Here is a 71,513-nt window from a genome sequence, read left to right on the forward strand (position 1 = left end):
GGCATCTGTCGAAATAACCATACAGTGTAGGGACCGCTGCACTAATGCAAATTACTTTTGGACTTGTGATAATTCTGGTAGCACGGCCAATGGCAGTATCAACTGCGTGCTTCTAAGAGGTATATCGGAGGCTAAGAGCTTGGCATTGAGGTCTGCATCCAACATGGTATAGTTTTACTTTCAAGCTTCATCTTTTACCCTTGTTTGTATTAGAATTAGATGTCATCCAGTTTCTGTATTATGTACCAAATATATACTGTTGAAATCTGATATACGTCACGTAAACCTTAGTTTTTTTGCATGCATGACCACCAGCTAAGTTTAACCTTGAATCAAATATGTTCACAGTGTGGTTATTTGATCTTTTTTTTTTATTTGCACTTTGTGCAGTTTATTTTTAAAAGGGATTTGAGATGGGGCCCTATGTTTACAAATTTAAAGACCTTGTTGCTGAATGGCTACTGGTATGTGCCTGATGACTTCCATGCACTGGCTCGCATTCTTGAGCGCTCACCTGTTCTAAAGAAGCTCACTTTTGAATTTTGCAACAAGGTACACACTTCATAAATGCTCAAGCTACTTTGTACAGTTATTACATTAAAGATTGATTGTGCTGTTTGTTTTGGGTTCATTGCAGTGGTGTCATAAAGTGGAAATGAAATTATGTGTCAGTTCAATGAAGAGATCAGCTGCAATTTCAGAACACCTTGAGATAGTCGAAATCAAGTGTGAAGTGGTTGATGATAGAGTTCTCAAAGTTATGAAGTTCCTGTGTGCATTTAATATATGTAAGCTAACTTGCAGTGCTCCTCTTGCATTTATATTTCTAAAATTTACCGTAATGTCCATTTGCATGAAAGAAAGTATAGCCTAAGTTTGTTAGGAAATCATGAATGGTAGGAACTAAGATACCAATTTATAGATAAATTTTAACTTTCCGCCATGAATTCTCGGTTCAAAAAGATGTAGTTCTGCATGATCAATCAAATGTTTTTTTTTTCATTTCTTTGTGTCAAGTTCTTAATTCTTATTTTGAGATATAAATTGCTAATACTGTCATATCCAATTTATTTTTTATTTTATTGGTTTAATTGCTTGCTTCCGTGCCTATTTTATCTGCTAGGTTTTTGTATTAATAGTCCATCTATTCTCACAATGGGCTGAAATGACTGTTCTTGCTACTAGGGTTTGTGGTGGAAATAATCAGATGGACACTGCTAGAAAATGGTCTAATAATCATGAAAGCTAAATCTAACATCATTTTAATAGAACATTTGCCCAACATTGTCATAACTGCACTGTTCTGAAGTTTGATCACATGAAAATATGCAAGCTGAAGTGAAGTCTATTGTTCTTTGGTGTCGTCAACCCTCAACAGTGCCCACGGGCAGATAATTTCTAATTTCTTAGACTATGCCCCTTGGACTTATTCTTGTTTTGACATTGATCAGGTTTCAGTTTAGATAAAATGGAGACTTTGGAGTAGAAATTGGAGCCCGCAAGGATGCTATATTGTACTGTCTAATGTGGTTCGCTATGGGTGGAGATAGAATCAATAGTCACCTGCTTAGACCTTCTACCTGATGTGATGTGGCGGCTTATATTATCACTCCTGCTTTTGTTCATCTAATGCTATGTTGCAGTTTCCATGTCTTATAAGCTGGAAAAAGGTAGATTGTTCAATTCCTGGTAGGCCTTGATAATCAATGTCTAATTTGATTCGACTTCATGTACCTGGATATCTCTTGCTATTAGTATTAACCTTGTTGATCCCTTGCCCGATTGAGTTGTTACCCTTGAAGAAAGTGTGCTGCCATGAACTTGCTTAATTTTAGAAGTATTTTGTATGCTTGACATATCTTCAGGCTTATTAATGAACTGCTGAGTACTATCTTGCTATACATTGCTGAATTGTGTTGACTTGTATCCATGTCTTATTGTCTTGCTCTCAAATTTTTCTGTTCTGTAATATGTGTGAACATCACTGTTATACCAATAAAATGAAACAATGTGGCAAAGTTGAGCTGATGTAATCACGTTGATTATTTTTTTTTCTGTTGATGCTACCTGTACACATTGTACAAAATCCAGAATAATTTATGAAATTCGATTGGTGAACTGTTCGAGCTTGAATTGCAGTATTATGCGACCACAACTCTATCTTTCGCGGAGGGAGCTCCACAGTCCACACCTCTATTAACCGAAGGCTTCTATTCCTAGCACGCGAGGAGCCGCGCTGCCATCGTAGAAGGGCCGGCCGTGATTCGCCCCTCGCCTCCCTAGCTCCGGCAGCGCCTCCGCCGCTGCCTTCCACCATCGCCATGCTGACTGAGCTTGCTGCCGCCGGAACCACCCTCTCTTTGCCCAAGCCGCCGGCACTGCCCATCGGGGTCTTGCCCTGCTCGGCCGGTGGTGCTCCCGTACCATCTTGTCCTCCGCTGGCTGAACCGCCACCGTTGTCAGGCCGCCACCAATCCCTCCTCTAGGTCTGGTGGTCATGGAGCCGCCCCGCCCTAGCAACCCTAGGATCCTAAGGCCGCTCCGCCCACCTACCACCCCTTCCCCTCCCCCCTCCCTCCCTTGCCTCTAGGTATGGCAATTCCACCTGCAGATGTGGGTATTCGCGAATTTTAGATCCGACGGGTGAGGGTCCGATATTCCAACCGTGGGTGCACCCGCACCCGCAAGGTTTGAGATTTCACCCGCTGGTGGACCCATACCTATCCGAAAACAAAGAAACCCTAGTCCAGTCTGCTTAGGTAAGGCCCAGCCCAACTATCCTAACTATAAAATGAGCACATGAACTTATGGATTTGTTGTTAGTTTGTCTTTATTACTTTGAACTTATGAATTTGTTGTTAGTTATCCCTATTACTTTGAACTTACGGATTTGTTGTTAGTTTTTCCTATTACTTATGAAAATGTGCTGTTTCACATTTTAAATTGATGAATTTGTGTATTTTTATTATATCTGTTGCCACACCCGCGGGTCTGCCTATGGGCGGGTTTTTCACAACCACGCGGGTTTGCCTGCGGGTGGGTTTTCGCCAAACTCACACCCGCATCCGCGGGTGCCATCCCTACTTGTCTCGAGGTAGAAGGTGAGCAGGAGCAGGTGCGGGCACCGCGCACTTTTGCGATGGGTCGAGGGAAAATCGTGCGTGCGATAAATAGACTTTGCCCTATCAACCAGCTGAACCTCGCGCACAAAACACGTAACTAGTAGGTCTATAGTATTGGTCTGAGCCCATTAGATAAGGCCAAATTTCTTCTTTGTTTACACTACTAGTGTACGCTCATTTGTTTCTTCATCGATGGCCCATAGTCAAAAGATGAGATTTTTGCGTATGACAATAAGCAGTTCAGAGCCGATATAGATTAAGTAGGTATTCAAATGCAGGGAAGGAGTTATACCTGTAGTAAGAGTAAAATATATGGACGGTCTTCTAACTTGTCTCGAGGTATCATCTAGATCCCTAAATTTGTCCGAAAGTGTCATTCGCGTCCCTAAACTCTCATGTATATCTGGTCCCTAAACTTGTCTCAATGTGTCATTTCGGTCCTTAAACTCTTAAGGTGATAACAATTAATTGTATTCAAAATGGACTATTTATTAAGCTATTTTTTCAGTCGATTCATTTAGAAATCTTACCACTAAAACCAGTTTAATTCCAAATTTAGCTGCTTATTAATCATACATCATGGGTTGATCTAGATTATCTGATGTCAATGGTGGATATTATAGTTTTCTCGTTTAACTTGGAGATATCAATGCTAATCCTCAATATTTTCTACTAATCATTTATATTTTGCATGGGCTTTGTATAAATTTATTAAGATAATTTATTCTCATTCTCAATAAAAATCAAAATAGCAATTTTATTAAATTTGAAGTAGCAAAAGAATTTTTCATGAACTTAAAGTAGCAAAATATGTATATTAAATAAAAAATAGTATATGGAGAGTTTAGAGATATGCATGTCACTGCGGGACAAGTTTATAGATCTAAAAAATACATTTAAAGATAGGAATATAGATGACACAGCATAACAAGTTTAGGGACCATTACTGTAGTTTACTCCCGTAGCAATATGCAGAAATAGGCAACTACACAGTTAAAGAAGTATGATCCACTAATCTACTATAATACTGAATGATGTACTACAAAAGCTAATAGTAGTAAAGCTGAAGCAAACACATGCTAAGTCCTAGCAGAAACAAGGGCTACGAGACTTCATCTTCCCGGAAGTCTGGTCAGCTTTCGATGGTCTGAATCTCGATCAGCGATGCAGGGCAGAGAGAGACATCAGCAGCCACAAGCGCGTGTGCATGGGGCCGAGAACTGGAGCGGCAGCGCCGCAGCACGCTTGCATGCTCCTTTCTGAAGCCTGTCACACGGGCAATGCAAGGATGCATGCAGTTGGGCGTCCCCGCGCGAACAGAGGGCCGGGTGTGACACGAGATGATGCCCTGCCGCGACGCGAGATGATGCCCTGCCTCTCGCCGCGGAGGACTCTGATCTTCCGATATTGCCTAGCATCATATATCGAGCTGTGTTTCTCACTTACCCGATGTGTAGTACATGGTATGGGCCCATTGATTTTGGGGCCCCGAGGTGGCTGCCCCTCTCGCCCCCCTCCCCCAACCCCAGGGCTGGGATTGCGCACAGCCCTGCGAGACACCGGATAATTTTGATCTTGCTCTCATCTAATTTCTGTATATATAGACGGAACCCACTAAGTGTCATTTATTCTTATTTCTCTGCGACTACATTAAGCAACATCACTTCTATTTTCATTACTGTCAGATTATAAGTGTCCTCTAAAATCCATCCGTCCATGTATCATCCTCTCATCCTCTACTAGCATTAACCATAATGATCATAATCATCCACTAGCATCACCCACAATGATCATAACTCAAATACCACTACTGATGGCTTTTCAACTCATCGTCTGACTTCTCTGCTCCCTTCCCGCAACTATAAAAGATGCACATCCTCTCATAAATTTATTAAAAAATTCTCTCAAATCCCGCAGCAACGTGTGGAGAATCACCTAGTTTCTATATATGAAAGGAGAAGAGTTAGGCACGTGGCTAGCATGGCCACGTCGTCTCCAAAGCCAGGGGCGAAGCCACATTGTCATTAGGGGGGTGCATTAGCACCCCCTAAAAATGAAAAAAAAGTGATCACGCTTAAATTTTCACTCTATTTCCACCCCCCATAATTCAACTTTATGCACTCACGAGGCAAGCGCACCCCCTCTAATTTACTCTAGCTTCGCCACTGTCCAAAGCTGTCGTCCGTTCGATTTCACCCCAAAGGCTGATACGCTCTCCGCTCACTGCTGTGTCCCTTCCGCGTTTCGCTGCCATCCTCTGTCCGTGTTGTCTCCTTTTCACAATGCGTTTTCATCCGTGTCAGTTGTCCACTGCAGAGCGCTCATGAAGCTCTCGCCCTTCTCCTCCCCCCTCTTTCTTGCTTTCATACTTTGACTTCCGCCATGGCTGCTCATCTTCCAAATCCTTGAAGCACGCGCAATTGTCGCCTCGTCTTCCTCGGCTCCGTCGACCTCCGCAGGTGGTTCCCCATCTTCTTCTTCTTTGTGTCGTCCGTGTGAGTCTAGCTCGTTCCCCATCCACCCCATCTCCCCTCTCCTAGTGCACCCAGTCCCGCAACCTCCACCCTACAACTGCCCTCCGAGTGGTTGGCTGCGGTGAGGCCGAGCTCTACCGCGGCTCCCGGCGGCATGGCGGCCGGAGGTCGGCCTCCACCGGTGGGTGTTGGGTATTTTAATGACAACAAATAAATCCGCAAGCGCACGGATACTATTGTATCTTTCACCCGTGAGTATTCAAGGGTATTATAATCCACAAGGAACGTGTGTGCACTAACTTCTAACTGGATCTGATGTAGGCGCGGCCCGATCTTCCAAGAGGTAGGGTAGATTCGATTGGTGGAGTACGTGACGTTGGCGATCCGGCTTCTAATCAGACACGAATTCGAAGCCTACAACCGTTACACCACCACTCCATTGGTTATCAACCAAGTACAACTTGATTGACCTCACCAAGAAGGCTTTCCTACAAGCGAATCGAAGAACACAAGCAAGAAAGGATAAACACGCAATATGAAATTGCAGATGTGTATGAAGCGAAAATCAAATAGGGGTTCAAGAACTCGATTCCAAAGGACTAATCGACACAGTGGAGGAGATCAAGAACGGGGGCCCTGGATCATTATAAAAGGACTTGTCGCCACAGTTATAACAAATCAATCTCAGTTTCACAAGGAAAACTTGATCTAAACAAAACCCTCACCCTAATATGGCGTCGACTACTTAATATATGAGGTTTATGTCGTGGATGACCCCTCTGGAAATGCCCCTATGGGCTCCAAGATGATACACGGGCGAACGGCCCAAAAGATTGTGTCGTGGCAGACTGACAAATTCTGGATGTTTACTTGTTTTGACTATTTCTGTCGACTTCAAATGAATTTCGGCCTCAAACTGGTGCCATTGGAAGCTCCTTGAAATTATCTTTCCATCCATATAAAGAGCATCCAAAACGGACTCTGTGTGCGGCCTGGGCGTCGATTTTGGTGCGGGCTGCTCCTAGACTCCGAGATGGACTCAACTTGAGTTTCTTTGGGCCTCCACCTTGGAGACTCGAACCGAATCAACCTCGGGCCTCCTTCATGACTTGGACACCCTTGCTGGACTCCTCTCTCTTGATGCCATGCACCAATCATGGTCGTATGCATGGGTGTCATGCCCTCATCATCCTCCCCTTCTTGAAGAAAAGCCGTCCTCGACGTCGAGTGTGCTTGAAAGTGATTCTACACAAAACAAAGGAGAGTGGGGTTGCGAAAACAAAAGGAACCAAAATTATTATGAAGAGGGGTGTGAACATGTTTCAAACTGTGGAATGAGTCATCTCGCATTGAAATATCAGCAAGCATGTAGGCTCCTTGATTGGAAGACACAATGTTTGTCAACACCATCCTGCAAAAGATTAGTACCAACAAAAGACAAAGCAGGAATAGATGATTGTATATCCATTAGAATATATTCAATGCAAACAAATTCAGCACTAGCAGGCGTAGGTGGCGACCAGCAATGCTCCCCTTCTTGGGAGTAAACTTGTTTCATGAAAACATAACTAGAGGAAAGTGGAATAATATTTATACTATGGCTGCCCTCAAGTTGATCACAATCTTGCATAACAAAATGAGAATTCAGATTGCTACAAATGTAGACTCGATGTATCATATAATGTCCATTGTTGTTATATTTTCCAATAGCATGATATGTGTGTCTAGAAAACCATGGCAAATTAGCATATTAAACAAGTCTATTTTCCAAACAATTCAGATTACAGAAAACCTCAAATTCAATATAACCCAAAGTATTTAAAGAAGACAATAGTTTGAGCTCATCGTTTGCGCTAGCAATATGAATAACATGATTAATTTCAGCACAAGTGGGTGGTTTTAAAACATGTATAGCAGAAATATTATCACACAAATCATCTTTATCACAAGGAAAATCGAGCAAGTCATCTTATGACAAAGGAAGATCAAGAGAAGGTTAGACTAACAATTGCTCTATAAAAGCATGATTGGTGGAAAAATTCAGCACATCTAGAGAAGTCGCACCATCTGTGAGTGTAGCTTTCCTCTCATTACTTTTGCTCTCATTTTCAGCAAGAGTACTGCATGAATTGTGAGGTGATGGTTCTGAATTTGCAAATGAGGTTGTGAGCTCCTCATTTTGTTTCGCATCATCCTTGTCCTCTTGCGTTTGTTCAGAATCCTGCAAAAGGTTAGTCATAGCAAGAGATACAACAATAGACTGATCCTCTAACTGAAACACCTCATCATAAGAGTTAACTATATGAGAGGGACTAGCAAAAGTTGAGAGGGACTAGCAAAAGTTTATCTCATAATAATTTTCATATCATCCCAAGTTTGAAGTTTATCTAATGGACTTAAGCACTCCCACCAAGTTAAAACAGAAAGTCGCAAAACACTGGCTGTATTTTTTACCTTCCTCCTTGGACACATAAAGCGATTAGCAAATATGTTGTCAATTGCAATTTCCCACTCAATGTACTCATCAGCACAGATGCCATCATAAGTTGGTGGATATGAAGAACCTGTCATTGTTATAAGATAGCAAAAAACAACACAAAAGTATTATCCCTATCAACTAGCAACTACTAGGTCGGAAAGGTGGGAAAGAGGATTGCAATATCTCAAGCGGCTTATCACCGTCTTACAAGTGTTCTTACCAAAGCCAACAGGATGGTACAATCTGTTGTCAAGCTTGAATGTAACAGTTGCAAGATGAACATGTGCTGACAGAAGTATTTGTGGAGCTTTGGGTAGGCACAATATGGTAGCAAGGAATATCAAATTTTCAATTCAGAATTGCAAAACTGAAAAGTAGTCCCAAGATATTCTTCTTTTTTTCTTTTCTTTTTTTTGGTGCGGCTTTTGTTCTTGTTTTTTTTTCAGCACCTTCAGCTTTTTGTTCTTTTATTTTTTTTATAATCTGAACTGCTGCAAAAAAAAACAAGTGCTATAACAACCACCAATTCTGTTCAGAACACTACGACATCAGTATAACACATGTATTTTTAAATTCGTAGCTCCAGTTGATCTGACAGATTAAACTAGACAAAAATCTTGATCTAACCCAACTGGAATCAAGTCAATCGGAGGTCTACAACTCCGGATATAAAAATAATAAATCGCTGTTCAGGTTGTGATATGACACTAGCACAAGACACGTTTTAAACAAGCAACACAATGACACAACGTGGGACTAAAATTTAGAAAAGCAAACTGAACCGAAAAATTGTGGGGCACAAACGGGTTATAGGAAAGTGGAAATAAAATTTTTTAGGACTTTTTGTGAGCTATGGGTGATGAACAAAAACGAATCTAAAGGGGGGGACACGATAATACCTCACGGACAACCAGGAATCTTGATACCACTTGATGTAGGCGTGGCCGATCTTCCGAGAGGTAGGGTAGATTCGATTGGTGGAGTACGTGACATTGGCGATCCGGTTTCTAATCAGACACGAATTCGAAGCCTACAACCGTTATACCACCTCTCCATTGGTTATCAACCAAGTACCTCTCGATTTTGGTGCGGGCTGCTCCTGGACTCCGAGATGGACTCAACTTGAGTTTCTTTAGGCCTCTGTTGACGCTCCTTAGCGCCCCCGATTTATATACCGCAAGCGCACGGTTTCGTGTAGCTTTTCTCTTAGAGTATTCCCCCAAGGTTTATCAATCCACGAAACCAAAGAAACAAGAAACAATCTACTAGCATAGAGATTCCTTTGTGTGAGATGGTGAAAACGAATCTAATCTATTAAAAACACGACAAACACCGAAGGTAGCAAGAGAAAGTTAGAGATAACCAATCTAGATCACCTAGATCATGCATATGTTGTAGTTCCAGCTAGATAAAGTGAAGTAAGATAGATGTGAATCTCAATGAAAAGCCTCTTTAACCCCAAAATCTCCAATCCGATCCCTCGATACCCCACCTACTAAGTGGCAACGGCCTGTCACGACGCCACCCCTTTCAACAAGATACCCTGAAGCAAGTCGAACCCCCTTTGGTAGTTCCGCCATGAACCTCTAACCACCATGACTACAAGATCATGCTAAGTGATCTATCTCGATAATAGATCTAGGATGAAGCGAACCCAAAGAAAAGAACGAAATCGAAAGAGGAGAACATGGTCGCTAAACATTCGGAAACACAAATAACTTCACCATGAATGATAGTACATCACAAGATCACAACCGGGGCCCTACCTTGATCTTGATGATCCTAGCTCCAGAACTCCGACGTGGTCTTCCTTGCAAGGTTCCCACGTCTGCTAGGGCAAACCCTAGACAACTAGCACGACCCTCGGCTCTCCGAGAGGTGTCCCTCTATCTTCTCTACTCCTTGGCGTCGTCTCCCGAATTGATCTATGCGTGAACCTTGGGGAGGGGTCTTTAAATAGCCTCAGGGAACCCTCAGTCAAAGGGGAGGTCGAACCGACCTAAAAAAGGCCTGGGCCGGCCGGCCCAATGAGCCTAGGCCGGCCGGCCTGGCACTTTCCTTCGCCGGCTCGTGCTCAACTTTCTCCCCAAGCCTCCTGGAATCTTCTAGAGTTTATGTCTTTCACGATTGCACCCCTTTAGACGTCGTTATCTTCGAGATTTCTTCGAGGAGAAGGATAGGATGGAAAATCCTTCCTTAAATATCTCTTTGCTTTGCTTAGCCCCGAAGTATCTTGATCTTATCTTATGGGCTTTGTCTTTTGGGCTTCATTGGAGGGTGGATATGCATGAACGGGCCTCTAATCATCATGGCCTTCGATCCTTTATTCGGGCTTTGGCCTTCGTCATTCTTCGTGTCATCGCGTGATCGTGGGCCTCGCCATTTCATGCTCCAAAATTGGTCAAAAACCTGCAAAAACGAAGTACCTCCAAATTCATGCCATTATCAAAGTTAAACAGGGGATAAAATGGATACTTAAGGAGCGCCAACAGCCTCCACCTTGAAGACTCGAACCGAATCAACCTCGGACCTCCTTCATGAGCTGGACTCCTCTCTCTTGATGCCATGCACCAATCATGGTCGTATGCATGGGTGTCATGTCCTCATCAGAGTCGGTCCAAGAACACACCAAGATAAGTGGCAAGGATAGAGAGGATTCCTGAGGTAGTATGAGATGAGTTAAGGTCGATCTCTCGGGCAAAATACTCGCTTCGGGCACCGGCTTACCCCTGAAATGGTCAGGAGACTCCGGCCTATGGCTTTACGCTATATCCGAACGTGGAGAGCTACAAAGAACCAACATGGCTGTCACCACCTGCAGCCTACCACACAGACCGTGGGATATAAGACAAACAAAGGTAACCCTTAGCCTAGACACCACGTCTATGCTACTGATTACTACCATAGTCTAACTACGTTTAGTACCCCGTAGCAAACTACGACACTCTGTATAAATACAGAGCGACAAAGCCGTGAGTAAGAGAACTGATCTCACTCAAAAGTAAGTACTATGCAAGAACAGGAAATAACAAATACCAACTTACTTTACTATGAAAGAAGCCAATATCCGTAGACATACAACTTGGAGAAGAACACTGATAGGCCCGGTGCTTCCCCGAACTACTCCTCATTCTCCTCCTTTATTCTAGCTCAGCGAACTAGCGCGTCTACTTTGCAATGTGTTGAGAGAGGGTGAGGGAGGCCCTTTTTATACTACTTGGAGGTCGGTTCCCGCCAAATGCATATATAGAAGGAGATCAGGTTCCTTGGCAGCTACTCCTTCTTGAAGTGCACTTGGACGGGATGCTGGCCAGGTTTGGCCGACCCCACCTATCATCCTTTTGATCTTATCTTTTGCTGGCTGGCTGACATGTGGATCCTCGTCCTTATCCTCTTGTGCATGTTGTGTGGCGCGCCCGTTTCATTGTAAGTGAGACACAGATCAATATATTTTGTGCATTTCTCCTTGTGTTCACTTGTGGCTTCTCCCGTGTTTCAGTTGTGGGTGCCTAGAGATCACAATTCATCGAAACTTGTGGAACTACTGAGATTTAAAGCCCTGTATCTAAGTTTGGTGATGAAATATTATGAATTGCTGCAGAGGTTGACGGTTGATTTCTTTGACTTAAGGACCGTCAACAGTGGGCGGAGTTCGACCGCGGCTCCCGCCGGTGCCTCGGGCGGAGCTCAGCCTCGACTGTATCCTCCTCGGCCGCGTCTCCTGGCGGCGCGGCAGGCAGAGGACCCCGGTGGCAGCGCTGGACCCCTCGGCGCGGCACGAGGTCGCGTCCTTCTCCGACCTCACGCGTGAGGAGTTCGAGGCGCGCCTCACGGGCATCCGCGCCGGCGGTGGCGTCCAGCAGCTCGTGCGGGGAGCATGCTTTCTGCCGCGCCGGCGTCGGAGGAGGAGGTGGCGTGCCTGCCGGCCAGCTTCGACTAGCGCAAGAAGGGCGCCGTCACCGGCATCAAGATGCAGGGCGCTTGCGGGTCGTGCTGGGTGTTCAGCACGACGGCCGTCGTCGAGGGCGCCAACATCCTCGCCACCGGGAAGCTCCCTGCTCCTCCGTCTCCGGCTCCGCGCATCCCGCCTCCCTACTCCTTCGACTCCCGGCCATGGGGGCTGCCAGGCGCTAGATCCGGCCACGGTGGATCCAAATCCAGTGCCACGGGCCCACAGTCAGGCAGTTTGGTGCGGCAGCCTCTTTGTCGCGGCAGCGACTAGGGCGAGCGGGCGCGGCGGCGGCTCCCCTCCTCCTCCGCCTCCTCCTCCTCCTCCTCCTTCCCCTCTGACCCCTTCCATCGGACTCCAAGGTTAGTCAACCCCCTCCGCCCAGAAACCCAAAATAATTCTTCCCCTTCCGGCGACCATTTCCACCTACAATCTTTTAAAGACTGAAACCTGGTCGCACTCGCGGCCAGGAACGACGTCCACGTCAGCTAAAAAAATAACGGCTGTCGGATCGCGATCCGACGGTCAGGAATAGGTAGGGACGTAAATTTTGCAAAAAAAATCCCGAACTTTGTTAAAATGAATACGGAGTCCACCAATTTAACGGAAAACCCCTCGGACTTTGTGGAACCTTACTTTAAAAAAAACTTGAACGTTTAGTAATCGTGCCGTACTCTGTGAATTTTGTAAAAAAACCCTGGACTTTGTTAAAATAATTATGAAGTCCATCAATTTTATGAAAAACCCCTTGAACTTTTCAATAATCGACCGGTACTCCGTCGATGCCAAATTTACCAAATAACCGAACTTTGTTAAAATGAATACGGAGTCCACCAATTTAACGGAAAACCCCTCGGACTTTGTGCAACCTTACTTTACAAAAAAACCTGAACTTTTAGTAATCGTGCCGTACTCCGTGAATTTTGTAAAAAAACCCTAGACTTTGTTAAAATAATTATGAAGTCCATCAATTTTATGAAAAACCCCTTGAACTTTTCAGTAATTGACCGGTACTCCGTCGACGCCAAATTTATCAAATAACTCCCGCAGTCTACTAATTTTACGAACCCCCCCCCCGAACTTTTTGCAGTTCAATTTCTTAAAATAAACCTGAACTAGAGGGCATATTTCCCCTCCTCCTCCTCCTCCTCCTCCTTCCCCTCTGACCCCTTCCATCGGACTCCAAGGTCAGTCAACCCCCTTCGCCTAGAAACCCAAAATAATTCTTCCCCTTCCGGCGACCATTTCCACCTACAATGGTAACTGAGGATGGAGACTCTTCGTCGACAGGTCAGCGCAAGCTAGGGAAGGTCCGGATCCTGCCTCCTCCTCGTCAGCTAAATCCGAGTGCCATCGACAGGCCATCCGAATGGATTACAAGAATCGAAGAACCCATATGCAGAGAGGTAAGTTCTCCTTAGTTCTCCCTCGTATCTCCATTTTTCTCCATTGATTCGGTTTGCAGCATTAAAATGTAGATTAGCCATCCTTCACTTCACTCAGTTAAAGAAGAAATGATTCCTAACCAAACCCATGAAAATAACGGTCCACCTGCTTTGTTAGGTCCATGATGCTGATTCATCTCATAATCAATCCTAACTGGCGACTTTTCATTGAGTGAGTACTCCACCGTGTGGTAATATAATGACTACTTAGATATCACCTGTACCTTTGTATGGAACTTTGATTTCCAAATAGAAAAAGATTTATGGCTACTCCATGAAACATTAGGTGCATGTAACTATAGCTCATATTCTTGAACAATGCAGCATTGAATGTACACTCTTTCCTGATGACCATGTTCACTCAAAAGATTTTGAAAACAAAAAAAATTCTGAAAGTTTTCTTTCCCTTCCAGGAATCACGCAGTAGGCTGTACCTAAAGAGGAGATTTGTCTACTGAATCATCAATCTGGATCACGTTAGCCACATAGGGTGCATTTGGTTACCTGCATTAGACCCTAACCAGGCTTCAGTAATACAAGTTGGACTTGTTTGGATGGCTGCACAGTTAGCCAGGCTCTAGCAATGCAAAGAGGGCCCGCTGGCCTGGCATAGCTAGTACGTGAAATTCGGCCGCACTAGCTAAGCCAGGCTCCGTCTGCGCCACCCGTGAACTCCACTATCCACTCACCTCCCTTGTCAGTCACTGCCGCGGCCTTTCCCTCACCTCCGCCCACTGCATCCCTTTCGTCTCCGCCTCTGGCCTCCGGCGAGCGCATGCGGCCATCGGAGCACCCGCGTGGAACCACGCCAGACCTCAGTTCTCCTGCACGCATGGCCAGTCACATGATGGATGCGCTCCCGGCAAGTCGGAGCTCGCCCGCCCCGCAAAGCTCGCCTGCGTGACCGGTGGCGATGCATAGCCCACGACGGCCTTCAGTGCGCTGCAGGCTCAGGCCCCATGGCGGCCGGTTGCCCCAGCCTTAGCTGAACTTAGATGAGGCAATGGCGACACAAAGAAATTCCATGAATCAGAACTTCAAATCACCTTTCTCTTGCCTAATTCGATCTGATTCATGGGCGACGCACCTCAAGATCTTGCCGGGGAAATAAACGGTCAACATTACTTGGTGATTTGTTTGATTTGATTTTGATCTTAAAGAGAAGGGCAATCAGAAGCCCTTTTTTCCTTTTTTTTTCTTGTTCATTCTTATTCCTTTTATGCTTCCCAGACTACACCGCCAGAGAGCCCATAGCATGCTTGCAGAAACGGCTGTGCTCATTCACCGCCGGCGCCTCCTTCGCTCATTAGATGGACGGTTGCCAGAGCTGGCGGCCATTGGACCGGCGAGCCTGACTGCTGTGGCAGTGTGGCATTTGTGGAAGGAGTGCTGTAAGCTTACCCTTGAAAAGAGAAGGTGATTTTACCCAGAGCAATGCGTGCAACCAAACAAGAACGATTCTATACAGACTTAGTAGATACATGCAACCAAACATGATGTAGTTGTATTGTACTAGCCTGGCTTACGATCTAAGCCTGACCAAACTAGTACATGAACCAAACAGACGCATAAGCCTCTCGCACCTATATAGGTCACCCATTTTACCTACCTGTTCCACCTCACACTTACCTGAAAAGGCCAGATTGTATACATCCACTAAGCAATCATTGCCCCTAGGTTAATGACGTCTTATTTAGTAGCCCATACCACAGTTTGTCAAATAACATCTGCAGTCTCTTCATTCTAACATGGATACCAATTCCATTCATATTTTTTAATTCAAACAAATGTGGGAGACATCAATGGAAGGTCTAATAAGTTTAACCAAGAAAACTACCCCATCTAATTATCATTATATTTGTGAAAAGAATAGTGGCTCATTGTCTGACAAGGTAAAGTATCCCTACCATGACTTGGCAGGCCGCTTGCTAAAGCTTATCTCGCATTCTCAAAAGTTCTGACAAGTTCTGTTTGCGGCTAACACAGATGGATGAACTTGCTTGCTTTGCTTCTGGTATGCTGGCATTAGGAGCCTCTGGTTATGGTCCGGAAAAATCTGAGCAAATTATGAATCTTGCAAAAGAGGTAAACACTCTAGGCAATCCTCGTTTGATACTGAAGTTTTCAAGTCTTTGCATTTTACTTTGAGATCAAATATGCTTTTCTGCTTGCTGATCGAACTTCTCTTTTTTTTCCCTTTCCATTCATGTCATAGCTTGCTAGGACCTGCTATAATTTCTACCAAACCACTCCCATGAAGTTGTCTGGCGAGAATTATTTTTCCCATGCTGGACAGGTAGTATGGCAACCTGCATTTTTCCTTTTGCCACAGCGGTGTTCATTATAGCACCTGAAGAATCCCTGGATTTTGAACTGCACCACAGCAGCTGCTCTATTATCCATGTTCTTCTTTTGCCACCATCGCTGTTCATTATAGATGTTCTCTGTACATCCAATGCGGCCATCTAATCCCTTTATTTTCGCTGTTCTCTTAGTATTGTAAAATGTGTGACAGATAAAACTACTTTAGAATGATTCTGTACTTCATGCTTAATTTCTTATGTACTATACTCTTCCAATTCTCTTTGCACATGGCATGTCTCCTAGCATCATTACCTGCTCTACCTCTTAACCACGCTTCTAATAACCGGATTGATGCCTAGATTGTTCACAAAGTGATGCCCGTCTTTCAAGTCCGCGCGCGAAAGCACGCGTCATGCTCTAGTTAATGTTGTCAAGTTGATAGCTGCAGGTATAACACTTCTGGCCTCCAGACGCTGAAGAGGACGTCCTGCTGAAATTTTTGTGTTCATTAGTACATATTCACATAATACACATGCATGCATCTATAATATAGATTCTATATCATGAATCTTATCAGGAAGACAAATATTTAGCATCTTGCTAAACCTTTTTCAAGAGATATGGTTGATGAATACCTCAAACATGCTTTCACGTATCGTCTATAAAGGAATTAAAAAAAGTGAACAAAATGGTAGACAAAATGCCTCATTGACTTGTCAAATCACATTCATCTCTTCTATCCATCAAACAAAGACAATTCAAAGTGTTTCTACAATACACCCCGCATAGACTAATAATCAATGGGGCCGGGTCTACCCAGAGAGTGCTTACGTGTGGCCGGAAATCGATGTAGATTGATCGAGGGCAAGCTAGCATCGGTAGTGGTGCGACGGGGAGATCTAGTGAAGCAGAGACGTGGAGAGAAGAGAGGAGGGCCACCACGATCAGATTTGAGAAGATCTATGACCCTGTTGGTTTTCTGCAGCTTTTTTAGCCTCTATCATGTCAAAAGAAATTTACCATTTAGAAGTATAAATAAAATATGTTTAAAGTTTCTTTTTGACAGATGAGTGCTAATTCGGGAATAATCATAGTGTAGAATTTTGTGTTTCTATAGTTCACAATAACCATAGTGTAGAATTTTCACTTTTTTATTTGTTATGCTATATGTAAACAATTAAATGAATTTTCGGATAAAATAGAAAAATATTTTAGTGGCGGGTTAGGGGTTGACCGACTCTAAAATACTCACCCGCCCCTACAAATAATTTTCAAATTTATTTCAAGAATTCATTTAATTCAAAAAAATAGCAGAACACAAAGAAAGTGAAATTTTTACTATAAACCCATTGTGATCTGTAAAACTAGAAAAATATTAAAAACATAAAGTAATTATGAGTGTGGAAACCATAAAGTGTGCCTTGAGTTGTATGAGAGAGAATAGTGAATTAGTTATATAATATGGTTTCACACTCTTAACGATTATATACACTGAAATATGGTTTTGATCTATTTTTAGATTTTACATGTCACAATAGTCTTATGGTAAAAATTTTATTTTTTCATAGGTTTCGCCTCATGTTTTCATTTAAACAAAATTTTAGAATAAAAAAATTATTTTAGGGATAGGTGGGGGCATTGATCCGTCCTTACAAATGATTTTTAGGCGGGTGAACCTGTCAGCCACCCTTGGAAGTGGAGCTGGGACTTCTTAAGTGGTGGGGATCCCCGAGATAAGCAAGCTGCAAAGCTATTAGCTGAATCAAGTGCTGGCAAATCATCGGGCCACCAGCATCATCTCTCCGGCGCTCTCTCTGCCTTATCTCTATCCTCACGCCAGGTTCTGCCCACCTCTCTCTCTCAGTCTCTATCTCCCAGTCATCTCTCTCCTGCTCCCTCGCCGCCTCATCTTCGGGCATCCTATGGTGTCGGCGGCTGGGCGGGCGCACGGCGGTGGAGCCACGACGCGAGTGCATGCCGTGGCCTCCTACAATCATAAGACCCTCACAATCTGCACTTTAGTTCTTTTTCCAACTTTATATAGTTTCTGGGTGCATAGATTTCTACTTTATTTAGGATAAAAATGCATATGAAATATTTAGACTCTAAAAATTTTCTAATCAAATTGATACTTAAAATTGGTCGCTAAGAAGCGACGATAGGGCACGGTGTGGGAGCGGTGCGCACAGTGGGCGTTGTGTGGCAGGCGCGGCGTTGCGGGCGCTGTGGGGTGTGGCGCGGCGAGCGCGGAACAGCACGGTGAGCAGCTGCTACTCAACTGCTGCTGGATGATTTTTTATTTTTTATTCAATATGTAGGGGCGACTCATATCCTTACCTACCCCTAAAAATCCAATTCTAAAGGAGGATGAGGATATAGCCCGCACCTAAAAAATAGATTTTCAGGATGCATTACTGCCCTGCAAAACACACTTTTAGCTATGAAAAGCCGAGGCGGGTACCGCATCTACCCGCCCCACCCTAAAGAATTTGTTTTCAATTGCCCCTACAAACAGTTTACTTAGACCGACTCCAACAACAATGTGCATTTTTAATAAGCAAATTAAACTTTGCCTCACTTATACGGTATTTTGCCTTTCCTTCTCACGACTCCATCTCCAACAGCAAATGCATCTCGGGCAAAGAGAAGAAAACAGACCCCTCCATCAAAAGCATAGGAGGAGAGAGGTGAGTCATTAGAGAGGTGAGTCAAAATGCATGCTCATTTGCATCATCTGTTAGAAGAGGAATCGGTAATGCACAGTACAGCTCCGAAATGCATATATGTGTTTGACTTCTCTGTTGAAGTCAGCCTTAGTAGTGGAGCACGTTGAACATTAGTAGTATCGCCATTACGTATCGCAGGCTTGGGGTATATTTACTCCTGATGGGCCTATCAGAAAGAGTCGTCAAGGATGGAAGAAAGAAGCCTCGGTGTGACCATAGAGTTCACCTCTATTTATACTAACATTAGCAAGCCTTGATTACTTTTGTAAAGGCGTATCTCTTGAATATGGATATAGAACTAACTAATGATCAGAACTGGCAAATTCCATTTATGGAATTTTCATACCTGTCACCCAAACTAGAATCCATTGAAATTCCCGATGCTACATGAGTTTCCAATTACATACGCATAGAAATATATACCTCCTTTCTTTTCTTCTCTTCTTGTACTAAAAATATTAATTATCTCTATTTTTATTTTTAAAGAGTTTTTTTTAGATTACACAGTACAACTGAGACACCCACAAAGCATACACTCATATCTCTATAAACACACATAGGTAAATTATATCCCTATGAGCATCTTCGAAGACCGAGCCGGCAAATTCTCAAGATTGACGAAGTCACCATAGGCACCTCGCTGTCGACGGAAATGTCGCCTACCACTGAATGCACAACACCGTTAAATTCCAGAACCATCTCTATGAACACACATAGGTAAATCATATCCCTATGAGCATCTTCGAAGACTGAGCTGGCAAATTCTCAAGACTGACGAAGTCACCATAGGCGCCTCGCTGTTGACGGGAATGTCGCCTACCACTGAATGCACAACACCGTTAAATTTCAAAACATTCTCTCTCTCAGGAGGAGTCAAATCCAGGACCTCAGATGCTACCGAGACTCTTGTAACCATTAGCCTCCGGGCCCTTTCACAGTCTTTTGAGTTTTAGTGTGCCATGTGCCATTGACTAGTCGACTGGACAATGATGGGTTTGAAATTATGCAGAATTATCACTTAGCTAGTAAAATCTGAAAATACTGAAATCATAATTATAAAGAATGAAATTATGGATTGACACGTATGAATAGGCTATTACATTTTTAATTATAATAACCCGCCACCCATTTCCCAGCCGTATTTTTTACCTTTTCCATTTCCCCCCGGAGCATCTGCCCCATCCACCCCCAAACACATTGTTCTCGTGTCTCTCTCCCCGACGCATCTCTCGTCTCTCTCCCTCTCCCCCGATGCATCTCTCCCGTGGCCGGTGTGTCACAATCGTGACCGCCGGCGATTGCTGCCGATGTGAGAGAACGAGAGGTATCGGATCCAACTCCGGGCAGGCGATGACCCTGACCCTGGAGGAGTTTCTATTTTTTGTTTTCAGATACACAATAGTGTTCATCCGGTTCCTCCCGTCCGCTTTATCCCGAGTTCGGGTTACACAAAAGCTGAGCCCACCGGCCAGCGAGATAACACTAAGAATACGTTAACGACATTACAAAGCGTAAACACCGTCGACGCCGACTTCACTGTCTTGACGCGTCAGCCGGCATGACATTTCCCGCTGCTCAAGAAGTTGCTTGATCGTCAGACATCACGCCTGAAAAACTCTCCTGGAGGACATACCAATCTTCCCACGTAGCCATGTGTGCTGGAAGCTTCGCCCATCGGATCAACGCCTGTGGAACTGCCTTTGTTGCCCTTCTTGACCAACCAGCGCTCGAGAAAAGCTTCTGGGTACAGCTCTTTGACATCCAGTTCTGCAACTTTAGGAAGATCAGAGAAAACAGGTGTATAATTAGGCAAAAATGGTTTCAGTTGGGACACATGGAAGACTGGGTGAAGTTGACTACTGGCCGGCAAATCCAACTGATATGCTGCCCGGCCAATCCTGTGTGTTATTTTATATAGTCCAAAGTACTTAAAGGACAGCTTAGGGAATGGTCTGTTTACTAGAGAGGACTGAGCATATGGCTGCAACTTGAGGAGTACCATCTCTCCCACCTAATATTCTCTATCCACCCTGTTCTTATCAACAGCCATCTTCATTTTGTTTTGGGCCTTGGCCAGATGTTCCTTCAACACCCTTGTTTGAGTTTGAATAGTCTGCACCATTTCATGGACTGAATCCCCAGAACCAGGAGTAGATTGCATATAGCCATTGTTGGGGTCATATCCATATAGAGCATAAAAGGGAGAACACCCTAATGAGGTATGGAAAGAGGTATTGTACCAGTATTCTGCTTGTGACAGCATCTGCTTCCACTGCTTAGGGTCATCATACACCACACAACGCAAGTACATCTCCAAGCACTGGTTAACCCTCTCGGTTTGACCATCGGTCTGTGGGTGATAGGCCGAGCTGAACAGCAATTGGGTACCCATGAGTCTGAACAACTCCTTCCAAATTGCACTGGTGAATATCTTATCCCTATCTGAGACAATGGTTTGAGGTAAACCATGTAACTTAATCACATTGTCAAACACAGCTCTTGCAACTATAGCAGCAGTGTAGGGGTGCTTTAGAGGGATGAAGTGAGCATATTTTGTAAATCTATCCACCATGACCAAAATGACACTATATCCATCCGACTTTGGAAGGCCCTCCACAAAATCCATAGATAGGTCCTGCCAAGCCCCCTGAGGAATGGGAAGAGGTTGAAGCAGACCTGCTGGATGGGAATTCAGATGTTTTGCTTGCTGACAAATCTGGCATTGCTTCACAAACTCCTCTACAGCTTGTTTCAAACCCCTCCAATGAAAGAGCCTCTTAATACGATGGTAGGATGCCTGAACTCCAGAATGACCTCCTATAGCACTGGAGTGAAAAGCAGCAATTATCTTTGTTTGCATGGCAAAGTTATTGGCCACCCATAACTTGCCTTTGAATCTGATCAGACCTCTGTCCAAGGTAAAGCCCTGACTGTTGGGACTGTGAACAGCCAGCTCAGTCAGAAGTTGTTGGGCAGCAACATCAGTTGCATATGAATTCAGCAATTCTTGGATCCAGGTAGGTTGTAATATGGACACAGCTTGGAGAGCAAGGAGATGTCCAACTCGGGACAATGCATCAGCAGCTGTATTATCTGTCCCTTTTTTATACACCACTCAGAATTGGAGACCCATCAGTCTATTCATTGCTTTCCTCTGCATGTTTGAATGCAAATTTTGTTTAGTCAAATATGTGAGACTTTTGTGATCAGTACGAATGATGAACTCTTGATGCTGCAGGTATGATCTCCACCTTTCTACTGCCATAATGAGAGCCAAAAATTCTTTTTCATAAATAGACAAAGATTTGTGCTGTTGCGATAGGGCTTTGCTCAAATAAGCCATAGGCTAACCATGTTGCATCAGGACATCCCCTATCCCAATATCAGAAGCATCAGTCTCTATAATGAACTGCTCTGCAAAATTTGGTAAAGCCAGTATAGGAGTAGTAGTCATAGCTTGCTTGAGCTGGTCAAAAGCCACTTGGGCTGTTGCTAACCACTGGAATTGCTTCTTCCTTAATAATTGTGTCAAAGGATATGCAATAAGGCCATAATGATGGACAAACTTCCTATAGTAGCCAGTGAGGCCTAAGAACCCTCTTAACTCAGTAACAGTGGCAGGGACTGGCCATTTGATCATAGCTTCTATTTTTGTAGGATCAGTAGCCACACTAGCATCAGAGATTATGTGACCCAAGTACTCAAGCTGAGTCTGAGCAAAAGAACATTTGCTTGCTTTCATGTATAACTTGTGTTCTCTCAGTTTCTCCAAAACCAATTGCAAATGGTGCAAATGTGTGTCAAAATCAGGGCTATAGATCAAGATATCATCTAAGAAAACCATAACAAATTTCCTCAAGAAAGGTGCCAACATCTCATTCATGATGCATTGGAAGGTGGCTGGTGCATTAGTAAGCCCAAATGGCATTACCTTGAATTGATAGTGGCCTTGATGGGTCTTGAAAGCCGTTTTATATTCATCTTCAAGTTTCATCCTGGCCTGATGATAACTAGACCTCATATCTAACTTAGTGAAATACTTGGTACCAGCTAATTCATCCAAAATCTCATCTATGATTGGCATGGAAAATCTGTTCTTCACAGTGGTTGCATTCAGCTTCCTATAATCCACACAGAAACGCTAGGACCCATCCTTTTTAAGCACCAATAAGACAGAACTAGCAAAAGGGCTACAACTTCTAGTAATTAAACCAGCAGTGAGCAACTGTTGAACTTGTTTTTTCTATTTCATCCTTTTGATGGGGAGGGTACTTGTAAGGTCTGGAATTAACAGGAGCAGCACCTGGGAGAAGCGGGATGTGATGGTCATAGAAACGAGAAGGTGGTAACTGTTGGGGATCCTGAAACACATCCTGATACTGCTGCAGAATTTGTTGAACAATTGTTTGATGAGCTATGGGAGGAGGCTCGGGAATAGCTTCAACTACTGCAATAGCCCAAATATCATTTCCAATGGCCCATTTTCTCACTTTTTGGACTGAAATCTCCTTAATGGTAGCAGCAGGAGACTGAACTCCCTGTAGAAGAACAGACTTGCCCTTGGACTGAAATTGCAGGGTCTTAGCAGCCCAGTCACATGTCATGGGACTATTCTGTTGGAGCCAGTCATAGCCCAAAATGGCATCATAGGCAGGCATGTCTAATACTTTCATAGCAGTAGTGATTGTATGGCCATTGCACCACCACTCAAAATTTGGAACTCACTCATCAGTGATCACACAATCCCCATTTTCTAACCTTACTTGCCGTGGAGACATTGGCACAGTGGAGATACCCAGCATTTGAACAAAAGCTTTACTGATAAAACTATGAGAGCTGCCACTGTCCACTAGAATCAATAGAACCTTGTTTTGAACCAGAGCCCTCAGCTTCATGGGCTACCCTTGTTCTGTTCCTGCCAAAGCATTTAAGGATAACTGACAGAAATCAGAAGCTAAAGCATCTTCAACAGCAAGTTGGTTAAGCACTTCTTCTGTCAGTACCACATTCAAATCATTCAAAGCCAAAGCATTAAGTTGAGGTTGAGGTCTTTTTGTACAAGACTTGAGATGATTTGCATCAAATGGCTCACTGCAGTAAAAACATAACCCATTGGCTTTTAAATAGTCTCTAGTTTGCCTTTCCTTTCACAAAGGACTAGTATGAGCTCCCCCTTTCTGATCTTGTTTCAAAGTAGGAGTACTGGTCTTTACCTTGCCTTCACTTCTACCCCCATCTAGTTTTGCTTTTATCCACTATCTGTTGCTGAATTTTGACTAATAGCATAGCTCTCTCCACTGTTTCAGGCACCTGAGATTGTACCACATTACTGAGTTCAGGTTTCAATCCCTTCAGGAACTGTGCAGTAAAGAACATCTCTCCCAGAGCACTATTGTGCATAGTCAACTGATATTGGAGATCCTCAAAATTGGATATGTAGTCATCCAAGGTAGAGTGTTGCTGTAAATCTAGCAACTGTTTCAGTGATTCTCTGTAATCATTGGACTCAAACTTCTTCTCTACTGCTGCAATGAAGGTTGTCCAATCTCCCAAACCAGACTGCAACTTGTAAACCTTCAGCCACTTAGCAGCTTTCTCCTCCATGTGCATGGTTGCAATGGTTGGCCACATTGTTTCAGGCAGATTGAACAGCTTGAAATAATCCTCACACTTATCTTTCCAGATACCGGGATTAATCCCCTCAAAACTAGGGAACTGCATCTTAGGCATGAATGTTCTCCGATGGTTATGGTCGAATGTGCCACCCTTGTCTCTGTGAGATGCTCGGTGTGGAGGTACATCAGCCCTACTTGCGCCTGGTCCTGTAGTCCCTGATGGGTGGTGCCTATGCTGTGTTAACCCTGCATCCTCAGTGCTCTCACTAGATGCTGGACTTGGTGGTCGCTCTTGGCGAGTTCTCATCTGGTGTAAGGTCAATTGGGCCACGGCGTTACCAGTGATTTCCATTTGTTTGGCCAGGATTTGTTGATCCAGTAACATCTGTTCCATCAACTTAGTGGAGACATCAAATTGGGTTTCCATGTGCTGCTGACGGTGCTCGACAGCACCGACCTTGGCGAACAACACATCCAGACTATCCATAACACTATCCCAATGGGCGTCATCAAATCTAGCACGCTCCTCCATGTAGGTGTGTAGGATTTGGGTTTGGGCAGAAGGCTTAGGGGGCGCCGTGGTGACTACTCCGGAAGTAAGAGACGCAGATTTGACTTGAGATTACCTAGAGAGGCGCGAATCGCGGCAGCAAACCGACGGAATGTTGTAGTCGAGCACCGGAACCCACGAGCAGACGTCGAAGTGTTCGACGCCGCGCCTGGTGTAGCAGATCCTCTTTCTCAGCGGTGAGAGGTCGAGCCGGGAGCATAGGAACTCGTAGAACAAGGCCAGATCCCGCAGCTAAGGACCTAAGCGGTGCAGAAAATATGTGGTCGACGGCGCTGTCCGGCTAACTGTCGATATGCGAGTACGCCAGATTCGGAGTGAATCGCGGCGGAGCGGGCTGATGTCGCCGAGGAGGCAAATCAACCAACACGGGATCACGGGGAGGAGATAGCAGAGGCGTACTGAGGACTTCTGAATCTGATACCACTTGTCACACTCGTGACCGCCGGCGATCGCCGCCGATGTGAGAAAGAGAGGGATCGGATCCAACTCCGGACAGGCGATGACCCTGACCCGGGAAGTAATTAATCGATGATTGGATACAGTGATGCTACAATAACCATCATCTAATCAGCGGTCAAATGCCTCATTAAATTCTTCGGAGTTCATAGCGTAGAGATTCTAGAGTTGATTTTGTAAATGAGTTTTATTTAGTACCGTAATTAGCAGTTAAAATTTCCTAGCACTTCTCAGCGCGGCCATGATGGGCCGTATCTCTTCGCCACACTCTCTTGCATCTTCTTCCCGGCACACGGTTCATGCTCCTCCGCCGCCGCCTCCTCTCCACCGCGGCGGCCGCCGCCCGCGGCCCGCCGCCGATCCGCGTGGACCTGGCGGAGTCCGCCGGCCGCGGCGTCTTCGCCACCCGCCCGGTCCCCGCCGGCGAGCTACTCCACTCCGCGCAGCCCCTCGTCTGCCACCCCTCTCCATCGCTGCTCCACGAGGTGACCGCTCCTCCCCGCCCATTGTCCCTCACTGCCCTTGGAATTAACTTGACTTGTTCTGGGCTCAGGTGTGCTACAGCTGCCTCAGGAGGAAGCCCGGGGAGGGGCGTGTCTCGAGCGGGGGCTACTACTTCTGCAGCGACGCTTGCAGGGAGCAGGCCAAGGTGATGATTTTCCGCCCATTTCCTTAGTGATTCTTGCATAGTTGCGTGTGGTTCGTCTCGGTGCATAAACTTATGATGTTTACTCTGGCCTCTTCGCCTAGTTGTTAGTGGCGAGTGCAATCTGTTCTGTCTACAAGTGTTTTACATTCAGTAGTTCTTATTGTAATAGTGTGTTCATGCACTAGGCAGTGTGTATTTCTAGTTAGGTGTTGTGGTTTGTAGAAATGCGATGCAGGTTCTAGCTTATTCTTGTGGATCATTGAATGATACATGTTGGTATTGCTTTACATGTCAGAAAGATTCAATAGCACTGCTTTTTTGCCTTACTCACTCCTCAAAGGAAAAAAAAGGAACAATGTTCTTATGGAAGCAATTAGATAGGAGCGCTGGGAAACTAGCTATCAATGGGCTTGAACCATGACCTTCGTTTCTTTTGGGTTTCATCAGTGGCGCAGGTAGGATTGCGGATTAGGGGGGCTGAATCAATGGAGTTAGAGATTGAGATGGATTTTTAATGGTGAATTAATGTTTTTGCTACAGTATTTTGAGTGTAATTATTTGCTTTAGGGGGGCTGGAGCCCCCCCCCAGCCCCCCCTGTGCATCCGCCGCTGGGTTTCATCTATAGCCTACCCCAACTTGCTTGGGAAAAAAAGGCTATGTTGTTGTTGTTGTTGTTGTTGTTGTTATTGTGTTCTTATGGAAGCAATTGAGGCTTCATTTTGCTAAAAAGATGTGTGATGTCCAACAATTTAGGGGTTCCATGATGTTGATAAGAACGCGGATTGGTCTTCATTCGATGATCACTGCAGGTATGCTGTTACTCTACCTTTCATATTTCTGCAGATCTGCACCTCATGACTTCATTTTGTGTTTTTTGTTCTGAAGTTCACGTGGTCTGAAATATCCATACATGGCCAAGCGGCTTGCTTGCATGGTAATATCAGGAGCTGCTAATGCGGATTGTCTTAACATACTTCAGCCAGCCCGCTTGCACCAGGGGACGCTCATCGAGGTAGTGGCTGCTTAGCTTCCATCATCCCCACCTCATTGTCGGTTAATAATTTTCATTGCACCATAATCACATAAAATTCACTTGGTCTTAATCTACATTGTTATTTGGTCGTATGATTATCGAAGCAATGGAATATTACAGATGGAGGAGGAGTTCGAGTTGTTGGAGTCCACTTTTAGGAAAGCTGGGTTTCAGGAAGAAGTCACAAGCTGTATCCTTGAATCTTATTTTACTTCCTTCTGTAGTGTCATGAATGTTTACAACCAAGTGTTCATAATTTTTGGTTTTCTCCATATGGTTTCTCTCAATCCGTTTCAAATTTGGTTTTCCTGTAATCAACAACAACAACAACAACAACATAGCCTTTTGTCCCAAGCGAGTTGGGGTAGGCTAGAGATGAAACCCAAAAGACACAAAGGTCATGGTTCAGGCACATTGATAGCTAGTCTCCAAGCGCTCCTATCCAAAGCTAACTCCTCAGAGATATCCCAATCTTTAAGGTCTCTCTTAACCGACTCCTCCCAAATCAGTTTAGGTCTACCTCTACCCCTCTTTACCTTATCAACACGCTTTAGCACCCCACTTTGGCAAGGATACGCATAAATGCATTTCGCATTGAACTGGTTGCAAGCTCATATGAGGATCTTCTATCCTCAGCAGCAGCCTCTGTATCATGTGATGCATCTGTTGGCAATGCAGTTTATATGCTTCCCTCGTTCTATAACCATGACTGTGGTATGCTCTTCTCCTACTCATTTTGGAATAAGTGCAATATCTATCATATTCTTATTATGATTTTGTTTTGCTAACAGCGATTCAGTCGATAGGCTGCCAAACCAAATTTTAGGATTTGTCGCTGCCCTTTTTTGGTAGTATAGTGCTTGTTGACTGTACTGTTTAACATCTCTTTACTATATCAGTGGTCTATAGCATCCAATAGCAGATGTCTTTGCTAAACTATTATCAGTGAAAAGCCACTTTTTACATTTTTTTATGTATACGGCTATATGGGTAATATTATGGTGAAAATATAAGTAAAATGTTTCATCCAATGGCAGCAATTTTGAAGCTGCTGAATATAACCTGTTTTTCCTTTCAAGACCGAAGGTATTGGCCCTGCTTTTTAAAGAAAGCAAAAGCATAGGTTGCTGTGGTTACCAGTTTTACAGACCAAGAAAAAACTGGTTCTTATAAGAAGCAACCAGAAATCTTACCATCTTTATCAAACTAATTAACTTTCCTGCGTAGATCGACCTTAACTCCAAAAGAGCGACTACAGTCTACACATCCTCGGTTTTGGCAACATAGTCTATAATCACAACCACTCAGTTCTAGGTATCAAAAAGAAAAAAAAAAGAAAAGAAATGGTCCAGCTAGAGTTCTAGACTCAGATAGTGCGACTACTCTAGCCATTATCTGTGAGCCTCCCATTGTTTCTTCATGCTTCTTTCTGATTTTCTCCATTAATGCATCTATTTTGCATTGGTCTTCATGCTTCCACAAAGCTCTCCATCACTGCATAAACTATAAGACCCTGTGAACACAAGTGTTAGGGGAGGAAATAACTTTGTTTTGGCACACCAGCTCGTTTCTGGTGAGCCAATATGTCCAGAAAACACAACCCATCAAGATCATAGTTCCTTTTTTTTTGTTATTTTCTTTTTGCTTCCACCCTGGTCAGAGAATTTGATAGTGAAATCAGATAGATGCATTGGACAGCTCTGCCATTGGAGCACGTCTATGCACCAAACGTATCATGCTATTAGGCAGATGAACATTATATGGTCTGCACTTGCAGCAACACCTCATAATATGCACCATTCGCTCCCCTTCCGTTCCTTTTCTGTTAGCTGGTCTACGGGTTGTATTCTGACTTGATGAAAAAGCCACAAGAAGTTTTTGATCTTTAGAGGGATAGGAGAGGACCACATATCAAGCATATCTATTTAGATCTCTAACTCCAGAAAATTCAATCTGTTTGTATGAATAGGAAGTTCTCAGCTTTCCATATTTCTTTATGTTCCATCTCACTGTATCTTTGTCTTCTGTCAAATGCACAGTGTTTCTCTATGTTAGTTGTTGAGGTCCAAAATTCCTCTTAAACTCCAGGTTGACAACTCTGATATATAAATCTTTAATCTTGCTTAAATGTATCTTTCCGCATAAACCTGTTATCCCTTCTGAATCGAAATCCAAATATTTACCTTCTCTGCATTGACTCTCAGATCCAAATACTCACATAGTTTGGTTGGAAAACGTGGATGCTAAATTGAAGGCCCTCCGTGACATTGAAGAAGGTATGGAGAAATGCAGTGATACCTATACAGTAGTTCTGTTAACAATGGCAATCCTTGCACGCAGTCATCAAAAACAAAAATAAAAGGTTCCAAAGCCATTAAAATTGTTAATGTTGCATCTGTTGTAGGAGAGGAGCTGCGCATCTGCTACATCGATACTAGCATGGATGTCAATGCTCGGCAGAAGATTCTTGCTGACGGATTTGGCTTTGAGTGCCACTGCCTTCGGTGCTTGTCTGGAGATTAGACATGTTTCACCTCTAGAGTCTTCCTTAGCATGATGAATTGCCATGTAGACTGGTTCGTTAAGCAGTTTGAGGTCCATGGCCTTAAGCACTATCCTGCAGAGCTGCGGTCCTCTGTACATTAGCTAATGCTGCTCTGAATTTTTGACGGTTAGGAGTAAGCATTACTTTGGTTACTACAAGCCCAGCAATTTGATTTATTTACTTAAAAGAGCTGAATGTTGTGGTCACTGTTTTTAGCCTCTTTTCCAGACGTCTTATCACGAGGTCAATTTTTCAGTCCTTCGGTATTAGAAATATAAAAATGTTTAAATCATTAGAACATCGGAGAGCTTTCTAATTTATACTTGCATTGCAGTATCATTATATTACCAAAGTGAGCTAGTGTTTATGGCACAAAAAGTTATGAGCTTTTGATGATCTGGTTTGATTTATGGGCGGTTCATTGGTGCCTCCATACCTATCCCACAGAAGAACTGCTCAATTATTTTCATAATAAACAGGAGAGAACGAGAAATAAAAAGATATACTCTCCGGACAACAGGGCAAACTAATCAACTCCAACAACTCCTGTAGGAGAGCCCGGAGTGTCATGCGCGGCAAGGATCTCATGCTCTTTAGGGTGCCGGTCTGCGCGCATAGTGTCAAAGAGAGGGAACTGATTGTTCATTTAAGTATGAATTAGTTGGAGGCTCTACAGTAACCATGGGAGTAGACACTAGACACATGCATGTAGGAAAAAATAGAGATGCTGAACAGTAAAAAATCATTATGTGGGCCCTGAGTTTGTACCAAATCATAACTGCATAATGGTAGAGCGTCTACATACATGTTTGATTTGATAAAATTTATGTTTGACTTAATTTTCAAAAATATTGCTGAACATATACATGTATGATTTGGTACAATTTATGTTTGACGCTCTGATTTGGTAAAAACTTAATTTATGTCTCTTCTAAAACAATATCGAAACGCGTAGGTATACTCCGTATATGTTTACATGGTGTGCTGCATAGTTACAGGCGTCATGTATGTATGTCTATATTAACAATGGTAGAAATGAGTAATAACCTAGAAGCATACGTAAGCGAAGTTGAGAAATTTCAATAGTAACATATGTAGATAATTTACATGCAGATATAGGGGCCTACTTTAGTTTACTTTTAATAACGATACTAACGTAGATAATTTAGACTATTTTTCATAACCACATTTGTGGGTATTCAGATGGAAATTTGTGGGCTATTTAGGCTATTTTTTACAATGGTAAAGGTTGGTAACTTAGATATACATACCTACAAGCCGCCCATGTATCAATAATAGCTGCTGGAGTGGGGGAATTTTATCACATATGTTAGCATATGGAAGAAATTTCAAAATTTAAAAAGCTTAAGTTCTTAAACCAGTCATCAAACTCAAATTTTAATTGCATATCTGATAGCTATGTTTGTTGAGAAAATTCCTTTTATGCCATAAAAAATTATACCCATCCCTTATATGCCATCAAAAATTATATGTTCCCTTCGTTTCCATTGGTTGTAGTTTTACATCCCTTGTGTGCCATCACCGTTACAAACCTTTTAAAGTTTCACGGCTACACACTTTTGATGTCAAGCTGATGGTCTATTCACCATTTTAACCCTGCTAGCACATCTCGCTCAAGAAGTCCCCTCTGCCCCTTCGTCTATTCGTCGCACTCGCAGCTGCGGTTGGAACTCATCTAGTCGCAGATGCACCCCCTCCCATCTTCTTCCTCCGTCCCGCCCGGCGGCTCTCGCCGCCGCGCCACCAGCCCAACACCCCACCGCCCATCCACTCTTCCCGACCTTCTTGTCGCCTCCACCGCCAGCCACCACCCATAGGATGTTGGGCCGCGGCCGGCTGACGGCGCTCCTGCACCGTCTCCCCTTTGCCGCAGGCCAAACCGCCACCACTGCAAGGTCTCCCCCGATGGCTATTGGAGCCTCAAAAACCTAAATCCTAACCTTCGCCACTTGGACCACCACCCTGGCCGCTGCCCCTGCTTTCCACCCCTCCCCGGCGGCCGCTCCACCCCTTCCCCCAGTGGTGGATGTACACCCCGGGCCACCCGTGCCATGGCCCGGGGTTCGGCCCAAAAAATTGCTGAAGAAGAATAAATATACTACTTCGTGATGACACTTGTTGTATGTTTTCTATCTTTCCATTATGTTCTCGTGTATCTTTTGAACTTTCATTATGTTCTCGTGTATCTTTTGAACTATGAGTTTGTCGACATCTGGTTTTTGTCATAATTATATTTAAAACTTGGACCGGGGTTCAACTCAATCCTGGTTCCGCCACTACCTTCCCCCTCCTTGCTCCACCTCCCACACCTAGGGATGGCAGCAGCAGAGGGAGCCACGCTTAGGAACAGGGAGGCCCCTAGGCCTGGAGTAGAGAGGAAAGGCTAAATTGATATATTTCCTTTTAATACAGTGTGCGTGCGCAAGGCTAATTGAACGGCTGTCCTTGAATTAGCCTGCTCCTTATTGTAGAGTCTAAAATGTTTCAGTTTTGTATGAGAGTTTCTAGAACTTATTTCTTTTTTCTAACTTGTTTCGACAGGTACTAAAAAGATTATTATCCAAGAAGATTTTTTTAGATAAAGGGAAATCCCAGCCTTGAACATTCACAAACGAATGTCTACAGCCAACACAAACTGCAGTACGCAGACTGCAAAGCATATAGCTTAAAGGAATAAAAACACAAACGGGACTCTGTTTTAACAGCCACCATAGCTAACTACCAGCAACCTGTCCGCACCAAATGCTAACAAACAGCGTCTTATCTTGTACTAGGAGAGGACTGCTGACCAACTAGCACTTCAAAGAAGCTAAGACTCAATTCTTCTTCTAAAATTCCAGCCTTGCTTGGCAAAGAACTCCAGCATTACTCCCTCCATTCTTCCACAATTTTTAGTTATGAAATTCATCTCTTCCTTTTTAGAGAGCAGCGACCATCTCCTTGCCCAAAAGGTCCCCCTGAAGATGACCTGCAAATACGAGTTAAGAGTTGATTGACAGAAAATTGCATCATTTCGGCATAGCCAAATGGCCCAACAAAGAGCCACCACACCTACTAGTAATTGCTTTCTTAGCTTAACAGAAAAACTTCTGAGCCAAGAGCCCAGCATGTTAGTTACATTAGAAGGAGGTTGTATCCCAAAAACCATCCTTACTGATCCCCACACAAATTTTGCAACATGACACTCAAAAAACAAATGTTGTATGGTCTCCTTACAAGAACAGAAACAACAAGTACCATCACCCTTTCAATTCCTTTTTAGCAAATTGTCTTTTGTAAGGGTTACCCCTTTTTCAAATACCACAGGAAGATCTTAATTTTCAGTGGTACTCTTCACTTCCATAAAACACTATGTTCAGGGAGCTTGCCTTCCTGCATTATATCTCTATACATTGACTTTACTGAAAACACATGGTGTTTACCCAAATTCCATTCCCATCTGTCTTCTGCCTCCACCAGATTCACATTCAGTACCAAAGCAACCAAATCACTCCACATTCTAAATTTTCCACCCACAAGAGCTCTTCTAAATGAGATGTTCAATGGATGTGTACTCAGCACATCTGCTACAGCTGGTGTTTCTTTCTTGCAATCCTGTATAACTCAGGGAACTGATTCATAAGAGGTTCTCCTCCTATCCACCAATCCTCCCAAAATCTTGTCTGTCTACCATTTTTAACCAAAAACTTTCCCCTAGGGAAGAAGTGGTCTTTTACTTCCACTAGGTAAAAGCCCGTGCGATGCTACGGGCACATAATTTTTAAATAAAATAAAATAATTTTAAAGAAATATGAGAAGAAAAAAGTAGACATAGTGTCGAAGGCATAAATTTTCGTAGCAAAATACATGTTAAAGATGATTGTAGGAAAGTGTATCCAAAATGCTAAATGTTTTAAACTTCTGATATAATTTTCTAAAATCATCTAGGTAAAAAATGCTATAACAATTTATGTCTTTCCAAACCATCCGTACCTCTTCTCTTCCCTCTCTGCCTTTCTCGCTCCACCCGCATGTCCGCGTGATGCTGCAGCTGCGACCCCTCCCAACTCCCGCACCTTCCAACTCCCGCACCTTCGACCCCTCCCAACCCCTGCACCTTCCCTGCGACGCGGCGGCAGCGACCCTCCCAACCACCCTACCTCCAAGGGATTTCCTCGCACCAATTGACTTGGTGGTGCTAGACTCGGCGGCAGTGCACCAACTGGACCACGACGACCCAAACTGGCGGCAACGTCATATGTAGAGTTCATGTCTGGTTTAGGTGCAAAATTCAGATTCCAAAACTATCACATCGAATATGCGGCATATGCATGGAGTATTAAATTTGGAGGAGATAAAAAATTAATTGTATAATTTGCTTGTTAATTACGAGAAAAATCTAATAAGACTAATTAAACCATGATTAGACTGTTACAATAATTACTACAGTAAATGCATGCTAATGATAGATTAATTAGTTTTAATAAATTGTTCAGTAATTATTTTTATAATTAGTCTAAATTTAATACTTCAAATTTGAAAATTTTCTTTTTTAAAAATTTTACACGTGAGCCTATCCGCACTCGTTGTACTTTATTTTTATACTCTAAAAAAATATTCTATCCTAACCAGCAAGATTCTCTCCTCTACATTTAGTTTTTCTACAACCATCATCCTCTATATTTTATATTCTATACCAACTACTACATATTTTATTCTATCTCCAACTACCAATCTTACTTTAACAAATACATTTCTTTTACTCAACAATCTATAACTACCATCTCAAAAATTAATTTTCTTCTTTTTTTTTTCTTTTTCTTACTTTTTCTCCTCTTCTTTTTTCCCTTTTATTTTTCTTTCTTTTTTTTCTCTCTTTTATCTCTCTCGGTCTCTCCCCTTCTGGAACTCTCTCTCTCTGACTCTCGTTTCTCTCTCGCTCGCTCCATCTGTCTTCCACTTCTCCTTCCGCCGATCAAATTCACCGACCACAGCACATCTCCGACCGATTCACTTCACCCACTGGACTTGTCAGCTCCATCCACGACCAAGCGGTAGGCGCAGCCGAGGTCCACCCCGATGGGAATTGCAGATCACGCGGCCTCCATTGCTGTCGGACTCTTGACCAAGGCCACCAAGGCAACGAGAAGGAGCAGGGGTGGAGGTGCTCTGGAGGGCCTCCTCCCCCACGCCCGTGTCCGCCCCGAGCTCCGCCAAGCACATCTTCTCAGCGCCGTCCTCATCTTCCTTTCCGGCGGCGTGCGACCCTGCCTCCCTTCCCATGGCTGCTTCTCGCCCCGGATCGAGCGGCTCTCGCGGGCGCGGGGCTGCCGACGCGCAGGCCTAGCAGGCGCGAGTGGCCGAGCGAGAGCGGGGTTAAGGACCGAACATGCGACCAGAGGAGAGGGGTGAATGGGCCCTGGTCCCTCCGCTCGCGCTGGTCCGGCGGCGTGGCAAGCACGGGGACGGCCGTAGCGCTCGCCCGCGGCGGCCACGCGCGGCGGCGTGCGCGGCGAGCGTGCACGCGACGGCCACTCCGCCGAGCTCCGTCGGGCCTCCTCCATCCCCGCCCAGGCCCGTGCGCGCGTGACGGCGGCTGCGGAGCGCCGTCCTCCGCCCTCCATCCCTCTTCCGCTTCGAGCTCGCGGACGGCGGCGTGCGCCCGTGCACGCTGCTGGTGTGCCTTTTTTATTCGGTGGGGCTCGCGGAGAGGCAGGATGATCGGGTGCGGTGGGTGTGGGGCGCTGGCGGCGGGGTTGTGGTTCTGCTGGGCAAAAGAGGACACTACAAGCTTTTTAGTAGTAGAGATTAATCCTGACCAGAATTGGGAGTCTCCTGGTTGCTTAGCCACTTGTGGAAAAGTCTTATTCTTTATATACTTTTTCTTAAGCAACTGCTGCCACACCCCATCCTCGTTAATGAGCTTGTACAACCATTTGCTTAAAAGCCACACGTTCTGTACATCCAAATCTGTAATTCCCATTCCCCCAACACATATGGGAGAGCACAAAATATTCCATCTTGCTAGTCTGAGCTTCTTTTTATGTCCCTCATTTTGCCAAAAAAATCTGGATCTATAATAATCCAGTTTCTTAAGAATTCCTTTAGGGATTCTGAAGAAGGAAAGCATGAACATTGGCAAACTAGACAAGATGAAATTTATTAGTACCAGCCTCCCTCCTGCTGATAGTAGCTTACTCTTCCGGCTGCTCAATTTCTTTTGAAATCTTGTCTCCAACTGCTCCCAATCCTTATTAGCAATTTTGTGTTGGCTCATTGGTATACCCAAGTACTTAAAAGGGAATGACCCTTCCTTGTAGCCAAACAGCTGAGTGTAGCTTGCTGCTTTGGTGCTAGCCTCACCTAAACAAAAAATCTCACTTTTATGGTAATTTATTTTTAAACCAGAAATCCTCTCAAACACACAAAGGATTAGGGGTGGTAATGGGCCATGGCCCTAGTGGCCTCTTCACAGCCCAATAAGGCCCTTAAAAATTTTAGTTCAAAAATACATATGTTTAGAGCCCGGCCCTTTTAGGGCCCGATCCTTAGATTTTCTAGTTCAAAATGTTGGGCCCTTTACCACCCCTACAAAGGATCAGTTTCAAGTTTTGGGCCTGTGCTAGGTCATCCTCAAGAAAGAGAATTATATCATCTGCATATTGCATAATTGGCAATCCCTCTTCAATCAAATGAGGTACTAACCCTTTTATCTGATCACTCCTCCTAGCCCTTGACACTAGGACTGCTAGCATATCAGCTACCACATTGAACAGAACCGGGGATAGGGGATCACCCTGTCGGAGACCTTTTTTGGTCTGAAAGAACTCACCAATATCATCATTCACTTTGATTCCCACACTGCCACCACTCACAATGCTTTCAATCCACCTGCACCATTTTGGGGCAAACCCTCTCATTCCTAAGGTTTGTTGCAAAAAATCCCAATTTACTTTGTCATATGCCTTCTCAAAATCTAATTTCAAAATAACCCCATTCTTCTTTTTTTTTTCTTAATCTCATGCAATGTTTCATGCAAGATTACCACAGCTTCCAAAATATTTCTTCCAGATAAGAAGGCAAGAAGATGCTTTTCCGGAAGTTAGAAGTAGTTTTACATTTGTATTTAATTCGAAAACAAAACTTCCCCACAGGCCAGATCAAGTCTAAATGTTTCACATATACAATCCTCAACACAAGTAGGATCACCGGAGAATGGTCTGCTGCAGTATCTGGTTAAACGTGTCCACGGGCCCGGGCATGCACCAGTGCAAGCAGTCGTTCTGCACCGGCCGGCCCTCCCCGGCGGCGAACGGGTTCTTGCGCATGTACGGCCCCGGGTGCCCGTCCGGCCGCATGTTGGCCAGCGTCGTCACGTCCAGCGCCGCGAACCGCAGGCCGGCCGGCGCCGCCGCAGCCCCGGCCTCGTCCGCCGCCTCCACGACGATCTTCCTCATCTCCGTCTCGGTGTACCCGAGCTCCTTCTCGCCCTTCCTGTACGGCCGCTTCTTCGTGCACGGGGCGCCCTTGTTCCACTCCCCCTCGAAGTGCGACGGCGAGAACGTGGCCAGCGCCACCAGCCGCGGCTTGTCGCCGCCGCCGCCGCGCTCGTGCCGCCGGGTGATCTCGGCGAGCGTCCGGCCGACCACGTCCCTGAACACGGCGAAGAAGCTGGTCTCGGTGTGGTTGAGCTCCGCCGCGCAGCCGTAGCAGCCGACGACCCCGCCGCCCTCGTGGTAGATGCTCGGGATCCGGAACCACTGGCCCGCGGACAGCACGGCCGCGTCGATGGCGCCGAGCTGGGACATCCAACGCTCGTCGAACGCGTCCAGGAACAGCTCGTTGTAGCGCACGCCGGTGTGCTCCGACTTCTCGACGCCCTTCACCAGGAACGGCGACCAGAAGATGGACACGGTGGCGTTGTGCTCGCGGAACACCCACCGCCGGAACCTGCCCTCGGGGTCGCGGTGCACGAGCTCCGGCGGGGACCAGGCCGAGAGCAGGCACACGAGCGACTCGGCCTGGTTGCGGGCCAGGGAGTCGCCGACGAAGGCCATGTGCCGGTCGCCGAGCCAGCGCAGGAACGCCTCCGGCGAGAAGTCCGGGAGGCCGCACCGCCGCGGCTGCCACCGCCAGTGGAGGTACCCGGTGTCCGCCCGCCCGTTCGCCATGCAGCTGCGGCCGTCCTTGATGGCCTCGCAGGCCGTGCCGTTGTAGGGCGGCGGCCGTGGGTCCGGCACCCACTCGCCGTCGGAGTAGTCGCACCTTTCATCTCCTTGGTGAGGAGGAGATGGAGATGGCGGCGGCAGCAGCTCCTCCTCCTCCTGTACCCACGGCGCCGCCACTGATGATGGCTTCGGCGCAGACGGTGCCGGAGCTGCTGGGTCGACGAAGAGGTAGAGGAGCGCGACGGCGATGAGCGCGTAGAGGGCGTAGGTGACCAGCTGCCTCTTGGGAAGCAGCAAGAGCTTGTCGTTCTGGAGCTGCTGGTGCGTCTTGAGGAAGTTGGTGAACAACATGCTGGCACCCAGATCGACGATGTTAAGTTGAGGCAGAGGGGGAAATTAAACCAGCATGGCATGCACAATCAGAGAGTGAGAGGATATCGGAGGGAGGCCAAGAAGAGAGGAAGATGAAGAGCGGCTGCCAGCAGTTTGGCAAAAGGTCACGGCCGGCGGCGTCAGGGTCGGTATGACTTGGCAGCTGCATGCCTTCAGTTTTCTACGCTACCTGAGAAAACTGTTGCCGATTTCGGTAGGCATGACAAAAGGCGATCGACGTTCCTTTAGGATGCAACGAAAAGAGCTGATGCCTGCCCTTCATCTACTAGTCGATATCAACTATCTTGGTCCTGGACCATGTTACCACTTAGTATCTGTATACGAAGCTGCTAGTATCAGGTACTAATTATGATCTTGCCTCAGCTCGCGTCGACTGATCAAGCGACCAGGCTGCACCTGCACTCTCACTACCGGAAACCGTGCGTTTGCCGTGTGCCCCGAGATTTGCCGTGGGCTAAACCTCGGGCACCCGGCAAACGTAGTATTTGCCGTGTGTAGACCAAAGCAGCACACGACAAAGGAAAGGCACACGGCAAACGAAGTTTTTGCCGTGTGCCACTCTCCAAAACGCACGACAAACTCCAGGCACAAGGTATCCTTGCTTTTTTTACGTGAGCCAGCAGAGGAAACACACGGTGAAAGTTTGGCACACGACAAACACGTGTGTTTGCCGTGTGCCAAAAATCAAACACTCGGCAAACACATGTTTTGCCGTGTCTTAGTGGAGCACACGGCAAACATGTGGGAAAAAAATTGAATTTGCCCTCCAAAATTTTTCTGCTAGACACATATAATGTATGTTAATTAGTTTTAAATTTTGCTATATTTCACATGAAGTTGTCATATTTAGTACTTTAGTTTCATTAATCGAATTTCTTGCTGATTGAACTGGGAGTTTATTAAATAGTGGAATATAATGCATCAAAAAATCATATTAATGTTATGGAGTACAATGTGAGGATATATGCCTAGAACAGAAGTAAGTTATGAAGATCTTGTTCACGACACATGAGCACAAACGTTTCGAAGAATCTTTTTAAATTTTTATTAAAATCAAATGAATTTTGAAAATTATAAAACTTGTCATGGTATTATGATTTCATGCATGGACACTATGGTAAAAATTTGGGAAAGTTTTGCACAAGTTTTCAGTACAGATGTTAGAAATCGGAACATCTCTATAGAGGTTCCGTATATTTGTAACTAAGTCTTTACCATTTGAACTCAATGTTTGCAACGAAATGCGTATTGATTTTCAAATTTTTTCCATTGGCAAACCAGCACTTACTTGATTTCATGCCAAGTTTTGGTTATTTTTTGGATCAGTTTGGTAATTACCAATTTATTTTTCAACTAAATAATCTCATGTGATATATATTGAATTTGAGCTAAAAGTGCATGAAATAATATTTTGTATTACAAGGCGCACCGTTGAGCGAACTCTGGGTAAGTCTCCATGGCACTACATTTACGAATACATCATATTCATTGCACCGGATTTTGAAATTATGACTTTGTTCACATTTTTGTGCAGAATTTCTACAGATGCGAGGAGGGAATGATGCCCAGTGCGATGCAGGTGGCTAGCAAAGCATGTTATAAGCTGGTGTCCGATATGCTTTACGAGGTGCGCATCCTGGCCGTCATCGACTACAAGGCCAAGATCGAAAAAGTGAGGATCTACAAAGGACCTGCGAGAGACATCAGACTCACCCGGGAACAATACTTGTGGGTAAATACTCAATCTTAAGGAGTTATCAACTATGCTCCATTTGTTCTTCTTAAATGTATTACATATTGATGATGTGCAGGTGCCTCCGTGGTGGATTGCCAATGATTATCCGTGCTGCGTAATGATAGTGGACCGGTGGTGCTCGCAAGAATGGCTGGAGATGCACGAGGCTGCCCGGCAGCGGCGTTTGCTAATGCCAGGTGCATCGCACCATCAGGGCAACCGTAACCTCAAGGCGTATGCGACTAGATATGTATGTGAATTAATTTCTTTATTCTAACGCTCAATTCTGCATAATTTCTAATCATCTTCCTTTTTTCGCAGTCGGCGTCACATGGTGGTGTGCCTTGCACCCAAATTCAGGCATACTGTTTGGCCCACAAAGTAAAGGCGACGTCCGATGTCACCTTTAACCCGCAGGATCCGCCCGAAGCGTACAGCAACGCAAGCGTCCACAGCCGCCTCAGTGGGTACACCTCGATGGCACAAGAAGTTCATGGGGCGGAGTTTGATGCGATCAATGAGCCCATTGATGGAGAAGTCGTCATGAGGGCGGGAGGAGGCAAGAAGCATGGATGGTACTGGTTTGGCGACAGCTTAGTCGACAAGGCGACTACTCCCACTCTCTCACAGATTCGAGCCAGGAGTACCAGCTCAAGCCCTGCTATACGCCCATGGCCAGACAGTACACACACTCAGATTGAGGCTGTCAAGGTTATTTCTGTTTCATCCATCGTTCCTCCATTTTTACATATGTTCGCTTTGAATTCTAACCCTGGGATCAAATCCTGTAGGCCCAGATGGAAGCAGTCTTCCAAGCACGGCAGGAGGCGGCAGAAGAGAGGTGGAGGGCCGAGCGGGACGACATGCAGCAAAAATTGGATCAAGCTCTAACGTTTATGCAAAGCCTAGGCTCGGCGATGGGTGTTTCGCCTCCACAATTCCCTCCGGCCCCACTTGTTCATCGGGCAGAAACTCCTCCTACCGTAAGTGGCTTTGACTCCTATCGAGTTTCGAAATGTCTTAGTGACTTAGCATTAACCTAGATTTACTTAAAAATAATGTCTTATGATACATCTACAATGACTTAGAACTTAGGCTAATGCTTGTAGTTTCATTCTTATGTAACTCAATTTTTATGCCTAAATTTGAATGCCTGTAACGTAATTCTTATGTAACACATGCAATATATATTCGCTTATGTGCAGAATCAGTCGGCGGCATCCAATGATGGGCTAGTGAATCTTGACTTCTCGCCTCCGGTGCAGCAGCCTCAGCAGTTTGTGTGGCCACCGCCTCAATGGGTGGCTTGGATTCAGCAGCAGCAGCAGCAGCCGCCGTCACCACCACAGCAAAGTTGGTCGCAGATGCCTACATGGCCGGCCCCGCCGATGTGGCCGCAGCACCCGCCACCGCCGCCGCCGCCGCCGGCCCCGTGAGTTGTATGGACTTCATTTCTAGAGACAAGCTTTGCACTTGAACTTGTATGGACTTTGCCGTATGAACTTGTATGGACTTGATTTGAACTTGTGGTTGTCTATGAACGATACTAAAGTTTATTTGTATCTGTGCATTTCTGGATAATATTGAATGCCTCCGATGCTTATTTGGATTGCATGCGATGATTATTATGATATATGTGAATTGTTTGTATTATTTGGGGTACCATATACGTAATAAACAAAAAACATACAGGATCAGGGACCTTTGCCGTGTGCAAAAACCATGGCACACGGCAAAGGAATCAATATTTGCCGTGTGCCAAAGCCAAGGCACACGGCAAACATTTGAACTTTGCCGTGTGCCACGTTTCGAGGCACACGGTAAAGGCGGCCGCCACATCACTTCCCAGTTTCCTGCTTTTTTTGCCGTGGGTCAGCTTTGGCACACGGCAAAGGACGCCTTTAACGACGTCTGAATGCCATGTGCGGCACACGGCAAAGCCTTCCCGTAGTGTCTGACAATAATCCCTCAAGCATGCAAGTTCCAGTCAAGAGCCATTGCCAGGTACCGTTTCGATCGGTAGCATGCAAGGGCTAGACAGCTTGCTTTAATTTGTGCGCTTTCAGTGAATGTTCTTATTCATAGCAGAATTGCTTAGAAGATTCTACTAGGGATCACTACCGGAAACGGCATAGTTGCCGTGTGCAGCAACTTTGCCGTGTGCTCAAAATCGGGCACGCGGCAAAGGCCCTTTTTTCCGTGTGCTGCCAGAGAGGCACACGGCAAAGTTGCTGCACACGGCAGCTCAGGCACTCGGCAAATTAAAACATTTGCCGTGTGCTTTTTGTGTTTGCCGTGTGCATAGTATTTAGCACACGGCAAAGTTTTTTTTTAAAAAAGTTGATTTCACACTCCCAACATTTTTTAGTATACACGTATTGTATATAGTACTTTATGCTAACATCTGTTATTTTTTTAGTCTCTTTTCTACATTTAGTCATTTAATTTCTTTAAACACATTTGTTGGAATTAAGTCTAATTTGAACTGCAAACAATTTGAATAAAGGAGTAAAGTCCATCAAAAATCATATTCATATTATTGAGTCCAATATGAGACCGTATTTATGAAATGGGAGGCAATATCGAACATCTTTTTCTCGAACCATAACCAGGAATATAAGGTCGAATTATTTTAAAATTCTATAAATAACATATGAAGTCTAAAAATCATAAAATTTGTCATGATATCATAATTTCATGTGCTGAGTCTATGGTAAAAAATTGAGAAGGTTTCGCACACGTTTGGCATATGCTCCTTACAAATCGAAACATATCCGGAGAAGATTCATAGAGTAGAGAATAAATCATTCAGATTTCGAGTCAAAGTGACGGTCGAATTGGGTTTTCAGGTCACAACTTTTTGTTTATGCAATACCCAACTTAGATTACTTAATGCTAAATTTTGGTAATTTTTTGGATCTGTTTCTTAATTTTAATTTTTTTCAGTTAAACCAGATCATGTGATATGCATTTAAATTGAGTTATAACTACATGAAATAATAGTTTTGTTTCAAAGAATAATCAAACATAAATGTTTATTGGCTTTAGCAAAAATATTTAAAATTCATTCAATCAAATTTTGTTAAGCACGTTATGAAAATGATTTAATTGAAACAAATGTATTTTGCCGGGTGCCTGACCAGGGGCACACGGCAAAGAGTCAGCCGTGTGTCCTAGATCAAGACACATGGCAAAGGTCTTCCCTCCATCCCGATAAGATCGGCCAGCCCCCCTCTCTCCCTTATCTCTCGCACTCTCGTGCGCGCTCTCTCTCTCTCCCTCCTCTCTCTCTCCCCCCTCACTTCATGGCTGGCCCCAGCGGCGACCACCAGCGCCGGCCGGACCCGGCGGCGGCACGTCCCCCAGCACCGACCAGACTCGGCGGCGCGCACGTCCCCCAGCACCAGCCGGACTCGGCAGCAGCGCGTGCGGCCTCCAGCACCGGCCGGCGAGGGCCACCAACGGCGACGGCGGCGTGGGCGGATCCGGCCCCGGCGAGGGCGGATCCATCCCCGGCGGGCGGCGGCCCGGGCGGATCCGGCCCCGACGAGGGCGGATCCGTCCCCGGCCTGCGGCAGCGCGGGCAGATCCGGCGGCAGCATTGCGGGGCGGCGGTGGCCACCAGTGGCGGAGGCGGGGGCGCGAGGCCTCGAGCGCGAGCTCGAGGGGGTGGATCCTCGAGCGCGGGCTAGCAGGCAGATCTAGCCCCGGCGCGGCCTCCTCTGGCGGCGGCGTAGCGGGGCGATGGCGCGGCCTCCACCGGCGACGGCATCGCGAAGGCGCGTGGTGGGGGAGCGAGGCCTCCTCCGGCGACGGCACCGCGAGTGCGCGCAGCGGGGCGGCGCGCGGCGGGGTGGCGCCGCAAAGGCGCATGGCGGGGCGGCTCGGGCTCCTGCGGTGGCACGTGGCGGGGCGACTGCGGGGCGGCGGGCCGAGGCAGTGGAGCAGTGGCGACGGCGGGGCAGCGGCAACTTTTTTTCCTTTTTTTATTCCTTTCAAAAAACTTCGCCGAGTGCCGAGAAATTCACACGACAAAGTGTTTGCCGTGTGTCCGATATCCAGCTCACGGCAAAGAAGACCCTTGCCGGCCGACGTATGCCGTGGGCACTTTGCCGTGTGTTACACACGGCATAAGTTTTGCCGTGCGTGAACCGGCTTTTGCCGTGTGCCTTTGGCACACGACAAATGTCCTGTTCCTGTAGTGGATGCAAATTGGTAATTCTTAGGTGCACCTTCAACTTTTTTTAGTTCAAAACTTTGTACTAATTTTTCAAAATAAGATCTGATTTTGAAGAAGTAGTATAAAATTTTGAACTAAATAGGATTAGAGATGCACCTAAAAATCACTAATTGACACCCCTAGGTTCTACTGTCCGGAATAGGCTAGGGTCGTTCACGCGAAGCATGCAGTTCGTTCTCAGTCTCATCAGAAAAGAAAAGAAAAGAAGCGTGAAATTAACAATTAAGTAGTGAACACCTATTACAATTAATGTAGCACAACTAAGAGTACTATCTAAACTCTTTGATGACGCAGAATTCAAATTGCGGATCCAGTCATGGGTCACATCGTCCACCGGGGCAGAAGCAAGCCCAGCTCAGCTTTATTCATCTGTCGAGTGGCGCATCCATGTTGATTAGCTTCAAAGGAAACAATAACGCGCGCTCGACAATACTGTTACCTACCCTCAAAAGCATAGCAGTAACAACCGTGACAGCAGCCACAATGCAAACTTCTTAGATAGGCCACACCACTGATCAGATCAGATCAGATCGTAGGAAGAACTTAAGAGAGACAAAGGGGAACCCATCTCTACCTCTGATGCTATACAACTTCTACTGCGTCCGGTGCACTCTCAGCAGCATGCATTTGCTAAACTAAGATAAGTAAATTGTGCCACACTATTGCCAGTAATATGCAATAATATAATGCAATGTTTTGGTTTCCGATATAATTCATGGTAGTTGCATGAGGTTGGTCTGTCAATATAATCCCTCTATTAGAATTTAGAACAAGGGAAACCATTTAGGGTACGCTTAGGTCACAAGCACTCACATAAGAATATTACTCTGCTGGTATACCAGAACAAACATTAAAAGGTGATGGATAATGCAATGCACTCTTACCGTCCGAGCTATGGATGATTGGATGCTAACCACTACCCACTTTTCCAATCTAGAAAAGGGGTGCACACTAGACACACTGAGAAAAACAAAACTTCATCAAAAGCACTTGAACCCACCTAGTACTAATAACGTACTGGCTCTCGTTTAATGTGGATGTTTAGTTGCACTGGGCGCCTGTTTAATTATGCAGGTGTGGGGTCAGAGTGGAATTAAAGTAGCATCCCGTTTCGTGCTCACGTAGGGTTAAAGAAATTATTGGAAACTTTTATTTGAAAGGTTAACCACACCTACCCAGGCCAGTCCCCAGTAGTCCCTGAATCAGATTATCGTGTAGAAACAGTTTTGCTATGGAATATGATCCGTCCCCCTCGCTTTGCATAGAAGGATAAGTGTGATTTCACGATTGCAGAGTACAATGCATAAGATATTACAAACTGCTTGCAAATTGCAACAGCTGTGAGCAGTTCATCGAGAATAATCCAATGCACTATGTCAGAATCCCTAATTGCAGACGCGGATAGAAGCATATTGGAGACGAAATCCATTTCCGTCGGCAAATTTGTGTCACTGATGTGGTGTCATTGGAGACGCGATTTTACGCGTCTGCATTAATAATCATTGGAGACACGGTTTTACGCGTCTGCAATAACTATCATTGGAGACGCGCTTTTACCCAGACACGACTCTGGTAATGCTTATTCGAGACGCAGTTTGATCAACACGCGTCTCCTTTATTGGGATATCCCAGACGGGGTTATGGGAACCGCGTCTCCTTTAAATAAAAATGGAGACACCAATATTACTCAGACGCGACTCTAATGAATTGATTAGATACACGTTTGAGTATAGACGCGTCTCCTTTAAACAAATAGCCTAGACGCGTTTATGTATAGACGTGTCTGTGATTTTACTTTTTTTGCTCACAGGTTTAGCAGCTAGCTTGCACAGGTCATTGGCAGAACATGCATTAGAATAGAAACACAAGTTCATTATCTTGTATAGTACACCACATAATTGGCAGAACATGCATTAGCATAGATACACATCATCATCATCATACATAGTACAAGAACAGCACATGTTCATCATCATCTTGCACAAGATCAAACTTAATACATACACAAGAACAGAATCTAGTTTCATATCCTGCAGGTTTCATATCCTGCAGGCCCTTGGTTCATCTTTCATAGTACAATTGACATTTTTTGTTCAAATATAATTAAAACCTGGATTGTCGCAATGAAACTCTCCTTTCGGGTTGATCACCTGGGACATTATGAAGGAGGCAATCCTTTCTCGAATCTTGACCATTACATCTTGGTCGATGGGATTTGTCATCACTTCAAAATCCTGTGTATTTCAGTAAAATATTTTTAGAGTTTTAGAACAAGGCACAAATAAAGCAGAAGGATAAAGTTGATTTGTACATGCAGAATCTAAATGCAGAACAAAAAATCATTGAGAAAAGTTGATTTGTACCAAAGAATTATCCAGTCCTAGTATTTCCATAGCTTCTAGCATGTGAATGTGATATGCTATGTAGAAACCACAGGTATTACCAGCAGATTGCTAGTGGCACTGGCAACAATTAGACAGAAATACAAATATTAATTTATTGGAGAATGAACAGGTCAATGCACAAAAATCACCAAGACACTTAATCCCTTATATACGTTTGGTCTTAACATGCACTTACCGAGAACTTGGAGATATGTGTCAAGCTCTTACTTCCCTTCCCCCTGACTGGGTATGAATGAAATGCCCTACAAGCATGGAAATTGAAAATTGTTTATGCTCAGTTATTCATCACTGTTCAAAGTTTACTTATAAAATATGGTGATGGTTAGGAACAAAGTACTCACTCATCAATTACTTCTTTCAACAAGGTATGATCACGTGCCTTGGACCTGAGAGAATCGAAGCACAAAACATTGCTCCACTTTGGAATAATTACCACTAAAATCCAGTGGCCACCGGGTTACGTGGAAACATAATTATCTCCTTCTTAGCATAATGATTGAGGGCCCTTCCCAAATAATCCACCACATAATATTTGTCAGATGTTATGTTTGACACGGACATTAGCTCAGGATCAAGAAAGCCCACAGGCATGGCCTTTGGTTTAGTTTCTTGAAGCAGAGATCTAAGAAATTAAAACCAATGTAAAGCAAACATGCAGAATGAAGCTAGTAAAACTATACATTACCCTAACTAGTGCTATATGCTAGTGTCACAAATAGAAGATGAATTGAAACTTACAATGTGAAACAACGCAGAAGTGACACATCCAATGCATCAAGTTTGAAGAGGTCATATAAATCATCGAATCCAACAAGGAAAAACTCTATGTCGCGATCACGCCAAAAATGCTGACGCCTGTACTTGACCACAATGCCATTTTTCTTATTTCACAGACAACCTTTCATGTAGTAAGTGTGGAGTGCAACTGTTGAAGGTCCAGGACAAGTAGCTCTGCATCTGTTAGAATAGCTGGTCCATAAGTGAATTTGGGGTGTGCTTTGGTCCATACATTTGATGGCTGTTTCTTGGATTCCTTGGCAGCAGTAGAAGCCGCCTTCTTCTTCTCACTAGCAGAGGCCTTCTTCTTCCCAGCAGCAGCACTAGCAGCAGCAGCTTTCATCTTCTCATAAGCAGCAGAAGCATTCTCAGCAGCAGCAGTAGCAGCAGAAGCCTTCTTCTTCCCAGAAGCAGCAGAAGCATTCTTAGCAGCAGCAGCAGCAGTAGCAGAAGCCTTCTTCTTCCCAGAAGCAGCAGCAGTTTTCTTCTTCTCAGACGCAACAGAAGCATTCGCAGCATCAGCATTCTTGTCAACAACAGCAGCAGTAGCCGCCTTCTTGTCAAGCGCAGCAGTAGCCGCCTTCTTGTCACAGCAGCAGCCACCTTAGGCTGGCTGCTTTTGGATGGCTTCTCAACAGCATTTTTTTGGGAGCTTTTGGCACTCTTGGCACCAGATGCACTCCTAGCAATGTCCTTGCTTGGATCCTTTGAAGGAATTAAGGATGTACTCTTGGCACCAGATGCATCCATTGTTTGTTGTACCACACTTTGAGAAGAACCATCCAATGATTTAGGGTTCACAATAATATGACGCCTGTTCCACTGTATCTTTTGAAAAAGAGCATGTCCAAGAGTTAAGGTCTCATCATTTGGAGGAGGTTTAAGCACATGATCATAAAAGTTCATGTGTACATACTCACCCTTTACCACTACATGCCCATCGAGAATTGGGACTGTGTGTAGTTCTGTTTGTTATGGATAAACTAGACCCCTTGCAACCTCAATTTGATAACCTCCAGTGTAGATTAGGAGCGCACAAGGTGCGGGGTCAGTCAGAACATCTATAGAATCAAGATCTAAATCTCGGCTCGTCATCAACAGATCCATATCGTCATGTTGATCCTCTCTATTCTCTACATCCTCCCTCATCAAATCCATATCCTCATGATGATCTTCTTTGTTATTTCCATCCACATTTGTAGGCTCAGAAGCAGACGCACAACTGCTCCTCCTTCCAGGTGCAGGGCTTGGGTTCCTGGAAATTGGTTGTATCTGCAATCCTTGTGCAGCAAGCATTGCCATTATATCCTCTATCACCTCAGCCCCCAAGTTGAGCCTTTATTTTCTCCACATCCACCCTTCTTGTAGCTGGACACACCACGGACCCGCCCTGGCTGTTCAGGGCCCAAACAAGAAGTTAGAACATCTTGCTCCCTAACCCAACTTATGCCTGAAGACTCTGCCTGCTATTACTTTTCTATGATCTGTTCAGCCACTCTCTTGGTTGACTCTTGGTTCCACCTAATCCGAGCAGTACCTTCTGAAATCTCGAGAGTACTCCCAGCTCGCAGCCAATACCTGGGCTGCCCGTCCGGGTACTCATCAAATGGATTAGGGATCCAAAGAGCAGCTAATTTTCTATCCTCTTCCTCCCATTTTGATAGTTTTCCTTCATATTCTGATGAGCCCATGTGGTGGCTGTGCACGTTCTTTTCCCGAAGAACCTTTCCTTTTGTAATTTCTTCTTGGGCTGCTTCAGATTGTTTCAACTGCACAAACTCTGCCCAGTCTTCCAGTTCGATGTAGGGGTGCTGCTCAAATGGTTCCAGTCCTTATATAATTGCACACAAGGTTGCTCTTATGGGTTCTCCAACTCTTGGCTGTCCTCTTCATGACTTGCTTAAACCCTGTAGTCTTCATCTGTGCCGGGAACTCCAAGAATGGTGTGACATACTAATCAAATAATCTCCACTTATCCGCTTTGGTGAGGCTATTGAATTTGGGCATGGCCAATGAGAGCGTTTCTCTAGCGATCAGACCAGCAAGCTTCCGCAACCTCAATATATGTCTTCTCTCTGTGGGTAAGCCCACTTCATCAATTTTTGTGACTACCATCTTGTCCACTAGCCACTTTGTTGATGTCCTTGCCTTTCTAACTGGACACGTAGCCCCAAACTGCTGCTGTTCACCATCAATTCCATCAAGCTCCTCCTCAGTGGATCCATCAATTTCCTGTTCATAATCTGATCCCGCTTTGTTACCGGGTTTAGCCACCCCGGTCTCAGCTTCATGTTCCCAACTTGATTCAGAACTCACCTAACAATCATGGGATGATAAGAGATTAGCATAAATAAAGTACTAATTCGGCCAATAATATCATAGCAAACTAACACTAACCATATTTTGATGAAGCGAAGCACGTGGTGCTTAAAGTATTCCAATCCTAGTCCTTCTCTTGTGCTGCCTTTTGCATATGTTAAACAATTATGCCAGCCTTGAAGCTATCTAGATGTCGCAAACAAACCATTTTACCATCCCATGATCACTAAACTAACAAAAACACCAACCTAACAAAAACACCAACCTTCATGCTATCTAGTTACCACAATCAAAGCATTTTTACCATCCTATGATAACTAACCTAACTAAAACATCCAAGCCCGGCATAACTCCAAACAGGAAAGCTAACTAACATGGCTCCTGTGCAAGCCATGAAATTGCACAGATACATCCACCCTAATACTAGAATAAATTAACATCCAGTGATGAACCATATTACTGAACTACCAAAAAATACTAAACTAAATTTGCACTAAACAATTGCGCTAAGTAATTTGCTCGAGAATGACTAAATGTTACTTGAGCAAATCAGTTTGCCAGAAATTTGCTCCTAAATTTGCTCGAGAATGGTACCAGTTCACGGGGTTAGGGTTAGGCAAATTAGTTTGCCAAAATTTGAAGTTACAACTTGCGCCCCTCCAATTAACCCTAGACCAGCAGAGAGAGAAGGAATGGTACTGTTGGGGGCACCACCTTTGCCTGACACCGAAGACATTCAGCTGCGAGCAAGGAGGCGGCGAAGCGACCGGCGAAGGCGAAGAGGGTGCGTCCGAAGAACTTGGAGCGAAGTGCGACGAGCGAAGGTCGAAGCTCCCCGAAGAGAAGAGAAGGGGCGACCCGCGCATCGAAGGGATAGCGCGCGGGCTGAAGAGACAAGCGGCGAAGCGACCCAGAGGACCTCTTGTTGTCGGTCAAAACCCACCGGCGAGCAGCGACAGGCAACACGAAGAGCCGGGAGGTCGCCGGGGCGCTGGCAGGCACTGCTCCCTCGTCGACGGCCCGCAATTCCGTCACGCGCCCGGAGGTTCCGTGGAAAACCGGGCGTGCCACCTGACCTATACCCGATCAGGAGGGTGCGAACGTGCTCCAAACAGTTTCCTACGTACAAAGACACGTGTAAACATAAGTCTGAGCCGTGGTCGGCTCCCCGGGACGACTCTTGCATCGGCTTTAAAGAGCCGATCGAGTCCCGGTGTCAGATTGGATCTGCACCTATCCAGATATTGATGAATAAAGTAAATAACTGTAAAGCTGCTTCAATTAAATCTAGTCAATCCAATCCACGATGGTAAAAGCTTCACTGCTAGATCGGAACATCCTACACGTGACTGGGCCTAATGAATATAACAGATAACTAAACCAAAACCCAAAACAGAGGCCTAAGAACTAGCAAGAGCCGATTCCCGGAACAATCCCTATTAAGGCTAAGATAAAGCATCTAGTACGCCACCGGATCATCCAACCCGTTTTCAAGGCCTAATTTAATAGATATTACGCCAACTCCTAGAGATAAGAGCAAACCATAACAAATTAGATCTACTAGACATAAAAGAAGCAGGACGTTGTCTCTGTGCAAATAATTCTATGCGACAAGAACTAGCATAAGATTAAAACATGACTGCACAGAGACAACATGATATTCGTAGATGATAAGCAACGAAGCACAACAGATCCATCAAAAGCCATGCTATGAACATCAGGATAACTAGCATTACTCGCCATAAAAAACGCTTCAGTACAAGTAATACCAAGGTAAAAGCAAGAACAATGTTGCCCTGATCGCGAGAAGCGATCAGGGCAGCATGGCGCTTACTTGGATGAAACCCTAGGATTAGGGGTGGCGATGTGCCGAGATTGTTGTTTGCAAGACGTGGTGACGTTCTTTTCATGAATAACATAGGGTACATATTTATAGTCCGGAGACTTGGGAAACAATCTAAACTAATCTTGTCCCGATCGGACTCTATCTCTAATCTTAAACTAAATCTAAGGATACATGGCCCATGTGGCCCAAATACTCACGCAGGAGCCGATTTACAAGCCTTCTTAAACTTCTGCTTTAAGCCCATCTTGCTTTCGGCCCATAAATTAATCCTGTTAATTTATGACGATAACATATGCCCCCTGGTTTTGGTAATGATAGTTCCAAAACCACTCTGTCGCTTCATCTTCCCGTTAATGCTCATTAAAACTGCTGCAACCACCAAGGAAGACGCAACGTCTCTGCAACTGGCTCCTCGTAGAATGTGAAACTGCCAATCCGTCTTCCATCTTTTCACTATTTAATCTCACCCCGAATTGGCTCTTCTTCACAGCAAAACTCCTTCTTCCTCCCAAAGCCAGTAGCGCATAAAAATCCCAATCCTCCAGCACCAGCAATGGCGATCTCTTCCTCCTCCGACTCCAACTCCTTCGAAGACTCTTCCTCCTCTTCTTCTCCTTCTTCTTCCCCCCTCCCTGCTTCTTCCATCGACTCCATTCCGGAGAGTCGGGAGCCGACACCGGAGTGGGACCCAACCGCAGCGTACGAAGCGCTGGCTCCTTTGCACTGGGATGCAGAGGAGTTCGACTTCGGGGTCGTTTCTGAGGAAGACGAGCCCAAAACTGAAGGAGAAGACCTCCGGCTCCTATTCCAGGAGGAGTCGGAGAGCGGCGAGGAAAAAGACCCCTCTTCGGACGGAGTCGACTCCTCCTCGGAAGTGGAGATCGACTCCCCCTCCGACGACGACGAGCCGATGGGCGGAAAGCCCTTCCGGTTCCTCGGGTCCTCCTAGGAGGACAGCGAGGAAGAGAACAGCGGCGACGGCGACAGCTGGAGCGACTCCGGGTCTGAAGGCGGCAGTAGCGCCTTCAGCAGCGACGACGACGACGATGATGACAGCGACGACGACGGCAGCGGGGATGCGCTGGCCCGAAGCCCCAAGCGTTGTAGGTACTAGGTATCTATGAGCAGTAGATAGCATCGTAGGGGTAGGATCACAAAGCCGAAGGATCAATTCCTTTGTAACAATCGGCTTTCCTTGTAATGATCTTTCTTTTTAATGAAATCGAATTTCCTTCAATTCCGTGTATATCCACTTACTTTCCAAAAAGCCGATGGCAAAGCATCATGCTTCTATAAATATCCAAGAGCCGACGAAGTTCAAACTAGAAGCAACCCGCACAAGAATAGAGTATCACTTCCAGCTTGAACTGAACTCGACGAACTCTCAAATTCGAGCGTAATTCGAAAACCAAGCTCTACAAATTCAAGCAAGAACTCTTCAAGCAGCCAGAATTCGAATCAGAACCCTCAGCAACCAAACGCTAAGTCAACGGATCTGAACCATGGCAGATTCTGCAGCTCAGACGACAAGCTCTGCAATCGATGATGCGGCAATCTGCGGTCTGAAGGTAATATTCGGCCTAATCCTTTAGTTTTCTTCAGCTTACCAAGCCTCTGAAACACTAAACTCTAAAACATGACACCATATGCATACTTCTGAATTTCTGAACTTCAGGTGTCAGACATCCTTCTGTCGCATCCCTCCAATCCAAAATCTTTCTGTCTTGGCCCACAAACCCATGAAAATCTCATAGTTTTGATCTCTTGTGAAGCAAATAGGATTCCTTTTGTGAGTCAAAACATCGATCTGAACCTCTGGGCCGACTGCTTGAGAGCCTGGCCTAATCCCCTTGAGAGCTGGATTACATGGTATAGCAGAGTAGCAAAAACCTATATGCCCTTGTGGCAGGATTTGAACATAGCCGATGCATTTAGCTTATCACTGTCACCCCTTGACAAAGATGAAAATCTTCTGAAAACCATCGGCTATTTCTGGTCTAATGCTCTGAACTGCTTCTTCTTCGGTCATGGACCCATGACCATTACTCTGCTAGATGTTACCATGATCACTGGCCTAGACATTGGATCTCCAAATCCTGCTGCCCACAAAATGGCAAAAGTCTCCTTCAAACTCTCTTCCAAGGTTAATTGCACAAACTGTGGCACTTACATGAATCAGCACATGAAAACAAAAGGTCCAGTGACTGAGAAGGAACACACAGCCTTCTTAAATCTTTGGCTAGAGCACTTCATCTTCTGTGGCCCTTCTTTAGCTCCAACTAAGAACTATCTCCCCTTGGCCTATCACCTGGCCCATGGTAATCACACCGGCCTAGGCAAACTTTTTCTTGGAGAAACATACAGATATCTACATTTGATGACATCTAATCTGCTTAACCACAAGAAACTGAGAACTGGAGGCCCTTGGTGGTTTATTCAGTTATGGGCACAACTGTACTTCCAGCACCATATCCCAAACTTCTAAGGCCTGACCAAGAACTCTTTTCCTGATGAGAGTGGCAAACCAATCAGATGTACATGCTACAGCCAAGCTTTATTTAGTCTCCCTAGCAGTAAACTGAATTCAGCAGATGCAGCAAACTGGTTTAGAGTCTTCTACAAAGGATTAGAGAATCTCCTTTATTTTCCATTCACTGAATCTGAATCCTTTGAGAACCCAACTACCTTCAGACTAGATAGTTTTGCCGATGACGACAGTACTCGGCATCTGTATTCTTTGATGATTCGACCTGGCTTCCTCCCTGTTGGCATCAGCACCTCCAATAGAATTATCAAACCAGGTTATGAATCTTACCAACCAGTCATAGCAGTTTGGCAATTTGGCCTAGGACTGGTCCCTCCCCACTTCCATATTCACCACTTGGTGGAGAGCAGAGCCGATCTGCCTGATGGTCTCACCAGCTCAAGATGCTACAACATGTTCGATGACCTCCACATTCCAATACCAGCCGATCTGTCCTTCACCTCCTCATCAATCGGCTTCAGCACATGGTGGGGAATGTGGAAAACACATGTATTCAGAAAAGCTCTAGGTCCTCAACTACAGCAGATTGATCCTGAATATATAATCCCGGAGGAAGAGGTACTGAATTTATACATTTTACTCTTTCTAGATCATCCATTCATTTACTTAACTTATCCTGCTCACTCTGTTAGCAGCAACAGGATGGTCCAGAACCTATGACCAGCAACGGGGAACCATTCCACTTTCTTCCAACTGCCCCTAATGTACTCTTCTGCAAGGGATCACCAACAATAAAGAAAGTGATAATGACTATTCAGCCAGACTTACTTCAGTCGGCTTCCAAATGAAGACAAGCTTCTGCGAGCGTTGCCCCCCGAGTCTTGACCAAGAAAAGGAAGATGATCACGAGGCGAATCATCAAGAAACCAGCACCAACTTCCCCAAGTCCATCAGAGTCCAACACCAACCAGGTAATTCATCATTCTAAAACTTCTTCTTTATTGCATACACATGTGCTCTGGTTGACTGTAATTCTATTTCCAGAATGCAGCTGAAGACACCTCCAATGCAGAAAGCCCAATACAACATGAGATGACTGCAACTCCTAATGCACTGATGGAGGCAAACGAGGAACAAGCTGATACAGTCGATGTTTCTAATGTCAACACAAGCTCTAACAGGATGATTGCTCTTGAACCGCCCAACGCTTCTTCTTCAGAACAGGTAACACTACAAAACCAATTCTGAACCAGCCGATAGCTTCATAAATGCATCTTCCTCTAACCCCAGATATGTCCATAGGGCTTTGACATTTCAGGTTTGCTTTCCTTTGACCCGGCATCCATGGGTCTGACTGTCCCTGGAGCAGAAACACCATCTTTGGAGCAATCGGCTAATTTGGCACATCAGCTTCAACTCATCAAGGATCTTCTATCTGCTCCGATCACAGCTCTGGTTGATGATTCCAGCAAGATAAAAGAAATTCTTGAGCAGATAGAAACCCAGCTTCCAGAATCGCTTCAAGTCAAACTTTGGCCAGCCGGCCATCTCCTTTTCTTCCGAGCAGAGGTGAAGGCAGCTCAACAAAGAATAGAAGCACGTCGTTCTCAAGTCTCTCTGAAAACTGACATAGCTCAAAAGTGCAAGGCCCTCAACCAAAAGAAAGCAATCTGGACGCTAAAGCTGATCTCTCCGAGAACACAAGACGACTCAAGCTCTTGGAAAAGGAACTGCTGGAACTTGAAGAAAAGGTCCGCAATACCCAAAGACTAATCCAAGAGGAGAAAGCTTCGATCACAAACTCCAAGCAGGAAGCCCAAGAAATGACTGAACAGATACGGGCAGAGTTTGCAGAGATAAGCACCTTGAGCCGGCAGATAGTATCAGGCGATGACAAGGACGATGAAGAAATAATTGCAAGAGCTGACGCTGTACGTGCTGAAGCCATCCATGTCATAGAAAGATTTCTGAACCAGTAGAACTATTCAGAACATTTGATGTTCCCTGTTAAAACCTGAAACTTGTACTCATTTAAAAACACCTTAAGTCGATGGTCACACATCGACTGTCTCGTTTCTCATACGTATTTTTACTAGCCAACTCAACGTGTTGGCCCCTTCTCTTTTTTTTCTCCTTTTTTTTTACTGGCCAACTCAACGTGTTGGCCTTTTCATGATTTTTTTTACCGGCCAACTCAATGTGTTGGCCTTTTCATGATTACAGCCAGATGGATCTCATCAGCTCTTGTTACTCGCTCTCCCACATACTCAGAAAATACTTCTTGAGGTGTTGGCCATTGACAGCGACAGGAAACTTGACACCGTCAAATTCCTCGAGCATGTATGCATTCCCAGGCAAAACCTGATCAACCTTGTACGGCCCGTGCCAAGTTGGAGACCACTTACCATACTTTTTATCTTTAGTTCCTAATGGCAATACTGCCTCCCAAACCAAGTCTCCAACCTGAAAATTATTTGGCTTGACCTTCTTGTTGTACGCACGAGCAACTTTTGCCTTATTTTCCTTGATCTTCTCCAGCGACCAAAGCCTTAGCTCTGTCAGGTCCTCCACGTTATCATTCATCAAGGCTGCATACTGTTTAGTTGTTAGATCATTCTGGAACTCGACACGCCTTGATCCAGCCGTAATTTCCCATGGCAGCACAGCGTCTTGGCCGTAGACTAAATGGTACGTCGATGTCTTGGTGGACTCGTGACATGAAATACGATATGCCCACAAAGCTTCTGACAATACCTCATGCCAGCGCCTAGGATATTCATCGATCTTTCTCTTTATGAGCTTGATGAGGCTCTGGTTGGATGCTTCAGCCTGTCCATTAGCTTGGGCATAATATGGAGATGATCTGATCAGCTTAATCCCCATGTCATTGGCAAACTTTCTGAACTCCTCTGATATAAAGACCGATCCTCCATCGGTCGTAATGGTCTGAGGGATCCCAAATCTGTGAATGATGTGCTCTTTGACAAAGCTGATCACATCTTTTGACGCTACTGACCTCATGGGCATTGCCTCTACCCATTTTGTGAAATAATCCGTAGCAGCTAAGACTCATTGGTGACCCTTGCTAGACGGCGGGTTGATCTGGCCAATCATGTCCATGGCCCAACCCCTGAATGGCCACGGCTTGATGATAGGATTCATTACTGATGCTGGCACTATCTGAATTTTGCCAAACCTCTCACATGCCTGACATCCTTTGTAATATTTGAAACAATCTTCAAGCATAGTGGGCAAGTAATAACCCGATCGCCTAATCAGCCACTTCATCTTATGAGCCGATTGATGAGTACCGCAGACTCCTTCATGAACCTCATGCAAGAGCCGATTTGACTCTGAAGGTCCCAGACATTTAAGCAGTAGTCCTTCCAAGGTCCTGTAGAACATGTCATCCCCTATCAGAACATACCTCATGGCCTTAAGTCTTATCCTTCTGGGTGCCCCCCGAGCCGAATCCTTCAAGTAATTGAAGATATCGGCTCTCCAGTCTCCGGGTTCTAGAAACTGAACCTCCACATCGACTCCATCGGCTGTCTCCTTGTAGCCAGAAGCCATCTGTGCCAAATCATTGGCTTCATTGTTCAGAGTCCTGCGTATCCAGTGGAAATTGATGTACCTGAACTGTGACATCAACTCACGGCACTGCATCCATATTGGAAAAAGAGCCTCGCTCTCACATCTATATTCTTCCGTGAGCTGAGAAATCACCAGCTTCGAATCTCCAAAAATTTCCACCGCTTCTGCACCAGCTTCGAGGAGCAGTTCCATCCCTTTGCGAACGACTTCATATTCCACCAAATTAATGGTGCATGGGGCAGTCATCCTGATGGAGAAGGAGTAAGTCGCCCCTCGAGGCGATACCAACAGAATTCCCACACTGCATCCATCATCACAAGCCAATCCGTCAAAGAACATAGCCCAAGCACGAATAAATAATGCAGCAATATCAGTGCTGATCCTGTCTGCAACAAGATCCGCCAGTGCTTGTCCTTTGACCGCTTTTGCAGGCTGATACCGAATATCGAACTCTGACAATGCAAACATCCATTTTCCAAGCCGGCCTTTCAGGACAGGAGCCGACAACATGTGCTTTATGACATCCGATTTGCATATGACAATTGTTTCCGCCGAGAGCAAAATATGACGAAGCTTCGTACATGTAAAATATAAGCAAAGGCAAAGCTTCTTGATTTCAGGATACCTGGTCTCAGCATCTAACATGCGTCTGCTGAGGTAGAAAACCACCCTCTCCTGGCCGTCGTGCTTCTGGACTAACACTGAAGCAATGGACGTGTCACCCACGGATAGGTACACATAGAACGGCCTATCTTGCTGAGGAGGAACCAACACTGGAGGCTTTGACAAATATTCTTTGATTTCGTCGAAAGCTTGCTGCTGTTCTGCCCCCCCAGCGAAACTCATCATTGGATTTGATCTTCACTAAACCCATGAACGGTTCAATGCGCCCAGACAGATTAGAAATAAATTGTCTGACAAAGTTAATTTTACCGATGAGCTTCTGCAACTCTTTCTTCGTAGTAGGTGGCTTCATCGTCTTCACAGCTTCTTGACTCTTTAGGCCGATCTCGATTCCCCGTTCGTGCACCGGGAATCCCAAAAATTGACCGGCCGCTACACCGAAAGCGCACTTTTTTGGGTTCATTTTGAGCCCAAACCTTCGAGTCCGCTCCAAAACTTGACGCAGATCTTCTAGATGCCCCCCAGCTAATTTGGACTTGACCACAACATCATCAATATAAATTTCTACCAGCTTGCCGATGAGATCATGAAAAATGTAATTCATGGCACGTTGGTACGTTGCACTGGCATTTTTCAGTCCAAAGGTCATAACCAAATATTCGAACAAACCGACTGCGCCTGGTACTCTAAACACGGTCTTGTTCACGTCTTCTGGGGCCATGAAGATCTGGTTGTAGCCGGCATTACCATCCATAAAACTCATCATTTTGTGGCCAGCAGCTGCATTGATCAACGTCTCTGCAACAGGCATCGGGTATTCGTCCTTCGGTGTCGCTCTGTTGAGATCTCTAAAATCGACGCAGACACGCCATCGGCCATCCTTCTTTTGCACCGGTACCACACTGGAGATCCATTCTGCATACCGGCACGGCCTGATGAACCCAGCATCCAACATCTTCTCCACTTCTTTCTTGACTTCTTCTAGGACCTCGGCCTTCATTTGACGTGCTCGTTGCTGAAACGGCCGAAACCCTTTCTTGAGCGGGAACCGATGCTCGACGATGCTTCTATCCAGATCGGGCATCTCAGTGTAGTCCCATGCAAAGTAATCCTGGTACTCTTTCAGTAGTGTAATCATCTCCTCACGCAAGGCCTGATCCAACTTTTTGCTGATAAATGTCGGCCATGGCTTATCCCCAAGACCGATGTCAACCTCTTTCAAATCATCAGCTGATGTGAATCCGTATCCTAGCTTGCCGTCGTCTGAAAAACCAGCTGCGAACGTAGGCGAGTCCTCGTTATCCTCAAGATCAACGGCAAACACAGGGAGATGACAAGAAAAATTATGTGGCCAACCGCACGGGTTGGCCGCTTCTATACTTCCATCATCATTTTGTACCAAATAGTTGATGAGTGGCCAACTGCCACAGCAGGCCATCATGTGTACATGATGTAACAATTCCAACCCTGAACAGGATTTTTCTATTTTTTGGAGCTGGACGCTGGGACCAGCCTCTCTATCTCTATTACATCACATGACATGCCAGGATGCGTCTACTCTGTGAGGCCAGTGGATAAGACCAGCCTCAGTCCGTTTTTTGTCGCTTCGATCCGATCACAATCTTCCAGGGCGATCCCTGAGATCGGCTCTTGCCCTTCCGCATCCCATGCGTTCATGTCTACGAGCGAGACCTCGCTAGAGTCATCTGCACGGACCACCTCCACTTCATCGCCATCCCATTGGACGAGATACTGATGCATTGTGGAAGGGATACAACAGTTGGCGTGAATCCAATCCCTCCCAATCTATACCGTGTATGTACTTTTGCTGTTGACGATGAAGAACGAAGTCGGGATCGTCTTGCGGCCCACTGTCAACTCCACATTAAGAACCCCCATTGCCTCCGATGGTTGTCCGTTGAAGTCATTGAGCATCACATTGGTCTTGATTAGGTCGGCAGAAGAACGACCCAATCGACGCAGCATAGAGTATTGCATCAGGTTGACTGCGGCGCCAGTGTTGACCAACATCCTGTTCACAGGCTTGCTGTCGATGAAGCCCTTGAAATACAATCCCTTCAGGTGCTTGTAGCTTTTCTCCTTGGGCTTCTCAAAGATGATCGGCTGTGGGCCGAGATCCAGCTGTGCGATGGCCAATTCTTCCGGTTGGTGCGCCCGAAACTCCGATGGGAGGATGAACACCATGTTCACATCAGCCGATGGCTTCTCATCGGCTTTTGTCTGCTTGAGGCGCCACTCCTTTCTTGGAGGGAGCCTCTCCTCCCTTCGAGGTCGCCTGATTTGCTCCGCGAGATCCGGACGTGCCTTCCTCAGCACGTCGAGGTACTTTGCTTCTGCTTCTTCTAAATTGCGCAAGCGCTGCACTCTGTGCTTCTGCGAGTGATTAAGCCTGTCAGGACACCACCGTGGACGATGGTACCTGTCTTCTTCTTCTGGCTCGGAATCACCCCTGGATGGCCGCCTCACACGGTCATCATGATGTGTTCTGGGCCCTAAGCGTTGGAACACCGATGTCTCATCCTGCTGGCGTCCTTGAGGCCTGCACTCCAAGCAATCATCTATGGTAGGCAATCAGCTCATGTTGGAATTCCAACAGTACCTGAAGAACGGGCAGTGCTAGTGGTTGCGTATAGCCTGGCGTCTCCCCAGTGTCCTTCCTGTGCGGTGCTCGTACTCATCCTCTTCCGATTCGTATCGGCGGCGCAACTTGTACTAGTACTGGTACTTTTCCAGAAGCTGGAAGCTGATTGCGGATGTGACGTACTTGCTCTTCAGTCACATGTTGCTGTTCTAGCTTGTGTTCATTCTGCGGCCATTTGCCAGAAGCGGCCTCTCTCCTCTGCTCATCATGGCGGCGCACGGGTCCCACCATGTTGATCTGGAATGCCAAATTCTGGCCCTCGGATCCAAAATCTGACAGCTCCACAACATTGGCTTGTGGGAAGGGCTTTGTGTCAACCTTCATCGTGTGTTGAGCCAAGATTAATCGGCCTTGCTCGATAGCCGATTGGATCTGACGACGCAGCTCCTTGCATTCACTCGTGGCATGAGTGAACGAGGGGTGCCATTTGCAGTACGGCCTTCCCTGCAGCTCTTGCGCCATCGGTAGCTTGTGATTCTCTGGAGCTTCAGCTGTTTTTCTTTGAGGAGCAAATCAAATATCTGCTCTGCTTTGGTCACGTCGAAGTCGAAGTCGAAGCCCTTCACAAGCCCCTGCTATTTGACCCACTTACACGGGACAGGGTTTGCCCCCCGAGTCCACTCTGCCATGGCCACTTCTTGCTCCTCGCCAGAGTCATCAGATTCATCCGCCTGGGCCATGTTTACATGGCGCTTGAACTTGTCCTGTTACAGCTCAGGATGGTAAAGCTCATATGCCGTAAGCTTCTGCACCATGTGTGCCAGAGAGGTGAACTCCAACTGAAAAGCCAGATCCTTGATCGGCTTAGCGAGTCCCAGAACAGCCAAATCGACTGCCTCCTTATCTGTGATGCGCGATGAGTAGCATCGGCTCTTGACTTCTCAGAAGCGCTGTATGTACTCCGACACAGTCTCTCCTCGCTTCTGCCTGACTTGGGCGAGGTCGGCAATCCCAGTCTCAGCAGCCTCTGAGTGGTACTGAGTATGGAACTGATCTTCCAGCTGCCTCCAAGTTCGAATCGAATCCGGAGCCAATGACGCATACCATCCAAAAGCTGGGCCCGTAAGAGATTGGCCAAAGAACCGAACCCTCAGAGGATCCGATACTGAGATCATCCCAAGCTGCGTTAAGTATCGGCTCACATGCTCTATGGAGCTGGCTCCTTCTGACCCATTGAACTTGGTGAACTCAGGAAGCCGATACTTGGGTGGCAACGGAATCAAGTCGTAATCACTTGGATACGGCTTGGAATAGCCGATCGCTTTCCTCTTGGGCAGGATGCCGAACTGGTCTCTCAGTATTGCACTGACCTGTTCCACACTAAGAACTCCTGGGGCCGATGGCTCAACACTCGGCCCAGTAGCGTATTTTGCCAACCACGCTTGTTTCTCCGCGTCTGCTCCAGAAGCTCCTGGATTTACGATCTGCACCAAGTGTGTTGGATTGGCGCTGTAAGGGATGTAGGCGCATGTATAGCCGTGCGGGATCTCCTTGGGCGGCTCGGTGAGGAATTGGCCTTCACCAGGATCACCGCCGATCTTGTGGATGACGTAGATCGACGAATTTTGTGGTCTTGGGGCCGCAAATGAGAACGGCAATTGCGGCCTAGAATGCAGTGCGGCTTCCTCTGTGTGACTCCCCAGGGTTGGTCCCGATGGAGAGTACTGGTTCTTGATTATCTCCTGGATGACGCGATGCGCCACGCGCTCGAGCTCGTTCATCAGGCTCTGAGAGTGCCGATGAAGTGTATGGGCCACCATGTAGTTCATCTCCTGACGCAGGGCCCTGGTGCGCTCCTCTGATGGTACAGACAAATCTACATTGTCGAGAGCGCCTTCAGGCGGAACCCCTTCCACTTAATGCCATGGTTGCGGGTCCTCTCAAAAGAGCCGATGAGATCGGCTTCCAACAGAGCTTTGATCTCATCATACTTCTTCTTGTGTTCAGGAGGGAGTTCTTTGTACGTGATGGGCTTGGGAGCGGGTTCTTGATCTTGAGCTCCAGACATTGTCGCGAGGGACGTTGTTGTCGAGAAGTGTCCCACCAGGCGTGCCAGAATGTGTTGTCGGTCAAAACCCATCGGCGAGCAGCGACAGGCAACACGAAGAGCCGGAAGGTCGCCGGGGTGCTGGCAGGCACTGCTCCCTCATCGACGGCCTGCTATTCCGTCACGCGCCCGGAGGTTCCGTGGAAAGCCGGGCGTGCCACCTGACCTATACCCGATCAGGAGGGTGCGAACGTGCTCCAAACAGTTTCCTGCGTACAAAGACACGTGTAAACATTAGTCCGAGCCGTGGTCGGCTCCCCGGGACGACTCTTGCATCGGCTTTAAAGAGCCGATCGAGTCCCGGTGTCAGATTGGATATGCACCTATCCAGATATTGATGAATAAAGTAAATAACTGTAAAGCTGCTTCAATTAAATCTAGTCAATCCAATCCACGATGATAAAAGCTTCACTGCTAGATCGGAACATCCTACACGTGACTGGGCCTAATGAATGTAACAGATAACTAAACCAAAACCCAAAACAGAGGCCTAAGAACTAGCAAGAGCCGATTCCCGGAACAATCCCTATTAAGGCTAAGATAAAGCATCTAGTACGCCACCGGATCATCCAACCCGTTTGCAAGGCCTAATCTAACAGATATTATGCCAACTCCTAGAGATAAGAGCAAACCATAACAGATTAGATCTACTAGACATAAAAGAAGCAGGACATTGTCTCTGTGCAACTAATTCTATGTGACAAGAACTAGCATAAGATTAAAACATGACTGCACAGAGACAACATGATATTCGTAGATGATAAGCAACGAAGCACAACAGATCCACCAAAAGCCATGCTACGAACATCAGGATAACTAGCATTACTCGCCATCAAAAATGCTTCAGTACGAGTAATACTAAGGTAAAAGCAAGAACAACGTTGCCCTGATCGCGAGAAGCAACCAGGGCAGCATGGCACTTACTTGGATGAAACCCTAGGATTAGGGGTGGCGATGCGCCGAGATTGTTGTTTGCGAGACGTGATGACGTTCTTTTCATGAATAACATAGGGTACATATTTATAGTCCGGAGACTTGGGAAACAATCTAAACTAATCTTGTCCCGATCGGACTCTATCTCTAATCTTAAACTAAATCTAAGGATACATGGCCCATGTGGCCCAAATACTCATGCAGGAGCCGATTTACAAGCCTTCTTAATCTTTTGCTTTAAGCCCATCTTCCTTTCGGCCCATAAATTAATCTTGTTAATTTATGGCAATAACACCTCTTCGCTTCATATGCGAAGACCCTCGGACGCGAAGGGAAGCGAAGCAAAGTGACCCCACTGTTAGAGTTTTGTATGGAGTGTACCGCTGTAATTCCACTAATTTGTGTCGGGTTTTGTAGCATTACGTTTATACCCAGAGAATATTCCAAGATGCTGGCAGTTGGGGGGTAGGAAGGGAATTTTGGCCAGAGAGTAGTTGAGATTTCGGGCTATAAATACCCCCCTTTGTAATTGAGAAACAGATTGAATACAGTGCAATTACTCTATTGCTTTAATTTTCGTGCTGCCTTTGTGCTAGTGTTTTCCTTTCACGAGTTCCTGTCTCCCTTCGTCTGGGCTGTTGTGACCTCTTCGTCCCGGAGAGTGTCTTACACCAACAGTTTTGGTGCCCACCCACGGTTCGTCCTCGACACGACCACATGGAAGCAAAGAAGAAACCAAACCCCAGCGCTTCGGAGGCCAACGCTTCGACCGATGCTCAGCCTTCGAACAACATCATCATCCAAACAAACGCCGACAACGACGACCACGGCAAAGACCTCGAGATCGAAGACCTCGCAGACGGAGGCCTTGAGGCTGACCTCCATGACCTCGGCATCTCCGCCGAAGACATGCAAGCCATGAAGAGAATCGACGCACGCCTTGCGGAGAGGCAACTTCAAGCGCAGCAAGCACAAGCCGGCACATCCAATGCGGCAGCTGCAACAGCAAAGGGAAAAGGGCACCAGCTATCTGCCAAAGAGTTAGAGGAACAACTCAACAAATTAAAAGAACAAAAACTTCGCTGCAAGGCAATGTGACAGACCATTAGAGATCGTTTGGTGATGATGAAACCCCCTCGTCAAGACCCAAGACTAGTGCAACAAGTGCCTCAGCCTCAAGGACTTCGTAGGCAACCCCCTTCGCCAAAGAATAGTACTCGAACGAAGAGGAAGGCGAGTACGTGATTCCAAACCAACTTCGCCAACAACAGCATTACCCACAACAGAACCCCACCACCCGCCTCTCCGTAGAATTCGAAGAGATCCCGTGGCCTCCACGTTTCAACCCAACCATCCTCCCACAGTTCGATGGGGATTCCGATCCAAGAGATTTTCTACTCAAGTACGAAGCGGCCATCGAAGCGTCCGGAGGCAGCGCGGCTTGCAAAGTAAAAGCATTCGTCCTCTCGCTGAAGGGACTCGCTCAACATTGGTACTCCAATCTCCCAGCTCCGAAGAGAGCTCACCACTGCCTTTAGAGCGCCGAAGCCTGAAGAAGTCAATTCCTGTGCCTTCCACAACCTAAAGCAAGGAGGCTCTTCGCTGCAAGAATATCTGCACAGTCTCGTCAAGCTTCGCGCAAGAGCCCCAAATGTAGACGAGAAGACCATTATCGATGCCGCAATCGCCGGCTTGAGTCTAGGCCCATGCGGAGAGTACCTCGAACGCCACAGGCCGAAGATTCTGAACAAGCTCTTCGAGATTATGCAAGAGTACTGTGTATTTGACAAAGGAAGCGTCGAAGAATCGAAGAAATGAATGCGAACAGGGGACGTAATCGCGACCGTCCGAACCAACATCAGACCGAGCAAGCAAAAACACCGAAGGCCGTGAACACGGTCTCCGGTGACGAAGCCCGTGACTCCCGGCCTCAGAACAACAGATTAGGGAGGAGCGACCGAAGCAACTTCAATAGGGGTCGGAGGGAAAACTCTGGCCGAAAACAAAAAGTACCATATTGCTGCATTCATGGCAGAGACAAAGGTCATTGGACCAATGAATGCCCCCTCATCAAGGACAAAAAAGAAGAGTTGGAGCGAGCCACAAACACCGAGCAGCCGCCGAAGCCCGTCAACTGCACCCACACAAACCAGACGCAAGGCCTGCCATCGCAAATTAAGTGGCAGCCTTCGCATCAACCACATTGGACTTCGGCATATCCCACCATTTCGCCATCCTTTCCAACCTTCCACTATAACCCCACATACACCCCTCCAGCCCTACCAACGCCTTCGGCCCCCCAATTCTCGCAAATCCAAAACCCTTCGGCTCCACATCAAGGGTGGCGCCCACAACACCAGCCACAAACTTCCAGTTACCTCCTTCCACCGCCGAAGCTAGAACCCAGCACAATCCCAGAGAGAGCCAACGATCCGGTGGGAGGCACGGTGAATGTCATCAACGCCATCTCCGGCGGATCAAACGAGCCAGTGCATGAGACGAAGCGTCAGGGGAAAGAATACCTCCGCACCGTCTCGCACGTCTGTGAAGGCAAACACTTCCGCACCCCCTGGTCCCACGTCCCAATTACCTTCTTCGAAGCCGACCTCAGGCTCCAGTATTACCCACATAATGATCCCCTCGCCATTCGAGCAAACATTGGGAAAAATTCTGTACACTTTGTGGGAAATGATGTTGGTCGGATCCTCGTCGGCAATGGCAGCTACACGGATGTCTTGACCTGGCAATGCTTCGTGAAGATGGGGTTCACAGAAAAAAAACCTCCACAAATCTCAATACCCACTTATCGGCTTCGGAGGCAAAAAAATCGAAGCCCTCGGCAAAATAGAGTTGAATGTGACCTTCGGCGAAGGCAACACACAGAGAACAGAAATAATAACCTTCGATGTGGTAGATATCGCCTACCTATACAATGCCATCTTCGGCCGCAACAGCATCATCAAGTTTGCGGCAGTTGTCAATCAAGCCTTCCTGTGCATGAAAATCCCAACAGCCGGAGGAGTCATCACGATCCTCAGCAACCAAGAAGAAGCAAGGAGGTGTGAGGACAATGCAGCGTGTGCAATGAAAAATGTGCACGCAATCGAAGCCAACAACAATGACGGCGAAGATGAGGAAGCAAAGCCACTCAGTCCTAAGAAACACGACAAAGACGGAGTCATGCTGGCAGAGCACACCAAAAAAGTTCTGCTCTACGAAGATGTCCCAGATCGAACAGTAACAATAGGCAGAGGCCTAGAGGAAGCCGAAGAGTCCAGATTGATACAATTCTTGAGAAACAACCAAGATATCTTTGCATGGTCATCTTCGGACCTGCATGGAGTCAATCGGGAAGTCATGGAACACGAGCTGAGAGTCGATCCGAAGGTCAAGTAGCGCAAGCAGCGTCTTCGCACAATGTCCGAAGACCAAAAGAAAGCTGCACAAAGTGAGGTTCAAAAGTTACTTGATGCGGGAGTAATCTGCGAAGTGCAGTACCCAGAGTGGTTGGCAAACGTAGTCATGGTACCCAAAAAGAATGGAAATTGGAGAATGTGCATTGATTTCACTACTCTCAACAAGTTTTGCCCAAAGGATGAGTTTTCGTTGCCTCACATCAATACATTGGTAGATGCAGCGGTAGGATCGGAGATGCTAAGCATGTTAGATTGCTTCTCCGGTTCTCACCAAATTTTCATGAAGAAGTCGGACGAGGAGAAGACCAGTTTCACCACTCCCTTTGGCACTTATTGCTATGTAAGAATGCCTGAGGGGCTTTGCAATGCAGGGTGCACGTTCAACAGAACTGTCGCAGCTGTACTTGATACACAGCTGGGCAGGAATATCTCCGCGTACGTCGACGATGTCATCGTTCGAAGCAAAAAACGCAATGAGCATATCGCAGACCTTCGAGAAACCTTCGCCAAACTTCGCAAGCATGGGCTCAAGCTGAACCTAGAAAAGTGTGTCTTCGGGGTCAGATGGGGAAAGCTTCTGGGATGCATGATCACTGAGAGGGGCATAGAGGCAAATCCGGTAAAGATCGAAGCCATAAGAAGAATGTGACCACCTTCGACCAAGAAGGACGTGCAGAAGTTGACAGGCCGCCTAGCTTCGCTCAACAGATTCATTTCGTGGTCTGCGGAGAAATCTCTTCCTTTCTTCAAGGTGTTGAAGGGCACGAAAAATTTTCATTGGGGTCCCGAGCAGGACAAAGCCTTCGAAGATCTGAAAAAGTACTTAGAAAACTTGGCGGTAATGACAAGCCCAACGCCCGGAGCAGAGCTCTTGTTGTACATCGCAACTTCAAGCTTCGCGGTGAGCGCGGCATTAGTCGAAGAGAGAACAATCGAAGGCACCCTGAAGTAGTTATCAATCTACTTCGTATCTGAAGCTCTAAACGGATCGAAGTTCCTTTACTCTGAAATGGAGAAGATGGCCTATGCAGTGGTAATGGCAGCCAGAAAGCTTCGCCATTATTTTCAGAGTTTCAAGATCAAAGTCCCAACATCTTTTCCTCTTCGGGATATGTTTGAGAATAGAGAGGCCTCAGGCAGAATTGGGAAATGGGCAACATTGTTAGCATCGCACACCATTGATTTTATACCACGAAGCACAATCAAGTCTCAAGTCTTGGCAGATTTTGTTGCCGGCTGGACACCAGCAACACCTTCACAGAACCCTCTGGTCATCGAAGCCATTTGGCAGTTGGAATGTGACGGAGCCTATTGCAAAAATGGCTCAGGCACTTCAGTAATCCTCACAGCACCTTCAGGAATTCAACTCAAGTATGCAGCTGGGTTAGACTTCCCAGGATGTACAAATAACATTGCAGAATACAAAGGTTTGCTCCTAGGCCTTCGCAAGGCAAAGACACTTGGTGCGAGGAGACTGTCGATCAAGTCTGACTCTGAGCTGATCACAAACCACATTGGCAAAACATACAGAGCACTAAACCCAGAGTTAGCGAAGTACCTGGCAGCTGTCCGCAACATGGAAAAATATTTCTTGGGTTTCAATGTGCGAAGCTTCCCTAGAACACAGAACAAGCATGCAGATGTCCTGGAGAAGGCAGCAGCAGAGAACGATCCTTTGCCTCCGGATGTGTTTTTTGAAACAATCAAGAGTGGTTCGGTAAACTGTGCTGAAGAACCAGCAAAGTTCGTCAATGCTATTTCAAGCGAAGACCGGAGATCAAAGATTATGGCCTACCTTCGGGGACATTTTGTTCTGGAGGATGAAAAAGAAGAAAAACAACTTGCCCTTCAAGCGCAAAGCTACTCAATAATCAATGGCACATTGTATCGTGGGGGTGTTTGTGCTCCTTTGTTGAAGTGCATCTCACAAGTCGAAGACAGACAACTATTGCAAGAAATACACACAGGAATGTGCTCTTCGCACATTGGAACAAGAGCCCTGGTGAGAAAAGCTTTTCGCGAAGGGTTTTTTTGGCCTTCGTCCGTGGCTGACACCCATGAAATTGTGCGCACCTGCCCAAACTGCTAGAAGCATGCCCACTTCAGCAAATTCCCACCCGAAGAAGTCCACCTCATACCCCCAGTCTGGCCCCTCGCGCGATGGGGCATCGATATTGTAGGACCCTTGCCAACAGCTCCAGGCAACTTCAAGTATGCGGCAGTTGCCGTAGAGTACTTTTCGAAGTGGATCGAAGCCAAAGCTCTCCGTGACATCACAGCCGCCACTTTGCAAAAATTCTTCTGGAAGAACATTGTATGCCGCTTCGGCGTACCCAAAGAAGTCACTGTAGACAATAGCAAACAGTTTGACTGCACAACATTCAGAGAGTTCTGTCAACATTTGGGCACCAAGCTGTGCTTCGCCTCAGTATACCACCCGTAGTCGAACGGAGCAGTTGAAAGGGCAAATGGAATCATCTTTACAGGGATCAAAAAGAACATCACAGAGCGGTCGAAGGGCAAGTGGGTCGATGAGCTGCCAAAAGTAGTCTGGTCTCACAACACAATGGAGTTGAGGGCCACAAAATTGACACCCTTTAAACTCCTCTATGGCGAAGAGGCCATGACTCCAGAAGAACTTCGCCATGGGTCTTATAGGACCGAAGCATCCGACGAAGATATCAAGCCAACAATTGACACAATCAAAGCTATCAAGACCCAAGCGGTAATAAACCTCGGTAGATACCAGGAGGAAACCCGAAGGTGGCGCAACAAAAAGGTGAGACCTCGGGAAATCAAGGAGGGCGATCTCGTCCTTCGACGCATCCTGAAGAGTAAGCAACAAGGGAAAATGCACAGCAAATGGGAAGGACCATTCTTGGTCGCTTCGATGGCAAGACCCGAAACCTACAGGCTTCGCACACTTGAAGGAGTCGAAGAGCCATACTCCTGGAACAAGGATATGCTCCAGCGCTACTTTGTCTAGTTCCACGTCATTTTCATTTTTGTAATAAATTGTAATATTATTTCAATTTATTTGAACAATGTATTCCAGGGCCCATACTCTTTTCCTCACAAGGGAAGCCTTCGCGCAATCACTTTGATCGCCGAAAATGTGAGGTTTTTGACAAGGCGGCAACCCAATGTAACCCCTTGTGAAATATAAAAAAGGTCCCCATAAAAAGCTAGCCTGTGAAAAGTCACCGAAGCGTCTTTCCCCTTCCATCGCCGCTAAGGGGGGAGTCATCGGTGCGGTGTGCGTGGTTAACACTTCTAGAAATGAGCCCAGGGCTCGCGGAGCTGAACAGCCCGCAGCACCCTTGAGCCTCAGTTCTTACTTTTTCTCAATTGAAAAAGACCCTCCGTGCCGAAGCGCCGAGGGCATGAAAAAGACCTTCTGCGCAAAGTGCCGAAGGCAACGGAAAGCCCCTCCGTGCCGAAGCGCCGAGGGCATGAAAAAGCCCTTCCGCGCAAAGCGCCAAAGGCAACCAAAAGACCCTCCGCGCCGAAGCGCCCAGGGCATGAAAAAGACCTTTCATGCAAAGCGCCGAAGGTAAAGGAAAGCCCTACCGCGCCGAAGCGCCGAGGGCATGAAAAAGCCCTTCCGCGCAAAGCGCCAAAGGCAACCAAAAGTCCCTCCGCGCCGAAGCGCCTAGGGCATGAAAAAAGACCTTCCGCGCAAAGCGCCGAAGGCAACAGAAAGACCCTCCGCGGTGAAGCGCCGAGGGCATGGAAGACCTTCCACGCAAAGCGCCGAAGGCATCGAAAAGACCCTCCGCTCCAAAGCGTTGAGGTCATGTAGCAGTCCTATCGCGCGAAAGCCGAAGGCCCAGGGCTAGGACCCATTTTTTCTCAAAAGACCTCCGAAACAAAGTTCCCGAGGTACATAAAATCCGATCAACAAAGCGCGCCTCACTCCTCCAATAACGCAAAAGGGGGGGTGGCGCTTCGCGAACATTCAATATTGAGTTCTTGCAGTCGTTAGTCACCCAAAAAAAAAGGTGGCGCTTCGCAAATTAGTTAAAGGCTTCGCCAAATCAATGTCCCTCCAAGAGCACGAAGGGGGGGTGGCGCTTCACAAATAAAACAATGTGCCCTTGAAGGGACAAACTAGATATGGCTTCGCCAAAATCGAAGACCCACTGGTTTTTCCTTGAAATTAAATCCGCCCGCCAAGAACGAAGAGGAGGTGGCTCTTTGCAATTAAAATACAATGCGTCCTCGGAGAACCAAAAAATTACATCATCAAGGGTGGCGCTTCGCAAATAAAATTTACATGCAGAGGCTTCGCTCAGTGTTACACAGTTTTTCTTACGATTACATGAAAATCATACAGGGCCATCGCCCATTCACTATAAAGTTACAACAGATTCTTCCTCTTCGAATATAATGCGGTCCAATTCATCAATTACATTACGGACCGCAAGATCCATTATCTCTTCGGCCAATCTCCGAAGATATGCCTCAAACCCGGGCCCTGCAATAAAGTACGCCTCCCGT

General features: G+C 46.0%; 4 protein-coding genes across 8 annotated transcripts in view; 3 read left to right on the top strand and 1 right to left on the bottom strand.

The window, feature by feature from the left end:
- Positions 1–1,926, top strand: part of LOC120691603 (F-box protein At5g03100-like) — a 3,099-nt gene extending 1,173 nt beyond the window's left edge. The window contains exons 2-5 of one of the 3 annotated variants that reach the window (XM_039974732.1): positions 1–166; positions 391–552; positions 638–788; positions 1,452–1,926. The exon at positions 1–166 is cut by the window's left edge and continues 756 nt beyond it. In XM_039974732.1, coding sequence (XP_039830666.1) covers positions 1–166; positions 391–552; positions 638–788; positions 1,452–1,486 — 514 coding nt within the window. In that variant the 3' untranslated portion in view covers positions 1,487–1,926. Of the gene's footprint in view, positions 167–390; positions 553–637 lie in introns of all 3 variants that reach the window. The other 2 variants (XM_039974734.1, XM_039974731.1) reach the window with 2 other exon arrangements.
- Positions 1,927–7,567: 5,641 nt separating this feature from the next.
- LOC120688964 (WAS/WASL-interacting protein family member 3-like) lies at positions 7,568–16,059 on the top strand. The gene is made up of 7 exons (XM_039971304.1): positions 7,568–7,591; positions 7,709–7,732; positions 7,814–7,826; positions 11,706–12,386; positions 13,315–13,430; positions 15,456–15,554; positions 15,685–16,059. The coding sequence occupies exons 1-7, from the start codon at positions 7,568–7,570 to the stop codon at positions 15,814–15,816; spliced, it is 1,089 nt and encodes a 362-aa protein (XP_039827238.1). The 3' UTR covers positions 15,817–16,059.
- Positions 16,060–25,385: 9,326 nt separating this feature from the next.
- On the top strand, positions 25,386–29,576 carry LOC120690756 (histone-lysine N-methyltransferase ATXR4-like). 3 transcript variants are annotated; one of them, XM_039973549.1, is made up of 8 exons: positions 25,387–25,626; positions 25,695–25,790; positions 26,545–26,600; positions 26,677–26,803; positions 26,945–27,049; positions 27,379–27,538; positions 29,029–29,100; positions 29,229–29,576. In XM_039973549.1, the coding sequence occupies exons 1-8, from the start codon at positions 25,441–25,443 to the stop codon at positions 29,345–29,347; spliced, it is 921 nt and encodes a 306-aa protein (XP_039829483.1). In that variant the 5' UTR covers positions 25,387–25,440; the 3' UTR covers positions 29,348–29,576. The 3 variants fall into 3 exon arrangements, 1 of the variants encoding a protein (XP_039829483.1); XR_005681920.1 differs by having other exon boundaries at positions 25,386–25,626; positions 26,945–27,538; XR_005681919.1 differs by having other exon boundaries at positions 25,386–25,626; positions 26,945–29,100.
- Positions 29,577–36,398: 6,822 nt separating this feature from the next.
- LOC120692522 (protein ALTERED XYLOGLUCAN 4-like) lies at positions 36,399–38,144 on the bottom strand. Its single transcript, XM_039975853.1, has one exon. The coding sequence runs from the start codon at positions 37,886–37,888 to the stop codon at positions 36,575–36,577; it is 1,314 nt and encodes a 437-aa protein (XP_039831787.1). The 5' UTR covers positions 37,889–38,144; the 3' UTR covers positions 36,399–36,574.
- Positions 38,145–71,513: the final 33,369 nt, after the last annotated feature.

This window comes from Panicum virgatum, chromosome 9N (assembly GCF_016808335.1).
Source record: "Panicum virgatum strain AP13 chromosome 9N, P.virgatum_v5, whole genome shotgun sequence".
NCBI lineage: Eukaryota > Viridiplantae > Streptophyta > Magnoliopsida > Poales > Poaceae > Panicum > Panicum virgatum.

What these genes read in the sequence shown, in the direction of transcription:
- LOC120688964 (XM_039971304.1), top strand. Translation starts at nt 7,568, where the DNA reads ATGACAAAGGAAGATCAAGAGAAG. An exon ending in CCCTTCCATCGGACTCCAAG is followed by an intron (nt 12,387 to 13,314) that starts GTTAGTCAACCC and finishes CTTCGTCGACAG; the next exon opens with GTCAGCGCAAGCTAGGGAAG. An exon ending in AAGAACCCATATGCAGAGAG is followed by an intron (nt 13,431 to 15,455) that starts GTAAGTTCTCCT and finishes CGGCTAACACAG; the next exon opens with ATGGATGAACTTGCTTGCTT.
- LOC120690756 (XM_039973549.1), top strand. Translation starts at nt 25,441, where the DNA reads ATGCTCCTCCGCCGCCGCCTCCTCTCCACCGCGGCGGCCGCCGCCCGC. An exon ending in ATTTTACTTCCTTCTGTAGT is followed by an intron (nt 27,050 to 27,378) that starts GTCATGAATGTT and finishes AACACGCTTTAG; the next exon opens with CACCCCACTTTGGCAAGGAT. An exon ending in GTTCTATAACCATGACTGTG is followed by an intron (nt 27,539 to 29,028) that starts GTATGCTCTTCT and finishes ATTGACTCTCAG; the next exon opens with ATCCAAATACTCACATAGTT.
- LOC120692522 (XM_039975853.1), bottom strand. Translation starts at nt 37,888, where the DNA reads ATGTTGTTCACCAACTTCCTCAAGACGCACCAGCAGCTCCAGAACGAC.